This window comes from Amia ocellicauda, chromosome 7 (genome assembly GCF_036373705.1).
Source record: "Amia ocellicauda isolate fAmiCal2 chromosome 7, fAmiCal2.hap1, whole genome shotgun sequence".
Taxonomy (NCBI): Eukaryota; Metazoa; Chordata; class Actinopteri; order Amiiformes; family Amiidae; genus Amia; species Amia ocellicauda.
The window spans coordinates 48,022,058-48,092,292 of record NC_089856.1 but is presented as its reverse complement, the minus strand read 5'-3'; the positions used below and the strand labels follow the sequence as shown (position 1 = coordinate 48,092,292).

At 45.6% G+C, this 70,235-nt stretch overlaps 5 protein-coding genes across 10 annotated transcripts; 2 read left to right on the top strand and 3 right to left on the bottom strand.

The window, feature by feature from the left end:
• The first annotated feature begins 1,192 nt into the window (after positions 1 to 1,192).
• Positions 1,193 to 5,999, top strand: LOC136754164 (mitochondrial carnitine/acylcarnitine carrier protein). Its single transcript, XM_066710494.1, has 10 exons — positions 1,193 to 1,289; positions 1,540 to 1,717; positions 2,662 to 2,754; positions 3,016 to 3,143; positions 3,526 to 3,616; positions 3,789 to 3,906; positions 4,100 to 4,172; positions 4,412 to 4,521; positions 5,031 to 5,152; positions 5,564 to 5,999. The coding sequence occupies exons 2-10, from the start codon at positions 1,607 to 1,609 to the stop codon at positions 5,621 to 5,623; spliced, it is 906 nt and encodes a 301-aa protein (XP_066566591.1). The 5' UTR covers positions 1,193 to 1,289; positions 1,540 to 1,606; the 3' UTR covers positions 5,624 to 5,999.
• Positions 6,000 to 17,140: 11,141 nt separating this feature from the next.
• Positions 17,141 to 18,966, top strand: LOC136753984 (mitochondrial carnitine/acylcarnitine carrier protein-like; the record flags this gene model as incomplete). The annotated part of the gene is made up of 5 exons (XM_066710362.1): positions 17,141 to 17,233; positions 17,406 to 17,523; positions 17,852 to 17,921; positions 18,160 to 18,263; positions 18,776 to 18,966. Coding segments are annotated over 5 exons (576 nt in total), but the record flags the coding sequence as incomplete, so codon positions are not given.
• A 3,104-nt stretch (positions 18,967 to 22,070) lies between these two features.
• On the bottom strand, positions 22,071 to 41,114 carry LOC136753982 (deleted in malignant brain tumors 1 protein). The gene is made up of 18 exons (XM_066710361.1): positions 40,894 to 41,114; positions 37,525 to 37,551; positions 35,266 to 35,580; positions 34,766 to 34,786; positions 34,189 to 34,503; positions 34,035 to 34,058; positions 33,428 to 33,739; positions 33,108 to 33,131; positions 31,764 to 32,081; positions 31,056 to 31,079; positions 30,318 to 30,632; positions 29,906 to 29,914; positions 29,273 to 29,587; positions 28,042 to 28,356; positions 27,730 to 27,756; positions 24,684 to 24,998; positions 23,421 to 23,735; positions 22,071 to 22,965 (listed from the first exon to the last, which is right to left on the bottom strand). The coding sequence occupies exons 1-18, from the start codon at positions 40,976 to 40,978 to the stop codon at positions 22,946 to 22,948; spliced, it is 3,096 nt and encodes a 1,031-aa protein (XP_066566458.1). The 5' UTR covers positions 40,979 to 41,114; the 3' UTR covers positions 22,071 to 22,945.
• A 5,231-nt stretch (positions 41,115 to 46,345) lies between these two features.
• On the bottom strand, positions 46,346 to 49,019 carry tsr2 (TSR2 ribosome maturation factor). 2 transcript variants are annotated; one of them, XM_066710084.1, is made up of 5 exons: positions 48,902 to 49,019; positions 48,305 to 48,395; positions 47,977 to 48,068; positions 46,951 to 47,237; positions 46,346 to 46,853 (listed from the first exon to the last, which is right to left on the bottom strand). In XM_066710084.1, exons 1-5 carry the CDS (start codon positions 48,998 to 49,000, stop codon positions 46,667 to 46,669), a joined length of 756 nt encoding a protein of 251 aa, XP_066566181.1. In that variant the 5' UTR covers positions 49,001 to 49,019; the 3' UTR covers positions 46,346 to 46,666. The 2 variants fall into 2 exon arrangements, with proteins under 2 accessions (XP_066566181.1, XP_066566182.1); XM_066710085.1 differs by having other exon boundaries at positions 47,055 to 47,237.
• An 870-nt stretch (positions 49,020 to 49,889) lies between these two features.
• Positions 49,890 to 69,847, bottom strand: cdk16 (cyclin dependent kinase 16). 5 transcript variants are annotated; one of them, XM_066710078.1, is made up of 18 exons: positions 69,338 to 69,847; positions 61,280 to 61,457; positions 59,696 to 59,851; positions 59,091 to 59,224; positions 58,789 to 58,914; positions 58,475 to 58,531; positions 58,123 to 58,237; positions 57,866 to 57,960; positions 57,249 to 57,311; positions 56,773 to 56,896; positions 55,961 to 56,081; positions 55,719 to 55,816; positions 55,486 to 55,591; positions 55,169 to 55,211; positions 54,992 to 55,082; positions 54,607 to 54,684; positions 53,080 to 53,196; positions 49,890 to 52,305 (listed from the first exon to the last, which is right to left on the bottom strand). In XM_066710078.1, exons 2-17 carry the CDS (start codon positions 61,395 to 61,397, stop codon positions 53,123 to 53,125), a joined length of 1,599 nt encoding a protein of 532 aa, XP_066566175.1. In that variant the 5' UTR covers positions 61,398 to 61,457; positions 69,338 to 69,847; the 3' UTR covers positions 49,890 to 52,305; positions 53,080 to 53,122. The 5 variants fall into 5 exon arrangements, with proteins under 5 accessions (XP_066566175.1, XP_066566178.1, XP_066566179.1 ...); XM_066710081.1 differs by lacking the exon at positions 53,080 to 53,196 and adding an exon at positions 54,074 to 54,116 and having other exon boundaries at positions 69,338 to 69,845; XM_066710082.1 differs by lacking the exon at positions 53,080 to 53,196 and adding an exon at positions 54,074 to 54,113 and having other exon boundaries at positions 69,338 to 69,845.
• Positions 69,848 to 70,235: the final 388 nt, after the last annotated feature.

Genomic DNA, 70,235 nt, shown 5'->3' with positions numbered 1-70,235 from the left:
GGGGAAAATGTATCTCTTACTACCGAAACTGACATGAAACCAATATGGCAGCACATATGCCAGGTAATTTTGATTTTTTAAATGAAAGGGCATTTCATCGAGATATTTAACAGACAAAACGCTTCTCATTGAATTTAGAAATAACACGAGAGAATGCAAAAGGATAATAAAATGAAATGTTTCAATACTTACATTCCAGTCTATTATCTAGTATCTATGATAAAGAATGACAACTGTATTAACAACCAGCAACTCTTAATAATTACAATAATATTTTTCTCCTTCCCCTTTCAACTCGAATCTTGCCATTTTTAACTTTAACATTTTCATTTCTAGATCTAAGTTTTTCCCTTTACATCAAAATATTTCCCTTCTGTAGTTCCAACAATTCAATGTAAAGGTGTTCTCTTTGAACCTAGTTTTTCTTTTTCAGTTTGAATGGGGCAGACATCTTCAGAATCTGCAATTAAATAAGTAAATGTCCTGTTGTTATGTAGTCGGTAAAACAGCTGTAAAATAAGCAATATATATTAATAATTGTAACTATACAAATAGGCATACGTTAAAATGAGTATTTGTAGTAAACACCACTCCAAAACAATACGCATATTATGTGATGTATGTATATTTTTAATATAAAACGTGTTTCAACTATTATATCAGATGATGCACAGTGAGGTTTGCAGAAGCTGGCACCGTAACTAGAGGGTTAGAAATGTACTGAGCACAAGCAGGAGGTGTCGCCCCTCAGCGGCGTATTGAAGGCAGAATCAGCGGGTTGCGCGCAATCGTCAGGATGGACCGGCGTGGTTTCCGGCTCGTTTCTATATAAGCGTAGTATACACTTTCCATTATTGATTGTACTGTATTTAAACTTAAAAGTAAAACGAAGTACGAATTAAAAATTACATTTACAGTGCGCACTATGGCGGGGTTGTTGGCATTTGCGTTAGGCTTTATTTTTAAATTACCCGTTTTCTTATGATTAGTTGCTCAACTATCGCAAGTTTTTTTTATCTTCGGTGAAATTTATTCTTTTTACTTTACAAGCAGCCATTTGAATTTTTCGTTCTTCACAAAAATAATCAGACCAGACTTTGTTAGCAACAACAGGTAAGTCAGCGCTAACGCAGGACCTGCGGGGATTGTGTGGTCCAGCGGTCTTATCACAGGATAAGACTTAAGTACCTGCAACCGGCCCCAGAGGCCGACACCAGAGAATTGCTCCAGTGGTTTCTAAATGACCGAGTCTACCACCTGCTCCATTGATTCAAATTAAATTCTTCCAGGTGAGAGACGCGTGCTCTCCTGAACCTGCTGGGTAGGGGCTCAGGACCAGGGTTAGAGACTTGTGACTCGTTTATGTATTATTGTATGCATCTTTTCTGCACCATTTTTAGTGATCTTATAGTCACATATTGTCAGTGAAATAATGTAGCGCTGTGTTCTTTCATCTGAGACGTAATTGAAGTGGGATGGGTTGGTGCGCAGGGGCGTTGGACACCCTTCATTTGTGAATAATAATTATTCATTAATTAGGTTCACCGCAGGGATTCAGAGCTGTTTGGAGTTAAAGGGAGAAACTCGAGGGACAGTTGGCGAGATAATGGGAGATGTTAAAGTCCATCAGCCAGTGTCTCCAGTGAGGAACTTTTTTGCTGGGGGTGTCGGAGGAGCGTGCTTACTGCTGGCCGGACACCCGCTGGACACCATTAAGGTATACTGTTAATCTGTGATGTAAACCACTGAAAACAGACGCGTATGTGAAAAATCATTTATCAATTAATAAATTCATCGGTTTATTTAATTATAATACATTTTGGCGATCAATCCTTAATTATGTTGTAATTTAATTAGGTCAGGTGTGTGTGCTAAATGTCAGAATAAAATGGGCCTGATTGATTTATACACGACGCTGATCTGTTTATTGCACATCTGTGTTCGCAGGGTGGACAGATAGGACAGGAGAGGCAATAGTGGTGGACAGTCCATATTTTGATATATTGCCTTTTAATTTTCGTCTCCTTTCATTTTAGACGACCATTGCAACATTTTTTTCCCGTGCAGGGTTGCATTGGGCAAGTTTGCAGGATTTATAGGTCTTGGTGTTATGCAATGTAATTCGCTCTGTCGTCTTCACACCACATGATTCCCAACAAACGAATAAATATGCGTTTTAAATAACCATGCAATTTTAAAAAGCACCTGCACAGTTTCAGCTCTGCACGTTTAAGGTGCCATATAGCAAGTGGCAATATTGGTGTGGACCAATATTTAAAAAGAGGATAATGTGTCTGTATACATGTACCCAGAGACCCTCAGTCCTGGTCACCACTAAATCACCAGTTAGTTAGACTGGGATCACATGTTAGTACAGTCCTCTGTTCAGTGAAGAGAACTGCGGTCCCTAAGGGGCTGAAGGTATTCATGCGTTTATTCCAAACTATTCATATATTGCTGCACCGCTAGTTAATCGATCAGTATGTAAATGGTTGCCCGGTCTTTACAAAGGGATGACTTCAAGAGTGGTCTGTAAAACCTGCTGGACTGCAGCACCAGCACTGCACTGGGACCAGGTGACTGCACAGGTGACCAGGGTCTGGTGCAGTCAATCAGTCAGGCATGTGTGTGTGACCTGGTGCCTGTCTCTTTGACTGACAGGTTCGACTACAGACTCAACCTACAGTTGCCTGTGGACAGCATGTTGTCTACACAGGGACCATGGACTGTCTGAGGAGTACAGTGGCCCGAGAGGTGCGTTCCCACACCGCAGACGGCGGATTGCTTTGTTATTGTTCTGGAAGTTGCATGTTCTCTCCGTGACCCTGGGGGTTCTTGATAAAACCAAGACTAGAACTGGAGCAGGAATTATATCTTACACATGAACTCTGAGCTGCTTGCACAGACCCAGATCAGTAGCTCCTACCTGCTGTTACTTTAGCTAGACTAGTGCTAATCAAGGTTTGTGAAACCAGTGGTACATGCATCTGTAACCCCTTCTTGCCTCTCTGTCAGGGTATGCGGGGGCTCTATAAAGGCATGGCGGCCCCTCTGGCTGCCGTCTCCCCCATAATCGCCATCAGTTTCTTCGGGTTTGGTCTGGGGAAGCGACTGCAGCAGCGAGACTCAGACAGCCCCCTCACGTGAGTCTCCAGCAGCCATGGGTATGGGGTGGGATCGACAGATTTCACATCACTGACGGAAGAGAGAAGGGCTTTACACAGGTCAGCTGAGAGTCCATTGTGTGCTTTTGCAATAGAAGCTGTTCGTCATGACCGCTACACAAGAACAGACCTCCGGCCCCTTTGAGTGTTTCTGTAACTGGAGTTCGGTTTGTTATTCTCAATTTATATTTTATTTCTTGTTATTTCACTAAACATGAGAACCCACAGCATGTGTAAAGTGATTGTATTGGCACTGCCCGCGACACCAGGTCAGATCCCAGCCCACATCGCATTGACAATCGAACCTGTAGTGGCATCGCTGATGTCTGTTAACCGCACTCCCCCCTCGGTCTCCACTCAGGTACCCACAGATCTACGCAGCTGGGATGCTGTCGGGCATTTGCACTATTGTCCTAGTGGTACCGGGGGAGAGGATTAAGTGTCTTCTGCAGGTAAGGGTCAGGGCTGATCAGCTCCCTGACACCTGGTTTCACTTCCCACTCTCCTCCCTGTGACCCGACCGTAATGATTGCAGTCCGGTGGCAATTCTGCCGTTCTCATACTGGTGAGAGATGTTTACATCATGCTAAACCAACATGGCCGGGATGATGTGCTGTGTTTCAGGTGCAGTCTACCTCCGGCCCGAGGAAGTATTCTGGTCCAGTGGACTGTGCTGTCCAGCTGTACAAACAGCAGGGGATTCGAAGTGTTTACAAGGGCACCGTCCTCACGCTCATGAGAGGTACGTTCTCCTTTTCATACACAAACCCAGTGTTTTCTGCTGTACTTATTAGAGCCTTTGTACAGATGCATTTAACTTGGTTAGAAGACTGGCATGGTTAAAGATTTCCTATAAAGCCTGCTGGATTTTGCCCCCCACCCCTAGCATGAGCTTTACCCCCAGTTCAAATCAATGCTTCTCTTTATACACACAGACGTGCCCTCCGCCGGTGTCTACTTCATGAGTTACGAGCTGATGAAGAACACGCTGACTCCTGCAGGTCAGAGGTGAGCGGCTTCTGTTCAGCGCACCCTTATACCAGACATTGGACAGTGTGTGGATCAATGTAAGGATCTCCAGTTGGTCCCTCTACATCACACACCTGGCCCTCTGTATTATATCACGTCTTTGTTCTAGTTAAGCTTCCGTTATTTGAGTAACCGGCTCAAAGAAAAAGATGCATCACTTAAGTGAGCACAGTTGGGTTGAAGAGGGCTGATGACCTTTCCACCGCTTTGGATTTCAGCGTGGATGAGCTGAGCATTCCCAGAATCCTCTTTGCTGGGGGCATGGCAGGCATCTGTAACTGGGCCGTGGCAATACCTGCTGATGTCCTCAAGTCCATCACCCAGACAGGTAGGATTGTTTGTACACAAAGTGTTAACACTGGGGCAGCACTCTTCACTGACTCCTCCAGTTCAAGGCGCTCTCTCACTCTGGTCTCGGAGTCCCACTCCAGGCGCACTCCTCCGAGGGAGGCTCAGGTCTAAGGGGGGAGGTCTGATGTGCTTTGATCAGTGCCTACCTCTGCGATATTTAAAAGCATATAGCTCCTAATATATAAAGCTTTGTTTCTTGCATTTCATGTCCATGTGTAGAGCTTTTGTTTTTAATTGCGCCACTGGAATGGCATCCTAAGAGCAACAGGAGAGTTCGGTTGGCAACGCTTAAATAAATACACTGCAAGCCCATCTGGCAAGAAAGGCCAGGACATCATCTGTGTAACACGGCTGTTGCCGTTCAGCCTCATCAAATTACATTGCAATTATAGCGGGACACTTGGTGTGACCAAACACCCCATGATACGCCACCTGTGAGATCTGGTGCCTGAGGTTGTGCTAACTGGCCCCTGCTTGCTTCTCCAGCCCCGGAAGGGAAGTACTCTGGATTGCGGGACGTGCTCCGTGAGCTGGTGAGAGATGAAGGCCTGCGCTCCCTGTACAAGGGCTTCAGTGCCGTGATGCTGCGAGCCTTTCCTGCCAACGCAGTAAGCATCCTCGTCGATTCCCAGACCCATCCTCCCCACCGTGTCCACTCCACAGTCTTTGATTTTTAACCCTGTCCCTCTGAAACAGCAGTGTCTTTCTCCCTGTGCATCTATAGAAGTGCCTAAGTGTGTATATTTACCATGTACCCATCTATGTATCCTGAGGCAGTATTTATCTGGATTTGACTTATTGGCATTTGTATCAGTTTTGCAGTTCAAAACTAAAGAACTCTCCATCTTTATGCATCAGGTATATTAATGCTGTTCTGAGCATTTTTCTCTGCTGATAATTCAGGTTGCTTTAAATGTAGGTGGCAGGATACAGCATTGGTTCACTGTGCTTTTTGTGTTTATATATGAGCATGACACCGTTAAATCAAACCTCTCCAAATTTAAATATTTCCCCCCCAGGCTTGCTTCTTGGGGTTCGAAGTCTCTCTGAAGTTCCTGAACTGGCTGGCTCCAGTTTAGGGAGAGCAAAGGTCTCCTTGACTTTTACTGAAGATCCTCAAAATCAAATCCTTTTATAGTAGAACAAGTATTAAGATTATTATTTTAACCAAAGTGCAGATTTATTTGTATGTGGACTGGGAAGTTTAATGTATTCATCTAAATAGTTGATTTTAAATGATATTTTTAATGTGTTATTGTATTAGTTTAGTGTTCACATGTATGTATGAGCACAAATATATTCTATTGAACCGTTTGCATTTGATTAGGTGTCTGCTGCAGCAATGGTTGTACTTAATATTGTCAACTGGGTGAACGGTTTTAAACTTCTTTGTATTGGAATGATTGAACAAATGAGCTAAAAACCCTTCTTCTGCAATAAACTGCTTGCTTGTAACGATTTGAGTCCTCTGACTATAACTTCACCAGTTGGACTCGACTGGCCCCGGTTGCACATCGTGTGCCACAGCTGCAAATATTTAGTTTTTTCTTTATCAATGTTGCAAAAAACAAACCCCTCAGTATGGGATAAAAAAAACTAAGGGCATCTCAAAAGCTCTCTTGCTCTCTTCTGGAGTCAGTGCTGCAGACTCGGAACAGTCCGACCTGTCTGTAGAGGACCTGATAGTTTGCTACCGGCGGTTAGGCTCATTTAATGAATGGAGTTGACCCCCCATTAGGCTCAAGGTCGACTATTCTTTCAACCATGATACTAGCACGTGTATATATACAGTTGGTTCTGTGTAACAGTTTGTTTGATCTAAATGCTTTGAGACTGTGGTAGCAGTTTTATTTCATTACAACTCAGTCTGTGGACTGGGGACAAAGACAAAACCTTAAATGCTCAATAATCCCAATGATGTCCGCTGCAGCCAGCATGACCCCTCGAGGAGCTGGACAAGGGATCCCGGGTCCCTTAAAATGCGTCTCCTATGGGTCGAGTGTGCATAATTTGTTCTTGATGGGTCTGTTTTGAGATGGGTGACAGATTTAAATACACCACACCACTCACTGACCCTTTAGCCGCTTCATTCAAGAAACCACAGTGAGGCCACTCGATATAATTCATAATGCACTACAGTAGGAATATGTATCCGTGATGGGTAATGCCAGCAAACTGTCATAACGAAAGATCTTTCACTGCCTTTCATTTAATGTCTGTGATCAAAATTACTTGGATTGTTTTAATCCACTAGGGGGCACTCAAATCACACACTTGCTCCCTACACACTTCGACAAGTATGCACTTACCATGACGTCCTGCTGACGTCAGTCTGTACCAGAAGGTGCAGGGTGGAACACTTCCGCGTCATCATTCAGCACAGCTATGCAATCTGTCCGGGGCAGATTGTAGTTTTAAAGAATGAAGACTGCTGTAGCACTTTGTGTTAAGGGTATCTTCCTCTGTCCCTGCAGACTATTTCATTAAAGAACATAATGCAAACAATAATCATAACTTGGAAATATAGTATGTGCTTATATCATCTCCTTGTTTCATACTACTTAAGTAATTAATTAATTAATTAATTGATAGGTGGCCCATTGGGAGGGATAGCCCTTAAGATGGAGGCCATGGGACACCTGCACAATAAGGCAAGGTAACGAGGGAGCAAACGTGTGATTTGGGACACAGCGTGTTTGCGGTTGTGAGCAGCAGCAGGATGCGATAAGAGTCCCCCCTAGCCGATCACACTGTGGACTGCATTTACAATGTGATCAATTCAAAAGTTATTGATTTTATTATTTTATTATTCAGTTTGATGGCTTAAAATATGATTTGGCTCCAGGCAGACTAATGAGCTGAATCATGATTTGACTGCCTGTAGGAGAGCTGCTCAGTTGATCCAGCACATCAGTTAATCGCACCAATTACCAGTGATGTCAGACTCGAAATACTGATTTGAATCTGCTACGAAACATTAGAAGTACATCGTTCCACAGCTTGCTCCGGTGTCATATGCACATCATCGACACACACACACACCAGGGCATGGATGAGCACCGACACACACACTGCATGGACGCGCGCACACACACACACACACACACACACCAGGGCACAGCTCAGCACCGGCACATTGAGGACACGTATACACACACGACAGAACAGAGTCGCGACCCCCCCGGCCCCTCAGGCTCTTCACAAGGCACCGAAGACAACATGAAGGTAAAACCGTCGTCTGCCAGTGAAGGCCGCTGAACTCTGAACATCCCAAATTAGACTCTCTGACAGCCGTTGTAATCAGCGCTGTGTGCGGCCGGGCGGCTCTCCGGTGCGAGCGAGGCTGTTCGACGTTTCACAAAAGAGTGGAGCTCGGGCGTCGCATCAGGGTCACGTTCTGGTCTGGGGTTCGGGTTCGAGCCCCCTGTGGACTCAGGCTGTCGTTTGGCTCCGGGAGTGTTTTCAGAGAGACTGAGCACCATGGGGGTCCGGGGCAGCACACGGTTACACCTGTAGCCATGAAATATTCAGCGCCCCCCTCTCCCGCTCCGTCGGCTTCTTTTTCTCTCTCCCCGCCTGAATAATTTACACAAGCACGTTCAGCGCGCAGGAAAGCCTGGGACGCAGTGCATGCCAGCCCCCCCACCGGCTCAGGACAGCGTACAGACGCTGTCCCTCTCCCCAGCAGCCGAGCTTCCCCTCCCGGACCCGAGCGGACACGATGGTCGAGATTTGAGCGGGATGATCCGGGTCACTGGAGAAGCATGGCCCGCGCAGTCAGGACTATACAAGGCCGCTGAAATAAAGTTGTGGCCTGTATACAGTGGCTCGGTGGTGCCAAACAGTGTGTGAGGAAAAAACAACAATAACAAAAAAACATGTACCTTGTAAAAGCAAAATGAGAGAAAACGAAGACCTTCGACTCTATTCCTACAGCAATGTAGACATCATTTGAACATTAGAAAACGTGGAAAGAGAAGAACGGCTCTACCAGGTCTCCCGCGTTGAAATAATCGCCTCCACCCCCTCGGCCTTTCGTTAGCGCCGCGTTCGGGATGGACCTCGGGGCCTCGGTGGCCCTTCTCACAGAGCAGAGACGCTTCTTAACGGGTTATTGCCAGAGTTATTTGCCCGGCTAGGGACCTTGCCTGGACAACATCGTCGTCGTCGTCGACGCTGTGAGCCGACACTGATGGCCGACACGGCGCAGAGGAGAGAGAACGATCAAGAGAAGCTGACGGGGAAAGAAACTGCTTAACCTGAATAAGATGTCTCCATTTCATAAGTACATTGACTGTGTTTTATGTAACCAGCAGTGTGTGTGTGTTGTATAAAGGAACAGGAACAACATAAATACCACCGACATGGCGAAGACCAGACAGTGCTCACCTGCTTGTCGCTGAGCAGGTAGATGTGCTGGTGGTCGTGGCTGAACACTATGTCCCTCAGGATGGGCCGGCCCTCCACCACCGTCACCGTCTCGTACAGCAGGGCATTCTGGGAAGGTGGGGGGACGCCGTCCACTCGGATCTGGGAAGGAAACGAAGACATAATAAAATAAATTAAAATGATCACAGCAGTCTTTGTTAGTTCGATAACTCTCAAAGGTCAAACAAAAGCCTTATAGTAGTAACTGTCTGACAGAAATAAAGAATGAACCCCATGTTGCGGAGTAAAAGATGTATTAGGGGTTGCAGGGTTCTATCTAGCAACAAAAACCCCTAATGATAAGTGACTCTCGTAGTAGAAGTGTGAGAAACACTTTTGATTTTCCAATTCTTCAAAAAGACCCTTTTCAAACCTTCAAATAAAGAGTTAAAAATGCAGTCAGTCTTAATTAGTCATACCCAGTACACAGAAACAGTGTCACCCTGTAGTGTTCACGTTTTGTTATAACATGTAGTTAATGTCATTTCTGGAAATTTCCATAGGTAGCCAAACTTGTAAACAACAAACCTCCTCTCCTTTCCTTGTCGTTTTTGTACACCGTCTGTGCGTCAATGCAGAGATGTAAGTTTCCGATTTCGTTTATGATTAATTCGGGATGATTTAAATAATACTAAGATCGACATTTAACTGTATTTTTCATGTTAATGGTGAATGTAGCTCTGAACTTAATGTTATTAACTAAGTTAATACTGTTTCCTCTGTGTATGTAAACATATTACTGATGCAGATCTTATTGTAGAAATATATATTTCTGTTTATTTACATATCACGGGCAATTAACAGTAATTTGCAAGGAGAATTAATAGACATCCAGTTGTGGAATATTGTTTCTCGTGTCCAGTCATCTGATCGTGACTCCTGTCCTCAGGCACCTGTTTACTTTACCTTACGAACTGGTTTACCTGCACCTAACCATAACCTCCCTCACAGGTGATATTGTACAGATATGCGAGACACCAGCTGTAATTCAGTTCAAATGTTTAGTTTTGTAAACTGCTTTATAAGACTTGTCTGTAACTCAGTAATTTATTGTGCTGAAACATGCACAGTGCACAGAAATAGGGCCTACATGATATCCATGTGATCGACAAAAACTATTGCGCTACAAATGTTGAATTTTGTGAACTGCTTTATAAAATGTCTTTTCGATATCCAAGTCATTTCCAGTTGTAACAAAACATACACAGCAAACAGAAATAGGGGCTACATGATATTAATATTTCACAAGCTTTAATTGTGTTAAATGCTTTGTGGGTGTATTGCATATATCAGAGTCATTTTACATTTTCCTTTATTGGTTTCCTCAAGTGTCTCTGTATGGGTTAGGGCTCTGAGTTCAGACATCTCCAGGGACCGGTTGTACGAACAGGATCAGGCAACAGGATCGGATCCGGGCTCACTGGATCTGGAAGCTTAAAAAGGTGAGTTTCGAGACATCTCTTAAAGCTGGACTGTAAGGCGCTTCTCAAAGCGTGCGCAGCCGTGGAGCTGCTGCAGTGGCTGTTACCCATCACCCTGAGACTGCAATCTGGCTGCTGGAGAAATACAAGCTTTTACATGATTACTTACAATAACACAACAATATCGCACACAAACTACACCTGTCTGTGAGGTTTAATTTGCTTTAATTTTTATGCTTTAAAAATATCTTAATGTATTTCACAATATACAAAAACTGCAATTTACATGTTTTAAAGTATATTATACTGTAATGTATTTTCCAGAAAAGACAATATATTGTAATATATAAACTATATTGTGATGTTTTGATGATGTATTTTTATATATTGCTTAATTCCGTGTTTGTATTTTACATCCCTGTTTATATTATGATGTTATTGTATTTGTTAATTGTACATACGATGTTGTATTGTAGAGGACTCTGGTCATGCCAATAAAACTAATTTTATATTGAATTTGATATGTTTTGTAAAATATATCTCAATATACAAACACAGAAATCATGTACATATTTTAAAATATATTGCAGTATATTACAATATATTGTAATATATTTTCCAGGAATATATGACAGTGTATTGAAACAGATGTATTTCTTTTTCCAATAACATATTTAAGGGTCGTTTTGTTTTATGTTATAAACAAGTTGTATGTTATTTTGGTATTATATTATTTCATTGTTAAGATCAAAGAACCAGCTAGGATGCACAGGAACTATTCGTAATGTACGTGGATGTATCTTAAATTGAGATAGGATCATTATTACTGCAAATACAAACTATAGATGACGTGCTGGGTTATACTATACACATGCTGCCGTTTTACATATTATTATGCTTTCATAAAAATATGTAAATATTAAATCGTATTTATTATAATTGTTATTAAAATTCGTATTTTCTACTTGCATGTCAAACATAATAGCATTACAGTTGCACACATTTTAAAAATAAAATCTTACCTCCAGATGTTTTAGATTTTAAGTTCAGTCCTCGGAAGCAGAGGGTACATTGTCCCGTGGTCGGCACATCTTGTATTGCTCTTTAATATTTGTGCCATTGGCTTTCTTTGGAAGTTAACAATTGCCTGTACAGTGAGGGAAAAAAGTATTTGATCCCCTGCTGATTTTGTACGTTTGCCCACTGACAAAGAAATGATCAGTCTATAATTTTAATGGTAGGTGTATTTTAACAGTGAGAGACAGAATAACAACAAAAAAATCCAGAAAAACGCATTTCAAAAAAGTTATAAATTGATTTGCGTGTTAATGAGGGAAATAAGTATTTGACCCCTTCGACTTAGTACTTGGTGGCAAAACCCTTGTTGGCAATCACAGAGGTCAGACGTTTCTTGTAGTTGGCCACCAGGTTTGCACACATCTCAGGAGGGATTTTGTCCCACTCCTCTTTGCAGATCCTCTCCAAGTCATTAAGGTTTCGAGGCTGACGTTTGGCAACTCGAACCTTCAGCTCCTCCACAGATTTTCTATGGGATTAAGGTCTGGAGACTGGCTAGGCCACTGCAGGACCTTAATGTGCTTCTTCTTGAGCCACTCCTTTGTTGCCTTGGCTGTGTGTTTTGGGTCATTGTCATGCTGGAATACCCATCCACGCCCCATTTTCAATGCCCTGGCTGAGGGAAGGAGGTTCTCACCCAAGATTTGATGGACGGGGCCATGTACCATTGTCCCTTTGATGCGGTGCAGTTGTCCTGTCCCCTTAGCAGAAAAACACCCCCAATGCATAATGTTTCCACCTCCATGTTTGACGGTGGGGATGGTGTTCTTGGGGTCATTCCTCCTCCTCCAAACACGGCGAGTTGAGTTGATGCCAAAGAGCTCGATTTTGGTCTCATCTGACCACAACACTTTCACCCAGTTCTCCTCTGAATCATCCAGATGTTCATTGGCAAACTTCAGACGGGCCTGTACATGTGCTTTCTTGAGCAGGGGACCTTGTGGGCGCTGCAGGATTTCAGTCCTTCACGGCGTAGTGTGTTACCAATTGTTTTCTTGGTGACTATGGTCCCAGCTGCCTTGAGATCATTAACAAGATCCTCCCGTGTAGTTCTGGGCTGATTCCTCACCGTTCTCATGATCATTGAAACTCCACGAGGTGAGATCTTGCATGGAGCCCCAGACCGAGGGAGACTGACAGTTATTTTGTGTTTCTTCCATTTGCGAATAATCGCACCAACTGTTGTCACCTTCTCACCAAGCTGCTTGGCGATGGTCTTGTAGCCCATTCCAGCCTTGTGTAGGTCTACAATCTTGTCCCTGACATCCTTGGACAGCTCTTTGGTCTTGGCCATGGTGGAGAGTTTGGAATCTGATTGATTGATTGCTTCTGTGGACAGGTGTCTTTTATACAGGTAACGAGCTGAGATTAGGAGAGTCCCTTTAAGAGAGTGCGCCTAATCTCAGCTCGTTACCTGTATAAAAGACACCTGGGAGCCAGAAATCTTGCTGATTGATAGGGGATCAAATACTTATTTCTCTCATTAACATGCAAATTAATTTACAACTTTTTTGAAATGCATTTTTCTGGATTTTGTTGTTGTTATTCTGTCTCTCACTGTTAAAATACACCTACCATTAAAATTATAGACTGATCATTTCTTTGTCAGTGGGCAAACGTACAAAATCAGCAGGGGATCAAGTACTTTTTTCCCCTCACTATATATATATATATATACACTCACCTAAAGGATTATTAGGAACACCATACTAATACTGTGTTTGACCCCCTTTCGCCTTCAGAACTGCCTTAATTCTACGTGGCATTGATTCAACAAGGTGCTGAAAGCATTCTTTACAAATGTTGGCCCATATTGATAGGATAGCATCTTGCAGTTGATGGAGATTTGTGGGATGCACATCCAGGGCACGAAGCTCCCGTTCCACCACATCCCAAAGATGCTCTATTGGGTTGAGATCTGGTGACTGTGGGGGCCAGTTTAGTACAGTGAACTCATTGTCATGTTCAAGAAACCAATTTGAAATGATTCGACCTTTGTGACATGGTGCATTATCCTGCTGGAAGTAGCCATCAGAGGATGGGTACATGGTGGTCATAAAGGGATGGACATGGTCAGAAACAATGCTCAGGTAGGCCGTGGCATTTAAACGATGCCCAATTGGCACTAAGGGGCCTAAAGTGTGCCAAGAAAACATCCCCCACACCATTACACCACCACCACCAGCCTGCACAGTGGTAACAAGGCATGATGGATCCATGTTCTCATTCTGTTTACGCCAAATTCTGACTCTACCATCTGAATGTCTCAACAGAAATCGAGACTCATCAGACCAGGCAACATTTTTCCAGTCTTCAACTGTCCAATTTTGGTGAGCTTGTGCAAATTGTAGCCTCTTTTTCCTATTTGTAGTGGAGATGAGTGGTACCCGGTGGGGTCTTCTGCTGTTGTAGCCCATCCGCCTCAAGGTTGTACGTGTTGTGGCTTCACAAATGCTTTGCTGCATACCTCGGTTGTAACGAGTGGTTATTTCAGTCAAAGTTGCTCTTCTATCAGCTTGAATCAGTCGGCCCATTCTCCTCTGACCTCTAGCATCAACAAGGCATTTTCGCCCACAGGACTGCCGCATACTGGATTTTTTTCCCTTTTCACACCATTCTTTGTAAACCCTAGAAATGGTTGTGCGTGAAAATCCCAGTAACTGAGCAGATTGTGAAATACTCAGACCGGCCCGTCTGGCACCAACAACCATGCCACGCTCAAAATTGCTTAAATCACCTTTCTTTCCCATTCAGAAATTCAGTTTGGAGTTCAGGAGATTGTCTTGACCAGGACCACACCCCTAAATGCATTGAAGCAACTGCCATGTGATTGGTTGGTTAGATAATTGCATTAATGAGAAATTGAACAGGTGTTCCTAATAATCCTTTAGGTGAGTGTATATATATATACATACACACACACATATACACAGGTAAAAAGTTCTCTACTTATCCCTAAACTCAAACTCGATGTATTCCCACAGCTAGCTCCTCACACGGGCCCGCAGGGAAGTACACGCCGCCGTTGTTGCCGCAAAACCCTCGCCTTTGTCGATGGGGTCTGTGAAGGACCGTGAGGTCAAAGTCCTGCAGACAAAAGGTCATTAAAGTAAGTCCTTGTGCAAAATAGAGCAATGTAAACACGTCCTGGCACACAATGCAGATCAGGAGGGTCTCTGGGAAAACCTCCAAAACAATAGGATCTATTGGCCTCTCTTTCCAGGTACAGTCAGAGCAAATCCCGTCGCCGCAATGGGCGGTACTTTATCTTGATCCGAACTACTGAAGAGCGGATCGGGAACACTCATCCTTTCAATAAAGTGGACTTCACAACCATATCCACGCTCTGTTCATTTAATCATACAGTCGCACATATAACCCGGGAACCCAGTACCAGTCTTCTCGGAGCCTCTCGCCGTGGACTCGGTCTGCCGATTTCCTCCGCAGTGGATCCTCGGGTCCCGTCCAATTTGTAATCCACCGAATAAGGCACTGGTCGCACAGGCTGATTCTCTGCCGTCCTCGTCCTCGTCCTTGTCCTTGTCCTCGTCCTCGTCCTCGTCCTCGTCCTCCGACCGACCGACCGGTTTTCTCCCCCATAAAAGGCAATTTCCCAGGCTTTTAATAGCCGATTCCCTGGGTTCGAAGGGGCAGGTGAAAGCAATTAGTTTAATGACCCTGGGAAATCCACATGGGAATGTCCACCAGTGGGCCGTACTCGGCACTTTACCAATAACCCAACAGCAAAAAATATAATTAAATAAGCACACGATCAAACCACCACCAACAACCAGGGGTGTAAAGTAACTTAAGTATGTATTTCGAGTATTTGTGTCACGGGCGGTGCGGACAGCACTGATCACGTTGGGGTTGTTTTCACTGATTTATATTATTGTTGTGTTATTCTTATTGCTGTTGCACTCAATTCACTATTGTGCTTATTATTTCCTTTATTGCTTGTTGCGTGTGGGTTGATTATGTGTTTATTATTTAATTATATCTTATTGGTGTTGGGTAAGGTGCTGAGTACGGCCCACTGGCGGACATTCCCATGTGGATTTCCCAGTCATCAACCCAAATTGCTTTCACCCGTCCACCTTAACCGAGGGAACTGGCTATAAAAGCCGGGGAGTCTCCTTTCATAGCGAAGAAATACCGAGAGAAGCCTTAATGACCCGGGCAGCAGAGCGAAGGAGAGGAAGACAGCAGAGAAGCAGTGCGTGTGACACGTTTATTCGGTGGATTACAAATCGTTGGAGAGAAATTGGACAGGACCCGAGGAGATCGGCGGAGTGAAAATCGGCGGCGAGAGGCTCCGAGGAGGCTGGTGCTGGGAACCGGGGTTATATGTACTTAAATGAACAGAGCATGGATACAGTTGTGAAGACCACTTTATTGAAATAAAGACGAGTGTTCCCGATCTGCTTTTCAGTAGTTAGGATCGGGGTATTGTATCGCCGCCTTTTCCTCTGCCAGAGAGACTGCCCACTGGAGGGAGGGAGAGGGAGAGAGACTACATTCTTGCATAGAGACTCTCGTGATCTGCATTGTGTACTAGGATATGTTTACATTGCTTTATTTTGCACAAGGACTTCTCTTACTGATCTTTTGCTTGCAGAACTCTGACTTCCTTGTCCCTTGCAGACATCATTGGTAAAGACAAGGGTTCGTGGCCACAACGGCGGCGTGCGCTTACCTGCGGGGCTCGTGGGTGGTCCCAGCTGTGGGAATAAACGGTCTGAGTCTAGGAATAGGAGAGAACTTTGAGTGTGTGTGTGTGTGTGTGTGTGTGTGTGTATATATAATTTTTTTTTTTTGGTGAGGGTTTTAGGATTTTAACTTTCCCGGTTTTATTAAAGGCATTTTAGTTTTAGGATTAGTATTAATACAGTTTCTACTATTATTCTGTGATATTGATTAAAATATTCTTTGTATGTGGTAGTAAACGGACTTTGTGCCCTGTATCAGTTATAAATAGTGTAAAAATAAAACTTGTACCTATCTTACTCATCCGTGTGGTGGTGCCTTGGGGTCTGTCGAGTCTGCTCGGGGAGAGAAATCTTATTGGGTGCGACGAGCTCTTCCCTCGTGTGAAAGGAAGTGGCGTAGTCTGGTTGGCGTGGTCAGCCCTAGCACCCATAGGTGGTGACATTAATGTGATGTAAGCCACTAAAAACCGATGCATATGTGAAAAAGCCACATTCATTTATGAATTAATACACTATTCAGTTTATTTAATTATAATACATTTTGGCGATCAATCCTTAATTATGGTCTTTGTTTTATTTAGGTGTGTGCTAAATGTCAGAATAAAATGGGCCGAATTGATTTATACACGAAGCTGATCTGTTTTTTGCACATCTGTGTTTGGAGGGTGGACTGATGGGACTAGGAGAGGCAATAGTGGTGGACAGTCCATATTTGGATATATTGCCCTTTCATTTTCCCCACAGAAGAAGAAAAAAAAATAGCATGGTGTTATGCAATGTAATTCACTATGCAATGGAAAAGTGCTTGTGTGCTTTTAAATGCACTCTGAAAAGTGATTGTATTGGCACTGCCCACGACACCAGGTCAGATCCCAGCCCACATCGTATTGACAATCGAACCCCGAGTCTGTAGTGGCATCGCTGATGTCTGTTAACCACACTCCCCCCTCGGTCTCCACTCAGGTACCCACAGATCTACGCAGCTGGGATGCTGTCGGGCATTTGCACTATTGTCCTAGTGGTACCGGGGGAGAGGATTAAGTGTCTTCTGCAGGTAAGGGTCAGGGCTGATCAGCTCCCTGACACCTGGTTTCACTTCCCACTCTCCTCCCTGTGACCCGACCGTAATGATTGCAGTCCGGTGGCAATTCTGCCGTTCTCATACTGGTGAGAGATGTTTACATCATGCTAAACCAACATGGCCGGGATGATGTGCTGTGTTTCAGGTGCAGTCTACCTCTGGCCCAAGGAAGTATTCTGGTCCAGTGGACTGTGCTGTCCAGCTGTACAAACAGCAGGGGATTCGAAGTGTTTACAAGGGCACCGTCCTCACGCTCATGAGAGGTACGTTCTCCTTTTCATACACAAACGCACAATAATAGTCATGTAATCAAGGATGGATGTGTTTGGCTCTTAATTTAGAGAAAGGTAAAAGGTCATTACACAACACCCTCTGAGGAACTAGTTTCTTCACTTCAAATAACCGAGGATTCATCCACAACCCAGTGTTTTCTGCTGTATTTATTAGATCCTTTGTACAGATACAAGTACCTCAGTTAAAGGACTGGCATGGTTAAAGATTTCCCATAAAACCTGCTGAATTGTCCCCCCCACCCCTAGCACGATGGCTTGAGCCCCCAGTTCAAACCAATGCTTCTCTTTATACACACAGACGTGCCCTCCGCCGGTGTCTACTTCATGAGTTACGAGCTGTTGAACACGCTGACTCCTGCAGGTCAGAGGTGAGCGGCTTCTGTTCAGCACATCCTTATACTGGACATTGGACAGTGTGGGGCTCAATGTAAGTATCTCCAGTTGGTCCCTCTACATCACACACCTGGCCCTCTGTATTATATCGCATGTCTTGGTTACTCAAATAATGGAGGCTTAACTGGAACAGTCTCAAAGAAAAAGATGCATCACTTAAGTGAGCACAGTTGGGTTGAAGAAGACTGATCTTTCCACCGGTTTGGATTTCAGCGTCAACGAGCTGAGCATTCCCAGAATCCTCTTTGCTGGGGGCATGGCGGGCATCTGTAACTGGGCGATACCCGTTGATGTCCTCAAGTCCATCACCCAGACAGGTAGGATGTTCTAATGCAAAGCGTTAACACGAGGGCAGCGATCTTCACTGACACTGGCGCTCTCTCACCCTGGTCCCGGAGTCCCACTCCAGGCGCACTGCTCTGAGGGAGGCTTGGGTCCGAGGGGGGAGGTCTGATGTGCTTTGATCAGTGCCTACCTCTGCGATATTTAAAAGCATATAGCTCCTAATATATAAGGCTTTTCTTTTTCTTGCCTTTCATGTCCATGTGTAGAGCTGCCTTTGTTTTTAATTGCGTCGCTGGAATGGCGTCCTTTTAGCAACGGGAGAGTTCGGTCGGCAACGCACCGCTTAAATAAAATACACCGCAAGCCCATCTGGCACAAAAGGCCAGGACATCATCTGTGTAACACTGCTGTTGCCGTTCAGCCTCATCAAATTACATTGCGGTTACAGCGGGACATTTTTGCGTGACCAAACGCCACCTGAAAACTCCGCCTGTGAGATCTGGTGCCTGAGGTTGTGCTAACTGGCCCCTGCTTGCCTCCCCAGCCCCGGAAGGGAAGTACTCTGGATTCCGGGACGTGCTCCGTGAGCTGATGAGAGATGAAGGCCTGCGCTCCCTGTACAAGGGCTTCAGTGCCGTGATGCTGCGAGCCTTTCCTGCCAACGCGGTAAACATCCTCGCCGATTCCCAGACCCATCTTCCCCACAGTGTCCACTCCACAGTCTTTGATTTTTAACCCTGTCCCTCTGAAACAGCAGTGTCTTTCTCCCTGTGCATCTATAGAAGTGCCTAAGTGTGTATATTTACCATGTACCCATCTATGTATTCTTATACACTATGTATGAGACAGTATTTATCTGCATTTGACTTATTAGCATTTGTATCCGTTTTGCAGTTCATAGCTAAAGAACTCTCCATGTTTATGCACCAGGTACATCAATGCTGTTCTGGGCAATTTTCTCTACTGATAATTCAGGTCTCTTTATATATGGGTGCCAGGATACAGCTGTTCCCATTGGTTCACTGTGTGTGTGTGTGTATGTGTATATCAGCCATAACATTATGACCACCTGCCTAATATTGTGTAGGTCCCCCTTCTGCCGCCAAAACATTCCTGACCCATCGAGGCATGGACTCCACTAGACCTCTGAAGGTGTGCTGTGGTATCTGGCACCAAGACGTTAGCAGCAGATCCTTAAAGTCCTGTAAGTTGCGAGGTGGGGCCTCCATGGATCGGACTTGTTTGTCCAGCACATCCCACAGATGCTCGATTGGATTGAGATCTGGGGAATTTGGAGGCCAAGTCAACACCTTGAACTCGTGATTCATCAGACCAGGCCACCTTCTTCCATTGCTCCGTGGTCCAGTTCTGATGCTCACGTGCCCATTGCAGGCGCTTTCGGCAGTGGACAGGGGTCAGCATGGGCACCCTGACTGGTCTGCGGCTACGCAGCCCCATACGCAACAAACTGCGACGCACTGTGTGTTCTGACACCTTTCTATCAGAACCAGCATTCACTTTTTCAGCAATTTGAGCTACAGTAGCTCGTCTGTTGGATCGGACCACACGGGCCAGCCTTCGCTCCCCACGTGCATCAATGAGCCTTGGCCGCCCATGACCCTGTCGCCGGTTCACCGCTTTTCCTTCCTTGGACACTTTTGATAGGTACTGACCACTGCAGACCGGGAACACCCCACAAGAGCTGCAGTTCTGGAGATGCTCTGACCCAGTCGTCTACCATCACAATGTGGCCCTTGTCAAAGTCGCTCAGATCCTTACGCTGCCCATTTTTCCTGCTTCTAACACATCAACTTTGAGGACAAAATGTTCACTTGCTGCCTAATATATCCCACCCACTGACAGGTGCCATGATAATGAGATTATCAGTGTTATTCACTTCACCTGTCAGTGGGCATAATGTTATGGCTGATCGGTGTATATTTAAACAGGGTTTGTGATTTTAATATTTGAATTAAGGCCCATCTTATTAATCTCTGACTAGGATTTATGATTTTATTGATTTTACCCGACATGGGAAGAAAATAGTAGCTGGATGATTTATACTTGTTAGATTTAAATTGTATTTTCTTTGCTTTTAGAGAAGCCACACAGGACCACCCTTGTTCTGGGTATGCATTTCTGGCCTGCAAGCATATGATGTGGCTTTAATAGTCTATCTTTTAATGGTGTGTTTGATTTATCTTTGGTACCTCATGCCCTAGCCAAGCAGTGGGTGTTTTTAGTTTGTAATTTGACCGCCTATCTAATTAGTAGATGTTGGGTAGAGCTAAAGGGACTGTAAACCTTAGGGGTGGTGCCGAAGTGTGTTTGCTCCTGGGTGTCGGTTAGAACACCGATGACTCGGACGATGAGATAATGTTGACTTGGAGTTTAATGGAGAAAGGCAATTGAGCACAGTACAGGTCCCAGCACAGCACATGGGCAAAGGCACTTAATTATTTTCTGACCAGTCTGTGAATAGCCAGCTGAAGTGATAGATAATTGTGTGTGTGTGTGTGTGTGTGGCCTACAAAGGAATACATAACACACACAAAACTATAACGTAATTCAATAATACAATCTCTTATTGACACATTTATATAGTAATGTATATCTCTAGCATATATTAGTATAATTATATCCTCATTGGATATAAATCAATTAATTCTACTGAGCGTATAATATTATAAACTTAAGAAGATTAACTAATTGAATATCAAAGGCTGCTGCCGCTAGGAGCCATAAGTTTAACACTGACATCTTCCAAATTTAATCAAACAATAACGTGAGCTGGAGGTAAGTAATCTGCCCGTTTACTATCAGTGTCACAGCAGTATGTACAGAACCTGAATATACAGCAATATAACAGAAAATATAAACATTATCAAGCAAAGAAATAATAATAATAGCCTGATCGCACATACAATGCAACTTAAACAGGCCATCTTTGCAGTGTAATAATCCACCAGATAAACATAAGTAACTACAGTTTGCATCTACTAACATACACAAGCGCAGGGGTTACTTACAATTCAGCGAGGCACACTGCTCTGGCTAAACACAAATAAACTGAAACGGTTTAAGTCTTAATTCACAACAAAAACTAAACAATTATTTCACAAAGTGTAACCGATTGCTGAAGAGACCTCATGTGAAGGAAATGCCAAGATATGAATGGCTTTTTTTTCACCCCATAAAGTCTGCTACACAGTGTGAAAGAGTGCCATTGAATTAGTCATCCAAATGCCTAGAACATGGATATCAATTAAGGGGAAGATCTTCAAATTAATACCAAGGACATTTTTGGCTCCTATCCTAAATCTTAAAGAAGGAATGAATGTAATCTATTTTTTTAAGCTGACTCTAAAGATGTATAATTGGTACATTGAGAATGTAATTAGCATTTTACCTGTGTTTTAATGTAATTTGCCATTTGGAATCTATTCATTAATTGTTTGTTAAACTATTATTAAACTACTGTAACTTTTTTATATTCTGAAAATATGCTGATCTTCCAAATTGTCCAATGCATCTTCTAAAGATATATCTAACTCATTACATATGGGTCAATTACAGACCCTTTATGACCTTTGTTTTTCCCCTGGCATGTTTTTGAAACATTGTAATTGTAATCTAATCTAATCTAATTGTGTCAGAATAAGAGACTTTGTAAAACACGACAAATACAATGGGACCCACCATTGTATTTGTCTGTCACCTTCTACTGTGTAAAACTATACTTCTTACTTCCCCAGTTTTTTTCTTGTTCATCAGTGGACCCTGTTCTCATAGCTGCAAAAGTATATTAATCAGAAATAACCACTTTAAAACTATGAATCTGAAGCATTAAGACAGTGTTTTATTGTAGATTTCTGTAGCACAGACAATACATTTCCACATTAGTGTTCTTTCTACATGATGCCCTTCATAGGACTGTTCTCAGGACATCAGAGGGAGACTCAATGTGTACTGGATTACAGAGCCTGGACTCTCCGCACTTATTGAACTGCAAGCATTGACAAGCCAACGACACTGAAATGCGTTCTGCAGAGACCTGGGAAAGATGACTGATGTTAAGAAGTGTAGATTTAGATTAGTTAGTTATAATAGTTAATAACCTTAGTCTATTTCAGCAATGATCTCAGTCCTCTTACAAAATGTTGCTTTGGGCTTTTTTGTTAAGATTATCTCTCTATATATCAATCTTACAATCTACATCTCTAGCTACTTCTTTGCTTACTTATTTATTTCTATATTTACTTCCTCACTGGTATAAACTGTTAAAATGACGTGTATTACAGGCATACAACCCAACAGAGGATCGCTCCTGACATATAACGTGTCTGGGGGAGATCAGCTGCTCCATTTCATTGTCAGTAACGTGTCGTCAAACAGTTCTTTGAATTGTTAATAAGTCTCGTCACTGTGGGCAGCTGGCAGGAGGAATTACTCTTTCAAACAATATTTAATGTACATTTTACTTCATTGGGCATCTGTCTTTGGTGATGTGTTGAGTCGTGGTTTTGTTTAGCCTGATTCTGTCTAAAGTGTTATTTTTTTGTTGTTCTATTAAAATGAATGAAATCATTAACTAAGGCTGGAAATGATACCCCATCAGTACAGAAAATCAGTTTCGATCAGCGACAAAAAGCAAACAATCATACTAATAGCAAATGAACAGATGAAAGAAATGGGCAGTTTGGCATCCATCATCTCACAGCACCAGGCGTTCACCTACAATGTAAACGTAACAGGTTCAGTTTGATTTGTTGAAAAACAGCTTGTTTGTGTTAAGCAATAGAAACCACTGTGTTACAGTCACAACATCCTGGACCTAAGAATGATGAGATTACCAGACATATGGCTACGTATCGCATTGTTGTTATTACATGTATCTGAAGTCTTTATCAAAGGTGATTTACAAGGTCATACAAATGCTTCTATACAATGTTGTGTTGTAAGATACACACTGTAAGGATATGTTCTGCTGCTACGCCAAAAGACACTGTTGTAGATGTGGGTTAGCTCAATACAACAGAATAGCTCTATAATTGTGTGCGTTGTGTCCTGGGGTCTAATGCTGCTGAAGATTTATAAAGAGTAATATACCCTGCTGGGTTATGGTCCTTAAGGACTCGGCTCTATATTTTCAAGTTTAAAAATATGAAAATACAAAAACCTCTGCATACCTGAACACACGGCTGCGGCGTCGTTACTGTGCTGGCAGTTATGTTCCCCGAAGGCTCTGTGGCTGCAGTCCAGCAGGGTGCTCTCCGAGCCGCTGCAGGCCACGTCGTCCAGCCAGATGCGGCCCGAGCCTTGCCCGTAGGTGGCCTCTCCGAGTTGTGTGATAGCGCGGCCGCAGCCCAGCTCCCTGCACACCACCCGCACCGCGTTCAGGTCCCAGCCGTGGTCACAGACCGTGCCCCACAGCCCGGCGTGGAACACCTCCACTCTGCCATTGCACCTGTCGCTGCCGCCCACCAGCCGGACATTCGCTCTGCCTGTGGAGAAGAGAGGCGCGTAGGGGCGATGTGTCCAAGTCAATAGGTCTGGTGAAGTGGGTCTCTTATTGTATAAGAGATGTCATCCCATAACCCCATTGCCCAAACTGCACAGGATAACACCTTTTATACGGTAAGAGACACCTTTCACCTATAAATCACACACGTCAGGATTAGACGCTATTATCTTTACAGTGAAACAATAGATATTTAGTTAAATTGAACAATCAACCCCTTCTCTCTTTGGTCCAGGATCTGCTGTAACTGACCTATAGTAGCCGATCTGTCTTGTGTTTTCATGCTGGTTAAATTAAGTGAAACTATTAAAAACGAATGCACATTGTGTGAATTTATAATAGGCTGTACAAGCACATGGTGACATGAATTTGCTTTTAACTGAATTCAATTGAAAATCATTGAGATACACTTTTGGGAAGAGACTGGCGAGGGATAGACTGTTTAGAGAAATTAGTGATATTATATAAATCAATGTACAAATCAGAGGTGCCCAACCGTCAGTCAACAGAATCCCTCAATATACCTTTTTGGATAAGTTCTGTATCAATATTACAGTTTGTGGAAGGAAAGTTAGACTTAGGAATTCCTTTCTCACACATGTTTCTTCTTTGTATACTTAAGAAAGATAAAGTCAAGCTAGAAGGTCAGGCCAGAAGGTAGTTTGACCTCTGTTTGTTATTTATGATGAGCATCTTGGAGACAATGCCAAACAGTATGATTTAAAGGTCTGCTCCCTAATCCATGTGTTGATCTATAAACTCTGTCCTCTAATGATATATATTCTGTTTACGTGCATTAAAGGCAATCAATGAACGTACTAACCTGATTGAAGACTGAGTTTCTTCCACAAATCTGTGTGCTTTTGTGCTCACACTGCACAAACACCACCAGAGTTTGCCCCACAATGCTACAAACAAGAGACCTGTGTACCTGAACACACCACACTGGCGTCTTCGATGTGGTGGCAGTTGTGCCAGCCCAGCTGTGTGGCCGGGCAGTCGAACAGCGAGGCCTCGGTGCCAAGGCACTGCACGTCGTCGAGCAGGATGAGGCCGATACCCATCCCGAACTCGGCCCAGCCCGGCGCCGCCAGGGCCCGGCCGCAGCCCACCTCTCCGCACACCACGTCCCCGTCGAGGATATTCCAGCTGTCGTCGCACACCGTGCCCCACTGGCCGGCGTAGTACACCTCCACCCTGCCCGAGCAGCTGGAGTTCCCCTCGGCCAGGCGGACTCTGGGACCGGCTGGGGGGAGTCACACACACAAAGCAAAAGCTGTGTGAAAAGTGCTGACTACGTTTATTCAGGGTACAGGTCTTGATTATTTATTTAGCTTTTATTAATTTATAATATTATATATATGAACTATCAATAAACCTTTCTAAGATATGATTTAACATTTCTAGAGCTCCCAAAACACTATTTGTTTCAACTTAACTCATAATATTTCCTAACTTTTATAAACTATCAATAATGTATTATTGACACCGTTTTATAAAGTGTTACCTTTAATCCTATAACGTAATGGTACCATCCTAATTAGCTCAATTATGAAGTCGGCCTAATTTATATCCCATTTTAAAATGGTGCGTGTGAGGTAAAGGGGGGCGCTGCCCCTTTAAGAGTGACGTCAGCCCTTGAGACGCGGCTGCGCTCGACAGGTCTGCGGGATACAGAAGCTTTCTAGTGCCAAAATACCAAACGATCTGCTGAAACGAAAAATTATCTGCGTCTTGCTTTGCAGGATGTTGTGAATTTGCGTGCCATAATGAAACGCGTGGAGAGACACCAAACAGGTGGGGCCGGGACGGGGGCAGATTGACGCGGGGGCCGGGACGGGGGCAGATTGACGCGGGGGCCGGGACGGGGGCAGATTGACGCGGGGGCAGGCGGGTTCACCGCGGAGTTGAGCTGATGGACAGTCGCAGCCCATTAAATTCACATAATGTAATGTTGCTGGAGCATGACTCAGATTTCACCCAAGACATTCTGAACTCCGGCACCTGGGCTGTGTTAGAGACACCCTGCTGGTCAGACACGGTTATTATTCAGGAGCTGTGTTCACCCGGCCGGACATGAGGCTTTATCGCGGAAGTGCTGAGCCTCTAATTACCTCTAATTAGTTGCAGAGACAGTTTGGCGGGAACTGAAGACATGAAGGAGCCCGTGTGTTTTTACTCGCATGCGGAGTCTTGTTCTCCTACAGGATCTTTATTATCATTGCTCTCCTGTTCCTCTAAACTACTCCTCCTCACACAGCTCTTACCACACATACCACACCTCACAGCTCGCCAGTGCTTTGCGTGCGTCTGGGATCGATACTTATTGATTTATCGATTGAAAATATAATACTGTATTATATCACTTCTACGACCAAAAGTAATCATACTACATTAACTTTGTGTATACGGGCTTTCATACGGATTACTTGTATTGTTATTATTCCATATTAATCACTCGTCACAACTTTGCACTACGAAACGTGGTCAGAAAAATACCTTTCATACCTCGGTCCATTTCCTATATAATATAGCATTTTTTCTATGATTTTACCATGCTTTTCAGTATTTAACATATGGGTTCCTCTTATAATACTCTATTATATACTAAGCATATTCCACTTCTACAACTAATTATAATTATACTACATTAAATTAGTTTAATACTGTTTCATATGCTAATAATACTTATTCCACTTCAACTACTACTAATAATTATAATTCATTATGCTATATTGAATCGGGGCTATAAATCCGGTTATTTGTATTGTTATTATTCCATATTCACTCTTTCACAACTTTACGGTACAAAACATAAGCTACATGCAATAGTCCATTCCCTTTATCCTTATCTAATATATATATATATATATATATATATATATATATATATATATATATATATATATATATATTCTGTAAGCACATTCTTATTTCTTAACGTTACAATTAATAAATACTATTACTAGTACTACTAATAACTTACATTTACTTATACATACTATTACTATAAATACGAACCTACCTGAAATTTTATTATACTCCAGCTATTACACTGCTTACTTTTTCCAACTATTACTACTCCTATACACTCCTAGTGCACTGTTTTATACCATAGTACACTTTTAAACTACAGTATACTGTAGTACCTTGTGACATTCTACACTTTTTACTAGAGTACTATAACCTATAACATACTATAGTAAACTATATATTATACTGCAGTACCTTGCAGAGTACTATAATACCTACTACAGTACTATGATAAATACTGTACTACACAATTGTATACTATAGTATTCTGTAGTACCTTGAGATATACCAAAGTACTTACTACAGTAGTACAAAAAAAGTGTAGTGCACTTTTATTTGATAATATATTGTAGTATCTTGTGAAATACTACACTGTTGTATACTGTAGTACCTTGTAATGCACTATAGTATTTACTACAGTACTACAATAAATACTATTATTTACTGTATACAATATTATACTGTATACTATTGCAAAGTACTACAGTACTTCCTACAGCATTACATCAAATACTAAAGTACTCAATTTTATGCCAGGTTACTATAGTCAGAAAGAATTGCCACTGGGACTCATTGCAATCCCACAATGCAGCGCTTCTCCTAAGATTAAAGTTACCATGTTAAATAGATGGAGTTGACTATCTTGTTTAGATAGAGGATGTCTGGTAGAATTATATGTTGCCATTCTCGATTCTTTGCCTGGTCTCTATAGGGGAAAATTGTTTAATGTTTATATGTAGCCATTAATTATTTCTCGTATAAAAATATATTTTTTTAATACTATTCCACATTAGCAAGAATAATGCTACTAATGCCTCATCATATATTTAACAAGCAGAAATTCGTCCCAATGACAGCTTTGCACAGGGTTATGCTTACATTGATGTTAATGGCATAACAGAAACATATTTTGTATTTTATGTCACCAACTATTGTGCACTTACTGTAGACGTCTGTAGTGGTGGACGATTCTGTAAGAGACAGAAATGATAATAATGAAATAACACCATGGAATCTGGTTATGTACTATCAGAAGGCTTGGTTTTCAATGGACTATCACTTACATCAATCCAAATAGTTTTTTCTGGCTTTCACTTTTAAACAATACCAAAGTATTAAGACCACCCCAAAAACAGTGGCTATATTCTTTCCCCCAATTCAATTCCGTCACACTTATTTTCTCATCGTGCTCTGTGTGGTTAGTTGGCCACTCACCCCAGATCTACCACCAAGAAACCCAATAAACAGAAACCTACCTGAACACACCACGCTGGCGTCTTCAAAATGCACGCAGTTGTGTTGCCCCAGGCCCGTGTTCCCACAGTTCAGCAGGGACGTCTCTGAGCCAGTGCAGGCCACGTCATCCAGGGCAATGGAGCCACTGCCTTCACCGTAGGCCGCCCACCCTGGGGCGAACAGGGCGAAGCCACAGCCCAGCTCCTTGCACACCACGTGGGCGTCCCTGATGTCCCAGTATTCATCGCATACCGTTCCCCAACCGTCATTGTAGCGAACCTCCACTCTCCCAGCGCACCTGTTCGGCCCATTGACCAGCCTGACCGTGGCCCCAGCTGCAGAGGAAGACGAGATAGAGAGGCATTCTGCAAGTGGCGGCTCGGGCAACTGCATTAAAATGGAATATTTTTTATTTAAAGGTGAATGTAGAATGTTTAACTTAGGAAGATCAAAATGAAGGTTTGGGAAACGTGGAACGTGTCTGTGTTTTACCTCATTACTAGTGAACGATTCTGAATTGGATCAAACTGCTGCAGAACAGGTTACTTGAGTTTTAAGGCGAGACAAATAAAGTTGCAGCCAGAAGATAAGATCTGTGACTTCTCAAGTTCCCAGCTTCTGCCTAAGACTCTTATTTTTAAATAAATGACCAGTGACCACCACCAGGGGGTGGTGAAGGAAACTCTTCTGGAAACCAGGCAGAGGTTGAAAGGGTGCCTTCAAGTTATTATTCTGTTCTGTCTTCCCACCTATTTGCGATTATGTGTATATACTATGTAGGCTTAGGAGGACAGGGGGGACACCTCCCCTCCAATGTTGAGAAAATGTTAAATTGTCCCCCCCTGTAATGTATGCCTGGCTCCATAGGTGTAGAGGATGCATTCCCACAATATTGACAGCGTCCCCCCGCTCACAGTGCATGCCTCAGTGGTGTCTCTAGACAGTATTTATTTTTTCTCATGCCGCCTAAAAATGTTACGATGAGAGAACTTAGTCCCGATAAGCAGAAGAGCTATCACATGTAGGCTGTCGGACCACGCGGACACTGCTTTCGGGCACCCCCCCCCCCTCCCCAATCCATCAGCTCCCAGACCCCACCACTCTGCAGACCGTCCCCCCAATACCTATGCCCGTGTGCAGTGTGTGTGTGTTTATTGTGTGCGTTTGTGGTGGCAGCTGATGTCAGTTCGTGAACACGCTTGAAGAGCTTGCTGTCCAAGTGAACACTTTTCCAGACAAGGAACGTCTCACCTGAACAGATGGCGCTGGCGTCTTCGTTGTGGCCACAGTTGCGAGCTGTCTGTCTGCTGGCCAGGCAGTTCAGCAGGGACATCTCGTTCCCGGTGCAGTGGACGTCATCTAACAGAATTGGGCCGGTCCCTCCCCCGAATGCGGCTTTCATAGGGGCAGATAAAGCGTCGCCGCAGCCCAGCTCTCTACAGACCACCTGGGCGTCCCTTGTGTCCCAGCCGTCGTCGCACACCGTCCCCCACTGGCCGTAGTAATAGACCTCCACTCGGCCAGAGCAGTTGTTGTTCCCACTGACCAACCTGACTTTTCGTCCCTCTGGAAGGGGAAGGGGGGTGGGAAATCAACAATGATCTGGAATCTCCGTTGCTATTATTTACCACCAAACTCTTCAATGTACTAGCACTCACATGGAATACTTGTCATTACAAAGCTTTCCAATGCAACCCATCGCACTATTGTCTGTTTAGTTTAAATGCCATGTCTGACATTGCAGTTTAAAAGGAGTGTGCATAAATTAAATTAAGTAAAAAGTCAGAGCATAAGATGACTTTGAAGGAAATTTGGGGATTTGTTTGTTTTGAATCATATATTTCAGAAGACCGGCTTTTTAATGTAATGTCACAAAATACTTACTGTAGGGATCTGCAAAGGATTAAGAAGGTCGATGATTGGTGGATGTCATAGCATGCATGGAAGACAAGGAAAACAAACTTCAGTTAAAAAAAATCTTTCTAAAATTCATGGACTGGGGGTTAAAGTGAAAGGGGATTAATAGCAGTAGTTAACAAGGAACTTAATGTATTTCCTGGAAGCTGCATCTGATATGGTAAGACCCCTAATTTTAAATACTGACATTTACCTATTTTTAATGTTAAATTATTATAACGGTCTGCAGAAAACAAAAACAAAAAAACTAAAAGGTGCTGTCTTTTTTCCCTGTTGTATTGTATAATTTTGTTATTTGCTGTCCTGGTTACTAAACCCAGTAAATGCACATTTAATCCAAGCCTTTATGCATGTGAATGAAATAAATGGTTTATCCTACCTGCACAGATTACACCAGCGTCTTCATAATGGCTGCAGTCATTAGTTCCTATTGGTCTTGATGGACAGTTTAGCAGCGAGGGCTCGTTTCCACTGCAATTTACGTCATCTAAAATAATGGCTCTGGAGCCCTGTCCAAAAAAGGCGTTGGTAGTTGCTTGCAAGGCTTTCCCGCAGCCCACCTCCCTGCACACCACCTGGGCATCATTAATGCTCCACCAGTCATCGCATACTGTCCCCCAGAAGCCACGGTAATAGACCTCCACCCTACCAGAGCACATGTTGTCCCCATTCACCAGTCTAACGCGTATCCCAGCTGTCAATGGAGAAGGAAGCAGAGTCAGGACATTGTTTTATATGTTTATTTTATTTTTAAAATATTTATATGTTTATTTATGTGTTGATTTAAACTTTTGGGAACCCCCCAGTCACAACTGTGACTCATACAGAGGCCTGGTAAACTGCCATTGATTATTTAAGTCAAACTTATTAAATGCTTGTGACAAATACTTCACACAGGGATCCTAAGGGTTAAGCCAAAAAATAAAGTATTGTTGAAAATGTCAGTTAACAGTATAGAAATACAGCTATTTTTATATAGAAGTATTATTTCCATTCTGAATTACTTTTATTGAGAGCAAAGACTGTTAACTTTTATTTTACCCAGAATTACAAATGTTTCTGAAAACAATCTAAACATGATTTAATAAAACAATGTTTTCCAAAAGTGTGAACTTACTGTAGTTGTCTGTTATATTAGGCCCTATAAAAAAGAAATTGAAAAGTTATCAAAGAAGGGATATTAACTTATTATTTTTTTAATTAATATGTATACTATTTTGCAGGTGAAAAATATAATCTGGGGCTTATGGAAAAGGCTTGTGTTTTAGGATTGTTTTTTCCACAGTTCTGTTGGATTGAGGTTTGGAGATTGAGTCCAGTCAAGCACGTTGATTTCGTTCGGTCTGAACCATTGGGTTGTGGTCTTGGATGTGTATTTCATTTCACAATCGTGCTGGAAATTCAGTGTGCAAAACAAGCTTCAGCTTCTTGATAGGGTATGCCAGGATTTTGACTAAAACATCCTGGTTTATTTTTGAATATTTTCATCCCTCGTTTCTAACAAGGACACCAACACTAGAGGATAAAAACAGCTCCAAACCAAAGCAAAATTGATTAAATTCTTCTTGATACAAACTGCACTATTTGTGACAAATCTACAGCTGGTCTATGTGTCCAAATCGTTATTTTTGTTAGTTTGTTTTTAATGGTCCCAATCATGATTATTTGAGATGCAAATAAAGTTTGATTGATGGTTTTACAAAAAAACAACCACAAGAACAAGTATTTTCTGAATTACACCTGTTAGACTCTTTTTCATCTTAAGGAAATAAATTCAAAACTGTTTGCTTTAATGTAAACAAGTGGCGGTTGACTGGAGCTTTACCTGAACAAATCACACTGGCATCAAAGTAGTGGAGAGCAAAATAATAATGCTGTATGTCTCCTGATGGGCAGTCGAACAGTGAAGACTCATTTCCTGAGCACCCCACATAAACTAGAGCTATCAGGCCCGTCCCTTGTCCAAACTGTGGTTGATCAGAAGTAGACACAGCCAGCCCACAGCCCACTTGTCGGCACACAACGTCGGCGTCGCGCATGTCCCAGCCGTCATTACAGACAGTCGCCCACTGGCGGGCAGTGTACACCTCCACTCTCCCAGAGCAGCTGTCAGGCCCATTGACCAGTCGAACTCGGGGACCATCTTAGATATACAACAAAGAAACAAAACAAAATAGAAACAAATGGGTTGTAGAAGTAGTGGTTTACCAGATTTGACAGGTGATGCCCCTTTTAAACCAGTTGTTTCACTCCAATCTTCAGCTTCTTTCATTGTATTCCTTTAGCCATAGATTTTTATTGAGTCTCCGGGATCTGATTTGCTAATGGTATTGCTTTTTAAAGGAGTTTATAACAAATTGCACACTGATCAGATTAAAGGAATTATTAAAGTTCAGTGTTTCCCCTACCATTGTCTTGTTGAGGCAACGTTTAATGCAACGTTTTGGTACAAGACTTTATAACACTTGCAGGTAGAAATAGTGTGTGGGAGCATGTTTTTTCCATGCAGATCCTCCTTCATACACATCTTTCTATGAGTCTATGCAGGTGTGCAATTAGCTTTTGTTATTGTGATTGATTAATTACCTGAATAAATTGTATGTTTTATCATGTTGCGGACACATTTACACACCCTGCATATGTTGTGATGTTTGCATTTGTCTGGTAAAAATACCAAGTTTTTTCCTCTACAGACACAGTGGCTAGTGGCAATTTATGTCCTGGTGTGATGTCACGTATAAATTAGCTGCAGCTTCGAGGGAGCTGGACTTGTTTTTTATACACTTGACGTTGAAACCTACACATAAAAACTAAACATATAATACCTTTAAAGTGTGGTATTTTTTTCTTTACTCTCTGATTTGAAGATTGCCCCCCCACCCCTTGAATCGCCCCTTCCTCCCACCCCCCTTGAATATAAATCTAGGGGAAACACTGAAGTTGAATTAAATGGCACTGTATTATGTAGGCCTACAACAGACTGTCCTAAACAGAATACTCGTAATTCTCGAACATCTTTATATTTTATGTGCTTCCATGGAGCTAATGATAACAAACCTTCAAGAAGATCTCATGGAACTGAAAGTAAAGTAATTAAAATGTTATGAGAAATGTATTCTACATGGCTGTGTGGTTACATGCATTCAGATTAGCATTACAACATACTTACTGTAAGTGTCTGTGATATTTGGCCCTGCAAGAGAAAATACATATTTTAAATCCACTGCAATTTCATTTTCAATTTCAGGTAACTATTTCAATTTCATTATTGATCAGAATGTTAACAAACAGAATTAAATGGTACTATGTTTAAAAAGGTCAGTTAAAGTCTTTCTAGTGACCAACTTTCTCCAGCCTGGATAAAATAATATTTGTAAAGAAAATAAGGGAAAAGGGATTTTATCAGTTTTTCATCCAAAGCAATGTTAAACTCATATGAATATCATATGATATTCTGTATTCCACCTAAGGCAACACATTGAAGCATACCTGAACATACTGCACTGGCGTCAGTAAAATGATCACAGTAGTTTAATCCAGGGCCAGTGTATCTGCAGTTTAGCAAATAGTCCTCGTCACCAGTGCAGCCAACACCTCCCATGAGAACCGGTCCAGTGCCGGGGCCGTAGGCTGAGTATAGAGGGGCGAACAGAGCGCTGCCGCACCCAAGCTGTCTGCAGACGACTTCAGCGTCCGTCAAGTCCCACACGTTGTGACACACTGTCCCCCACCAAACGCCCACCCTCACCTCCACTCTCCCAGAGCAGCTGCTGCCTCCAGCCAGGCGCACACTTTGGCTCACTGGAAACAGACAGGATACGAGAAACTCACTGGCCTGTTGTATGTTGACTGACAGTCAATGGGGTTTTGTGCTGTTGTTCGGCTCAAATCCCAGCTTCCTAGTCCTAGCCTGGGGCTACCCAAGTTAACACTTAGCTTTGTAACCCTTCAGTGTATTTTACATTAGTAGTGGTGTTTAGGATATGGGAAAATACACCAAAACTAGCTGAGTGAGGAAGTGAATCAATGACTGGACACAGACAGAAAAACTGATTTTAAACAACAAATACCAATTCAGTTATTTTTATTCACTTACGCAATGAACTGGAGGGATGGTGACCTGTGAATAGAAGAAGCAAAGATGATATCACTGTATAATTCCATTATTTTATGTTCTTCAAAATCACCGGCAAGTGTAATTTGTCTCCATTCAATCCGGTTCAGATCGCTCAATGAATGGCAGCTCCTACCTGCACAGATGACCCCAGCGTCTTCAGCGTGCGTGCAGCGCTGAGAGCCCAGGCCTGCCGAACTGCAGTCAAGCAGTGAGGGTTCAGACCCCATGCATCGCACATCGTTGAGCCACACTGGGCCGTTGCCTTCCCCAAACCAGGCGCTCCCAGTAGACGAGATGGCTGCGCCACAGCCCACTTGTTTGCACACCACCTCGGCATCATCAATGACCCACCAGTCATCGCACACCGTGCCCCAGGTCCCTGCGTGGTAGACCTCCACTCTCCCTGAGCAGTTATTGAAGCCATTCGCCAGTCGCACACGTGTCCCCTCTACCGAGGAGAGGAGCGGTAAGCAAGGTCGGGAAAGTTGGGAGGAATGCAATGTTGATAAAAAAAATAGCAAGACAAATTATCTCCATTTGACTTGAGCTCAGATCTCTGTACGGAGGTGTGATGTGCAGACGACATTTCTACTTCTCAAGCAGATAACATGAACAGCACTGCGGTTGGGGGTAATACGTTTCAAAAACCAGAACTAAAACCACCATACACCATTTTAAAATGTGCATAGAACGGAAGACTTCTTACTTACTGTAGTCAGGGTCTGAAAATACTGTCATCACATAGGAAAGGAAAGATGAAAGAAATAAGTTAAGCTCAGAATTGAATGCAACCTGTATCAAAACTTAAATTGATCCATCACATTTACACTCTAATGACACTACCCTGTGAATTGAGATGTCCTTGCTTTAAATTATGCACATTAAAGATAGCCAGACAAGGTAGATTTTAGATCTCTCTTTCTTGACAATTTGTATCTTTTTTTAAAAAAATTAAGATTACTTTAAATGTTATGGAGTAGTTATTACCAATACAATTGTGCAGATAATCACTTTCACACTTGAAACAAACACAAAAAAACTCCCTAAGCTCAAATATCCTAAGCCACTAACCAAAATATACACACAGCGTTTCTCTCTCCACATATCTGCTTTCCATTTGACAGCGTGTTTCCCAAGCAGTTCTTGTAACTTCCCCGATATCTCTATACTTACAAAAACACTGTGGGCAAAATGATTAGCCTCGCTGTACCTGAGCAGACGACGCCGGCATCTTCCGAGTGATCGCAGTTGTTGCTCCCCAGGTTTGCTGCGGGGCAGTTCAGGAGAGACGTTTCTGTCCCGACACAGGCCACGTCATCGAGAGCGATATTGCCCGAGCCCTGTCCAAACTGGGCATGGGTCGTAGCTGACAGGGCGACCCCACAGCCCAGCTCCCGGCACACCACTTGTGCATCAGCCACCCCCCAGCCATCGTCGCACACCGTCCCCCACTGTCCGTTGTAATAGACCTCCACTCTGCCGGAGCAGTTATTGTGCCCGTTCACCAGTCTGATAAGAGTGCCATCTATGGGGGGAAAATAAATTGAAATTAATTACTTCAACGGTCCAAAACTGATTAAAGACTGTGGGCCCAATGTTCAAACTTCACGCAATTTCCTCGCAAAATGTGTGCCTCGCAAAAAAAAAAAAGATATTCCGACATGGCACAAATGTTTGAGCGACAATATAGCATTTTTTCCTGTGCCTTGTAAATCTGTATGCGCCTCACAAACCCGCCTGCACAATCCACAGTGAGCTGTTATTCCCACTATTTAAGTCAGCTTTGTGCAGTTATTGGATTAATGCACCCAGCAAATATCATGAACAAATTTGTATATTCAATTGAATTAGGGCTTTAACGTAATTCAAATTCAGTTGCACTATACGAATATTTAATATATATACATAAGAGAGAACGGCATTAGCAATTACATGTGTGCTTCTCATCTCACACACACACATACAGATGGGTGACAAATTAAAGGAGAAACCTGAATAAATGAGTGGCGACATCTGCATTTGTAATGTTCCTCTAAACAGGTGTATTGCATGATGCAATTAAGCAATTAACATCCTATCATGCTCTGTGGCATGTATACAAATGCTGAGCAGCCCAGCTGACCTCGATTTTGGATCAAGATGGCAAGAGGAAAGGATCCAAGTGACTTTGAAAGAGGGGGCATTATTGGGGCACGAATGGTAGGAGCTCCAGTCACACAGATGCTCAACTGGCTAGTGTTTGAATAGGAACAGTGACTAAAGTTACATCTGCATTGAGATCTATGGGAAAGACATCTGTCAACAGGGTTGGAAATTGTGGTGGAAAGTGTACATTCAATGACAGTGATGCTCGTGCATTACTGCGATATGTAAGATAAAACAGAAGAGCAACTCTTTCCCAGGTGACTGAGAATGTCAATGCAGGACGTGATCAGACTGTCAGTAAGAACAGTCTGTCGAGAACTACAGAGAGGATATTACAGTAGGGCTGCAGTGCATAAACCCCTCATTACAAAGACAAATGTACATCTGAGAGTTCAGTGGTGCAAAAAACATAGGCACTGGTCTACAGAGATGTGGAAAAATGTGATGTGGTCAGATGAGTCATCATTCACATCCTTCAAACATTTCTCTCCTGATGGGAGGGGTCTCTTCCAGGATGACAATGCCCATCCACAGGGCACGAGGGTCACTGAATGGTGTGATGAGGATGAAAATGATGTGACTCATATGCTATGGCCTTCACAGTCACCAGAACTCAACCCAACTGAACACCTATGGGAGATTCAGACGTGTTAGACAGCGCTCTTCACCACCATCATCAAAACCCCAAATGAGGGAATATCTTTTGGAAGAATGATGTTCATCCCTCCAGTAGAGTCCAGAGACTCGTAGAATCTGTGCCAAGAGCATCGAAGCTGTTCTGGGGCTCGTGGTGCCCAACACCTCACTGAGACACTTTTCGTTTTTTCCCTTAAATTTGTCATGGAGGTTTTGAAAAAAGTTTCCTTGTATACATGTAACATTGTTTTCATTTTCAGTTTAATATTCGTTTTAATATTATCCATAATAAAAACATCCATCTATTTTTTAAATATAATTTTAAACATCATATTCATATTCTGCTCATACTGCAAACCATTCCTGCTGCCAATCAGACAGAGAACAGCTGTCTTTATTCTCAGAGGCTGTGCAAATCAGACTCATTAGGCAAATAAAAAAATATAAAGAAAATGAATTCCTATTAATGAAAATAAGACAGAGCGGTCAAATGATTGCTTGTACTCTAACGTAGTTTCAGCCTTGTGCTATTGTAACAAATATATAAATTAGGCAGAGGAATAATATTTAATGTATGCATTTTTATATTTTTCAGGTTAGGAGCACAAATGGCAACTAGTTACAGTAGGGTATTCAATATTATCCAACTACCTGTATAATGCAACAAGAAAAGGTTTGAGTTACTTACTGTTTCCTGCTGTGCCCGTAAGAAGACCTGCAAACAGAATGGGAGGATTATATTTTGTTATTCTACACATCTTTCTTTTTCAATGCTTGTGTATCTGGACATGGGGAATTCAACAGCATTCGAAAATATGACCAACCAATGATATTCCTACAGAGAGAGCATTCACAAACATTAATCTTCAACATTAAATACAGGTGAATAAGGGATTCATTTTCTCTGATGAGTAAATCATACAACCTTATTTGGCAAATCTATACAGAAATGCACATATCTTCCTAACTGAGAAATGTAGGATTGTGTTAAAAAACTTAAGACGGCTTTGAAGTTCTGCGTTTTACGAAACAGGCCTGTGCTCACCAAAGAATAACAGATAACACGTCCATGCTGGAGAACCCCCCAACTGACATACAGTGAGGGAAAAAAGTATTTGATCCCCTGTTGATTTTGTACATTTGCCCACTGACAAAGAAATGATCAGTCTATAATTTTAATGGTAGGTGTATTTTAACAGTGAGAGACAGAGTAACAACAAAAAAATCCAGAAAAACGCATTTCAAAAAAGTTATAAATTGCATGTTAATGAGGGAAATAAGTATTTGACCCCTTCGACTTAGTACTTGGTGGCAAAACCCTTGTTGGCAATCACAGAGGTCAGACGTTTCTTGTATTTGGCCACCAGGTTTGCGCACATCTCAGGAGGGATTTTGTCCCACTCCTCTTTGCAGATCCTCTCCAAGTCATTAAGGTTTCGAGGCTGACGTTTGACAACTCGAACCTTCAGCTCCCTCCACAGATTTTCTATGGGATTAAGGTCTGGAGACTGGCTAGGCCACTGCAGGACCTTAATGTGCTTCTTCTTGAGCCACTCCTTTGTTTCCTTGGCTCTGTGTTTTGGGTCATTGTCATGCTGGAATACCCATCCACGACCCATTTTCAATGCCCTGGCTGAGGAAAGGAGGTTCTCACCCACGATTTGACGGTACATGGCCCCGTCCATCGTCCCTTTGATGCGGTGCAGTTGTCCTGTCCCCTTAGCAGAAAAACACCCCCAAAGCATAATGTTTCCACCTCCGTGTTTGACGTTGGGGATGGTGTTCTTGGGGTCATTCCTCCTCCTCCAAACACGGCGAGTTGAGTTGATGCCAAAGAGCTCGATTTTGGTCTCATCCGACCACATCACTTTCACCCAGTTCTCCTCTGAATCATTCAGATGTTCATTGGCAAACTTCAGACGGGCCTGTACATGTGCTTTCTTGAGCAGGGGGACCTTGCGGGCGCTGCAGGATTTCAGTCCTTCACGGCGTAGTGTGTTACCAATTGTTTTCTTGGTGACTATGGTCCCAGCTGCCTTGAGATCATTAACGAGATCCTCCCGTGTAGTTCTGGGCTGATTCCTCACCGTTCTCATGATCATTGAAACTCCACGAGGTGAGATCTTGCATGGAGCCCCAGACCGAGGGAGACTGACAGTTATTTTGTGTTTCTTCCATTTGCGAATAATCGCACCAACTGTTGTCACCTTCTCACCAAGCTGCTTGGCGATGGTCTTGTAACCCATTCCAGCCTTGTGTAGGTCCACAATCTTGTCCCTGACATCCTTGGACAGCTCTTTGGTCTTGGTCATGGTGGAGAGTTTGGAATCTGATTGATTGATTGCTTCTGTGGACAGGTGTCTTTTATACAGGTAACGAGCTGAGATTAGGAGCAGTCCCTTTAAGAGAGTGCTCCTAATCTCAGCTCGTTACCTGTATAAAAGACACCTGGGAGCCAGAAATCTTGCTGATTGATAGGGGATCAAATACTTATTTCTCTCATTAACATGCAAATTAATTTACAACTTTTTTGAAATGCATTTTTCTGGATTTTGTTGTTGTTATTCTGTCTCTCACTGTTAAAATACACCTACCATTAAAATTATAGACTGATCATTTCTTTGTCAGTGGGCAAACGTACAAAATCAGCAGGGGATCAAATACTTTTTTCCCTCACTGTATGGGCTGCCATACTGAAGATTTATTTTGTGAAACACAGACATTCAAGGCACTTTATATATTCCATAGACCAGGGCAACAAACCCAAATACAAACTACATTCTGCGAACAGAAGTGATACCCAGCTTCTTCCTCAGTTTGATAACAAACAATAAAAGGTAATTAAAACTAACTTAATGACACTGAAGTAATTTTACCTCAGAACCAAAACGTGCTCAAGCCATGTTTGGTCTTAAAAGAAAGAGCATTAGCTGAAACAACCACTGGACCATTTATATTGCACATACAATGCAACATTTGGTCAGAGAATTATTCACACATCCTAATTGATCCTGCACTGACATGGGCATCAGACCAGCCCTCCCTGAGATGAAACCAAGGAGACGAAATCCAGGAAGACTGAACGGAACCAGAACCAGAACTCCTCCACCAAAAACCTCAAAGCTTTGCAACTTTCCTCAAGTGGACGCAGTCTGCCAGCCCTCCCCGCTATCGACCATCTGCATAACTGAATCTCAGTAAACCACACAGGCATATTTCATGTACTAGTCAAAAATTAGTTAAATCACAGTTACATAAACCCTAGTTGTGTATGAGATCTAAACTGTAGGAACGGGGACCGTAATCATAATACTTGTTTGTTATTTCACTTTTTGTGCCCAGTATTGGACAGATCTCCTCTCAATCTCACTTTTAATATTCTCCACCCTGCTTGTCTCTGTCCTATCTTTGCAAATACATGTTGTATATTTATATGTTTAATAAACCTGTATCTGTATAAAACCAAACAGCCTCCAGGCTAATTCATGCAGATCAACCTCATCGCTAATCTGAGCTCGTATTAGTAAAGTATTGTGGTAACTTGCGTATCAACCCTGTCTTGTTTTCAGAGGATTTGACCGCTGTGGGTTGTATGTGTGGGGGTCACTAGATAACAGGAGTTTATTCAGCAATTATTATTATTTCTTCTGATATTTGATACCAGATAAAAACCGAAAACTCCAGTTTAAAGTCCTAGGACCTAAGCCAATCAAAAATACTTACAAATAAAACAATAACTGTAATGATAAATTAAAACAATTTGTCCATTGCAACATTTTGGTCCAATTTTATCAGAGCAGCATCATTTCATTTCATTAAACTATTTACAGATGTAACATAATATTTTGACTGGCCATCATTGCCATCTGTAGGTTTTGTCACGCACAGTAAGACAGTACATAACTCATAGAACTGATCCCAGTTAAAGGCTCTGTCCTACTCTTAATCAAAAATACTGAAAACCTGGAAAAGTTTTTTTAAAACAACAACTGTGTGCTTAAAAGTTGTCATTGTCAGGAACATTTCTTCAAATATTAAACTGAATAGAAATACTTACTGGCAAGGGACAGCAGAATCAGGACGCCGGTCTCTGGAAACATCTTATAAAGAAAACGACGGAGCCCACTATCACACAACTGCATATATTTCTCACAGCTGTCAATTAGCCTTTACCATGAAAACAATATTCAGAGGTATGAATAAGTCAGATGTGACTTAATCACTCTGAACTATGAGCTGTGTGCCCGTTCCTCTGTGTATGTATTGACACGGGTGGGTGGAAATTGGGGAAATCAATTATTAATTGCAGTTGTATTGGTGAAGAAGACACACACCCTTCACAGATTCCTCCCATCAAAATTCAACTGCCAATCCACGGTGCAGAAACGATAATGATGAGTTCAACGATCACATGGTGAAAGACTGCCGGCAAGGCATTGGCACCATGAGTTGAGCATCAACACACCTTCTTGGGAACGTTTTCCTGTGTAATCTCCTGGCCGGTCTCTGAGCCTCCAAAGTGGGACCCCAGTCTGGGGGCAACAGTTGCATAGTCTCATTTATCAGAAGAGAACTGTAAAATTCATACCATACTTGTGGTTCTCAAAACTGTCTCAGTAAGCATGCCATGATCATGACAGAAACATCAATCCCACAGACAGTTTGACTGGGGCTTGAATATGTTCCTTCTGCACATCTTATAAGTCATATATCCTGTTTATTGTTTCAGCACTAATCTACTGGTCTTGATCTTGTATCTGCTGAAGCTCATTTCCTTCAGGCTGTGAGCCACTGTTGGCCATTTATATCCTTTGTTGATTGCAGTGATTAAAGATCACAGCCCTGTCCTGAATATTTCAACTCCTGTTTCCAATACGCTTCCCAAACTCCTGTCATTTCCATGTTTTTAATGTTTTTCGAAACACTCCGTGTCACCACCAATCACAGTTGATCTGCTCGTAACTGAATTCGTTTTCCCCAGCGTTTTAATTAAAATATTTATAAAGGCTTTAAACAATAAGATCATTTGTATGTGTTTATTTATTTATTTTGAGTGATATCCACATTCAAACAGTACCTATAAAAGGCATGTGTTTGTGTTCTGGTGACCCAATGCCAACAGAACAGTTATTAAACAAATGACTGTTATAATTGGAAACTAAACTCTCAGGTGCAAATATGACAGATTCGCCACCTGACTGTGATGCACAGGTGGATTCCAACTGAGAATACAATGAGAAATTCCCTTATGTGTGGAAAAAAAAGACAAAAGAAAAGCTTACATTTTAAGTGATGCATTAATTCACCTGATACTGTGGATCTGAAAACCATTCAGAGGAAATGAAAAAATTAAGGAGACAAAGTACAATGGAGGCTGTAATTAATAACCATCTCAGTGTGAATGTGCTCACAGTCTGCCAAACAGGGATTTCCGACAGCCAGGTTCCCATTATTATAGCTCCAGACTGGTTAATGCAGGGGTTTTCAAACCAGTCCTGGAGGACCCCCTGCCCTGCTGGTTTTTGTTCCAACTTAGGTTTAATTGCTTAATTGAATACTTAATTGACCTAAGAAAGCAATACGCAAATCAATTAAGTAATTAAGTCCTAGGTCGGAACAAAAACTAGCAGGGCAGGGGATCCAGGGCTGGTTTGAAAACCCCTGGGTTAATGGACTTCACTGTGTACACCAGGGGTGGCCAACCCTGTTCCCAAAGAGCCGCAATCCTGCAGGTTTCCCAGGTCTCTCTAAATTACCAATCAATGGCTACCTTTTGCCTAATTAAGACCTAAAATTGCTTCAATTAAGCAGTTATCAATCTGGATAGAACAAAAACATGTAGACCCTGTGGCTCTCCAGGACCAGGGTTAGCCACCCCTAGTGTGCATTGTTACAGGAAACAATGATACTCTCTACAGCAGTGTCTCCAGTCCTGGTCCTGGAGAGCCTCAGTCTACTTCATCTTATAGGTCACCTTAAATCACCAATTTCTAAACACTGGGAACACACGGAGTGATTAAGCAACTCAATCAAGGGATTTCTTGACACGTATTCAGGTGATTGCTCCAATGGTTTCTAAACGACCGAATTTACCACCTGCGTAATTGTTTCAAAATACTTTCAGGTGTTTATACATTGGTGATAGAAGGGTGGCCTCCAAAACCTGCTGGATCGGGCTCTGAGGAGCAGGATTGGATCTACAGCTTGTGAAATTGTCTTATGTGTGCTTGTGTTTCTCTGCTAATAATAGAACTCCGCTCCCTCCACTGGCTCCCGATAGCGGCACGCATTCAGTTCAAGACATTGACCCTCACCTACTGCTGTCTGGACCACACTGCACCAAGATACCTTCAGACCCTCATCTCTCCATACATCCCCTCCAGACCACTGCGCTCCTCCAGTGCCAGAAGACTAACTCTGCCTCCTCTCCACTCTCCCTCCTCCAGAGCCGCTCCTTCTCATCCCTGAACCCTAAGCCCACCGAAGTCAAAACCACAGAGTCCTGGACCTCATTCCGGCGCTTATCAAGACGCATCTCTTCCCACAGCACTTGTAATATGAGTCCTCTATCCCTGCTAGACAGCACTTCAGCTTATTATGCTCCTCACGTCCTTGATTGTTTTCCTCCTTGCTCCCTTTCCCGTAGCCCTTGTCTGTAACCCGACATCTTGACAGCACTTAGCTTTCACCGTCCAGGATGTAGGAAGTCACTTACTGTACTTGTGTAAATTGTAAATTGTAATTTGTAAAATGTATTTTGAATTGCTATGTTTTAGCTAAGTTGAATTTGTAATGATTGATGCCTTGTACTGAACTGTATTTTTGCACTTTGTTTTGCACTTATGCTGTAGGTCGCCCTGGATAAGGGCGTCTGCTAATAAATAAAATAATAATAATAATAATAATAATAATAATAATAATAATAATAATATACAGATTTTTGTGTTTCTTTTTTTTAAGTATGGTTTATGTAAATGTTTACTCTGTTTCAGGAACAGCAAGAATTCTTGGAGGAATCTGAACAATTTATGAAAAGGAAAACTCATCTTGGATAATGCAAGGCAAAAGTATAATAACTTGTCTTGACCCCCGTAAATAAATGCCCTTATCCTAGGGTATGAGCAAATAGTGTCATTGCACCAGAAGTCAGACTCTTTTTTTTTTTAATTATTTCTGTAGTGATCCTGGAAGTGTTTGGGACTGCTGTATTGCTGCACCTGAAGGGACTCTAAATAGTTTTGTGTTGTGAGACTGTCCATTAAGGGATAATGAAGGGGGTATAAAAGTATGTCTGTGGGGCGGGAAGGTCCTGTGTATCCCTGGGGGTCTTGGCATGTTCTAGGGTTCAGAGGTGAGGCCAACAGGGAGACAATGATTGGAGGGGCTTGCAGACAAGATGTTAAGTCAAAGTTAGGAGCTATGGGAGAGGGAGCATAGGGGAAATCAAATCAGTGCTAGTAATGCAGAGGCAAGAGCATGACAATGTCATAGTGCAATCTTACAGGTGAATAAATGACTAAATTAGTCTGAAAAGATGTGTCTTGAGTAAACCTCACTCACCTTGTCTCTTTTTTTTATTTTGGTAATTTAAATCATTAGCGCACTGACAATCCTGTATCATTCTATCATTTCAGACGTCTTTGCTTAGAGAAGGACTGTCACAGTCATGAGCCCTTCCTGATTTAGACCTGGACTGGTATCAGGACACTGAGAGAAGCACATTGCCATTGGGATTTCTTACTTCACTATATTTGTAGATTTTCACAATTATAGATTTATCTCTGACATCGAAATATTGTCCCACTTGACTGAGTCATAACTTATGTTTTTAGTCTGTTAGATAAACATTGGGACATCCTCTTTGTTATGACACGCTATACACACAGGGTACAGTATGTTTTGTTGTCTGTCTAAATAGACAATGCCTGTCAGAGAAGCATGCTTTTCACCTGATGAAGTGGATCTGAAAGAAAGATACAAGGAGGAAGTGAAATGTAAAATATAAGCAAAACAGACTTACAGGCAAAAAACAAACAATACAATATTCTCGCTGACAATAACCATAACAGCACAAAAACAACCCATTTCAGCATTTTGAAAGGGCTCCTGTCGCTTCACAGTGCCAACTGTGCCAACTCTGAGCAACACTTCCCACTTTGTGTTTGCAGATTCCTCTCGAGGCACTGAGGAATGAAATGGTACTTTCCCAGAGCAGGTTCTCTTCACAGCCCAGTCGCCCAGCGCTTCCTCGAAATGAATCCATGTCAGCCTCAGAAATAGCCAGTCGTGTGCCCATGTTCAGATGCCACGATAATTCAGATGAATTCTGTGATTGTGTGTTTTTTCTACATATACAAACTGTAAGCTGTCATGTAATGTGGTTTGTCTTGTTTTTTTCTCTCTTCCCTTCTCCTATAAGCAACTGTGGGCTTCGAGTGGCTGACCAAGATGGGCCGTAGGCAGGCTGGTGTGCACCCATAATGGCCGGCACATGGAGCAGCAGAGGACCGAAGAACTGGGGGAACGAACAACTTCCAGCCGTTCCTTTATACGTCCCATCTTCGGCTGTATCACTAAACGAAGTCCCAGTTACACCCCTAGCTGCGGTGTTGCCTGTAATGACTGTAAGGACTTGCAAAGAGAATCTGCAAATTAAAAGTGTGTGTCCGTCCCACCTTCAGCAGGAACTGGTGTATTCAGATCAGGTTTGCTGCTTACACTGCCGGTGTTAAAGCTGGCTGGGCCTGGGTTCAAATCCTGTGTGTGGAGAAAACTGCTGAAGTTTTGTTTTGCCTGTGGGGGCAGCCTGAGGTTCATATAGCAGATCTTCACAGCCATGACATGAGTCCCCAGTTGCTCACTGTGTGGAGTGCAGGCTTCAGCTGGGACAGGGCCTGGGTTCAAGCCCACCTTGAGTGTTGATGTTTGAATATCCTTTAGTTTACTTAGGGCCAGTGTGAGGTTCAGACTGAAGATCTTGGAAGGTTTACCAGACTGTTCCTAATTGGGTCACTATTTAGTTGGCTGGTCTCATCACTGTGAGGTCCTGGGTTCAAATCCAAGTGGGCTGTTGCAGATTTGGGATTTCCTGCCTGGGTGGGGGTGTGAGGTTGATAGTGGATGCTGAGGTGAGCTATACAGGGCTCCCCAGTGGCTCATTGAAGGGAGTGGTGGTCTCAAAGCCACAAGGTCTTGGGCTCAAATCTGGGCATGGGAGGTGATGGGTGCTTAGGGCAAGACCAAGTTGCAGATTGGGTTATTTTTCTTCAGTTGACAGTGACATACAGAAAACAAGGACTTGACTCTAGCCACCAGGCCAGCCTTTCTGTCCACAGGGGCTGCCTTGGGAGCCCGATTTGAGAGCAGGACCTGTTGGCTTTGGGGACAGTGCTCTTCTGGGTGAGCCACTGCTCAACTCTCTCCCTTGTATCTTTACAACTGATGTAATTAAAGCAAAACATCTTCCAGTAACAAGACTGAGCTGGATAATGGTTTGATGACCATAGGCATTAATTGATACATCTTTTTTATTCACATGTAACACGGCACAATCTTGAACACAAACACACACACACACCACTGTAGGCATGTAACTCCACATGCTCCTTATTCACCTAATCAAACACACACACACAGATATATGTCCGCTGCCCTGATAGGGGATATTACAGAAGTGAATCACGTGTTGCTGCACACGCCCTGACCGCTGCAGCACAGAGCAGTGGGGCCTGTGTCGATAACTGCAGACACGCTCCCTGCAGGTGCGGCGGCTGCTGTTTACTGCCCAGATGTGGCCCAGGCGTGCAGTAGAGAGGGGCCCTCAGGCTGTCTCACTCTGGGCTTCCATTCTCACTTCTCTCCTTCCTCTCCTCCTCCTCCTCATCTAGCTCTCTCTCATTTCTTCTTCCGCACCACCGTCCAGCCATCCTCCGTCTCTGGTGCGGGGGCATTGTCCTCGGGCGGGGTGTGTGTCTGCGTGGAGACGCCTGCCGCAGCCCCCACCTCACACTCCATAGCCTGGGCAGAGGGGAACAGTGTTTATACCTGTCTGACCCCATTGAGACAACTTTAGTGTGAGGCCGACGACCAAACATGCGGTAAAAAAAACCCACACCTGTCCAGCTGTGTAGCCCAGGCATTAGAAACCTGAGCATCCTTACAACCCAAATCAAAGCGGAATTTGCCGGACCCTAGAAAGGGGGCAGTGTGGGCAAATACCTCGGCCTCCTCTTCCTCCTCGCTGCTGCTGTCCTCCTCCTCCTCCTGTCCGGGGCTCTTGGCAGGCACGGCGGTCACTCTGGCAGTGCCCTTGCGCTGGGACAGCTGGGTGATGCGAGCCCTCACCTCCGCCAGCTGCCCCCGCTCACACTGCTCGAAGAAGCCCGACAGCTGCAGCGCCACCTGATGGGGAACAGCAGGCTGATCAGGGAGGAGCGCACTATACAGAACAGCCTGAGGCCCTGGGGAGGCAGCGCTGGCCGTGTCATCCCTCGGCTCCGATCTCAAAATGACCCGCTTCACTTCACAGCTTCGTTCAACGGGAGTAAAACTGGTTAACCGCCTTTCTGATTATCTAAAACCCCTGAGGCGTAAACAAGCACAATCACATCCTGTTCTCTTCACGATCCAGAGCAAGACTCGTGGACTGAGGGCTACATGTGCTGCGTAGCCTAGCCTCAGCCCAGGCAGTAGTCCGATTTAAGTGCCAACACAACTGCAAATACTTTGAAGACCTTCTGACCCATCCCTTAAAGACCTTTTCATCACACCTCTACCAGTTCAACTGAAGCGAAACTCACCCCCGTCAAGAACTGGTGCCCCTCGCAAGGGGAGAGTGTGTACAAGGCTGAAAAGACCACAAACCCTACAGGAGAGGCCAAGCGGAGCAGAAGGGAGACGTTCGCCCGGCTGTGGAGAGCACGAGCCAATGTGCCTGATCTTCCAGGCCTGCTGGTGCAGTCCACATGACTGACGTACAGGAGAGGGATTTGCAGACAGTATGATTTTAGCTGAATGTCCTCTCCTTTCTTGATTTTAAAATATACAAGGGTGGCATCAGAAAATGGGATCATGGGAGTGTGTGTGTAAGTGTGTGTCTGTGTGTGTAGTAGGCGGGCAACGGACTTTAAGGGGACATTACCTGCGACAGACTGCCATCATCCACCACCGTGTCAAACTCATTGTTCATCAGTTCAGCCAGGAAGTCCTCCACTTCACACGGCTGCAGGTCCGCTGAGGCACGGAGAGACGGGCACACAATCGGTCTCAGAGCAGAGGAGGTACGCACGCACACGCATACACACGCATGCACACACACAGCATAACGTACAGGGGCAGAAAGACTATCTGTAAAGACACACAAACCACAGCACATGCCACATATAGCACTAACTGCAAAGCGCACACACGCATATTAAATAAGCGCAGACCAACTGGATTATTGCATTTGATGATGATGATACACTCACCATTGTCGTGGAAATACTGCTGCACGACATCCACCATCCAATCAGCTTTCTGCTGGCTGTAGGCACCACCAAACCCATTGTCCACTGCTATCTAAAAGAGAGAGAGAAAGAAATACTGCAGTGAATACAGTCTGACGTGCTGTTACAGTAGGAAAAAATCCATCCAATATTCCTGTTAAATCAGAGGGCCAGTGTAAAACTACAGCGCGATATTACTGTTGCAGGACGGGAGGGGCCACAGTAAAAGCACAGCAGTCCTAGTACAGTGGGGGGGCATGAATACAGAAGTCCAGCAGCCTCGACGGACAACAGTTTTACGTCAAGAGGAGGACACGGAAACAGTACCCCAGATCAGAAGCACAACAGCGGGTGGTCCAGTGGCAGCGTGGGGGCTCACAACTGCCCCGCTGCCACCGGTAAGGGCGCACAGCCCACTTTCACACACCGACATCGCAACAGCTGACGGCATATCGTGCGAGTGACGTACTGACTAACGGGGTGAGAGTCGGTGACGTACAGCGCGCATCTCGCCCACGCACACGGCTGCGGGTTTCCGAGCCCCACGGTGTCGCGCACCGGCAGAGGCCCGTCTCTCACCTGCAGCACCGGCCACGTCTCCAAAACGGCGCGGACTCCCTCGGCAAACACTTCACGTGTGGACAGCCTGGCCGCCGCCATCTTGAAACTGGAAGGCATTAGTAATCGAGCACTTCATCCCAAGCTCCGGTTCGGCAGGAATACCAGATGATCACGGCATGCATCGATCGACTGGTATACGTGTTTTAGAATAAAATCGATTATGTTTATGGTTTATTTTTTATTTCTCTACTTTTTATTGTACTTTACATTTTGCTTTATTCCACTGTATATGTACTTGCATTGTTTTCTGTTTTTCTTTGGCTTTATTGTATCTCTGTGCTGTTCTGTGCAGCCCGAGGAGATTGCACACGTCACCACTAGGCGGCAGCAAAATCGTGCTGTCTGTCCCTCCGTCTTTCCCCTTCTCTCCCCACCAAACACAGACGAGGCCTGGTGTCTCCAGCCCTGCTCCTGGAGACCAGCAGTGTCTTCAGTGGGCACCTAGGCTGTGGAACACACTTCCTATTGAGAGGCGTATCTGTTTTTAAATCTCGCCTTTTTAAATGGCATTTTTATGATCTCCTGTTGTTTTGTGATTGTCTTATTGTTTCTGGTTTCATGACTGTTTTGTTACTGTTTTAGGATCGTCTTACTGTGAATTGATTTGCTTTCTCCTTTGTAAACTGCTTTGTGACATTCAGTTATTAAGGACACTATATAAAATAGAGATTTTTATTATTAAACCTCTCAAGTAACAAAACCAATAACCAATAATTGACCACTGTAAGTGATATTATCTTCAGACAGCGATTGAAGAGATCATGAAGGACTCTCCAGGATCAGGGTGGTGTGTTAGGAAATGTGTGTGTGTTTGTAGGGGGAGGAGGTGCGTAAAACCCCTACAACTGTGAGTGCATATTCAAGCACATGTCTCTAGGGAAGCCAAATAAGTTCTTAAACTCTGACAACATATACATGACAACAAGAACAAGAAGACACAACGTGAGAGAGTGAAGCCATTTTGATCTTTATTTGTCCACAGTGAGAAATGACAGTCCTCTCACCCTGTAACCCCCCCACAGCCCCATCTCTTTTTCTGGAAGACCACAATGCAGCATTACAAATGACAGCTCACTGGACATCTCTGTATCCTGGATTTGCATTTGATTTTGAAAAAGATCTGCCCCCCCCGGCCACGCCTGCCTCCACTGCTTCCCCCAGCCTCACCCTCTCTTCTCACACAGAAAGCCCAGGTCCGGAAGCACAGCGATCGTGCTTCGGGTGACAATCCACATCAGTGTTATTTGGAAGAAAAAATATAAATAATCCCATTTCAAACAGCATGTTAGCGCCATCTGCATCACGGCCGCTTTCCTGACTGCGCAGATGGCCGAGGAGGACAGAGGGCCAAGAAGACGAGTGGAGAGAGGCGTGACGGAGGAGAGTCCAGTCTGTCACCCTGAGCCAGTGTGCTTGTGTGTGTGTGTGTGTGTGTGTCAGTGTGCATCGTGGGATGCATCAGGTGGTCAATCTCTCTAGGGGTCAGGCAGTCAAGCTCAGCCCATCGGAAAAAAAATATCGTCTGGCCGCAGTACAGCGAGTCGGCACCGCAGTGTCACAGCTTCTCTGGTCTCACTACTCCAACAACACACACAGTTGCATTAAACGAGACATAAATACATACAAAATTCAAGTAGACAAATTTAGGACCCACTCCCGTCACACCTCCGATACAGCACTCCCTGTGTCCCGACATCACACTGCCTCCTTTCCTATTTGGATTGATCTATATTTTTTAATCAGGTACTTGTAGTAAAAACGCATTATTGTATAGAAATACTTTTTCTAAAGCGATTCAAGTTATTGCACACACAGCATGTTTCATTGGCCAATTACAGTAATATTGCTTCAGAAGGGTGGAGCAGGAACCCCACCGTATGGCCCAAACTCCTACAGACGAGCTTCACGACTCAAACTAGGAGACCTTTCTCATGTGGGCCGGCTTGACTGGGTCCTACAGCGCTCCCCCGACCCCCAGAGCGATAGAGCAGGTGGCTTGATTTCCCACATCAACTGAGACACCCACATGCGTGTGCGTCGATATACATACAGGGTGATTTTTGATCTAAGCCTTTCAGCTGCTCATCAAATGAAAACGATCAGTACAAACCCTCACTGTTGATTTAATAAGTACCAGCACATACAGAAAATACACGCCTCACTGCCACTCGATTGTCCTCGTCTTTGCGAGAGTCCAGGTCGAGCAGTGGAACCCCGCAGTGCAGTTTCTGTGGGGATCGAATGCCACCTCTTGCTCTGTGTGTGTGAATTAGAGCTGGACTCTTAATATCGACCTGAATTCTCCTGAAATTTGAGATCACGTTGGTTAGAAAACTGTAAACTAATAGATGTAGCGTTTAGACATATGTGTATGGAATCCAACAGACTTAATTGCCTTTTGCACTGACACACGGCTCCAGGGTGGACAGACAGACAGACCGACCGACACCCCACCCCACATATTACAACCCTCCCCCGCCAAGAACCTCGATTACAGCTCTGTTAAACACAACACCAAAAGCTCCGTCAACAGCTCCAACAGAGATCAAACGGAACAAAAATATATATTTACTGATCATCTACATTGGCAGCGACCTGACTTGGTTTTTCTCTTCTTCCTTCTCGTTAAAAAATGAAAATACAAGAATCATCATCATCATCATAGTAACGACAACAACAAAACAAATATGATTTCATCTTCACAACAATGTAGTTTGTTAGAGACCGCCAGCAACGAATTCACACTCCCCCATTCCTGCTCTGCCACCCCTTTGCCACTCCAATCCCTCCATCTTCTCTGGCCCCATCTTGTACGGGTTTCCCCCAGTACTCCAAAAGCCCCCACACACACCCCGTGCCCCGCCCCACAACGGCAGTGAAAGAGCATCTCCTATTGGACGCAAGATCTGTCGATTCCCTCCGCAGAGTCCGGCAACGATACAACAGACCTGGGGATTCAGAAGACAGGAGACTGGAGACGAGGGATTGGACAGCGGGTGTGTGTAGGGCTCCGAGAGGGACACAGCCCCCCACCCTGGTCTGTGAGAGACCGGGAGAGAGGGGAGGGAGCGAGAGAAAAGGGACAGAGAAGAGGGCAGGGGAGGGTAGAGGAACCCCCACACCTCCCCATGTCATACACACGTAAACCACGGATAACCCGCCCCCCCTCTAAAGACGAAAGGCCCCTCTCTGGGAAACAAACCCCCCCCCCAAAAAATGTAAAAACTGAACAAGTTAAATATGAGTCCCATTGATAATACAACGCCACGCCCCCTGCCTCCCTCCCTCCCTCTCCGGTTTCCCTTCTGGGCACGTCTCTCACTCTCAGAGAAGCAGGCTCTGTCTTCTTGATTTGCTACTGACTGTAGAGAGATGGAGAGAGGGAGAGACAGAGATCAAAAACACAATTAAAAATCTGAATCCACAGTGCATAGAGCTGATTTTACAGCTCATACTTCATACTGCATTTCTTTACGTTAGACACTGCCCCCCCGGCGTATACAACACACACAGTCTACAGTAGAGGCACCTGACCTGACCTATGCTATGAGATACACACACATGCTTCAGTTGGTCCCCTTGCTCGGGGACAGAGGCAGCAGGCTGCAGACAGACAGTCCCATGGCCCCCGCACCGTCACTGTGGCAGGACCTCGTCATGCCGCATGCTCCACAAACACTCGGGAACGACACAACAGAGCAACGCAACACAGCGCAGCGCACAGTCAGACCGCTAGTGCCCTACGAACACATCGAGGAAGGAGAGCAGCATGTGCCCTGGGTGTGGCTGAACAGAAAGCCTCTGTCTGTCCCTGTCCCTCACTCACGCCCCCGCACACATACGCACACAGGTTTGCGATGGCATGGCTACCACTGGTCCTGAAGGTCGAACCCATTTTGTTTATTGATTACTGTTCACTGGCCGGGTCTACACAGACACTGTAAATACAATGTAGTCAATTGTATTTATTTATTTTGTCCATCAGTGGTCAAGAGATTGTGACTCGCATTGTGTTGGACAAATGGACACACACCACCGCAATCGACAACCCCACAACCCACCCAGGACGGCACCAATCACAAGCAACACGGCTCCCCCGGGGAAGTCAAACAATAAAAGGGGCGGAGTTCCTTTACCGGAGCAGGAGCCGGAGCAGCCAATGAGGATGCAGGATTAGGACTAGCACAACACATGCTCTTGGCCAGCTTGCAGCTGATTGGCTGGCTGGAAATACTCAGTGTCAGTGGAGGAGACTATGGGGCGGTAGCAGCATTTGAAGGGGGGGGACAATAAAAAAATAACAGGACAAGAAAGAAAAAAAAAAAGGAGGCAGAAATTATTGTGAGACGGTGGAACATGAGACAACGCCTGAGAGGAGAGACGCGCTGCGCGACTGACGCTCCTGTGAGGCGCTGCGGCTGTCCCCAGATGACTGAATGTGATCTGACCAAAACGCGATCTCTCTGGCAAGTGGAGGACAATTTCAAATCCCTCTCGAAGTGGCAACATGCGCCCGTCACCGCAGGGGCTATTTCAGATCACTCTTCATGGAAGTGCACAGGAAGCATGACAGGAAGTGACATCACAAGACACTTCCATTTGTGAATTTTCAATTCACATGATGTTTATTATTATATTACAATGATCAGCTCTAGCTGTGTCTGTGCCTTTTACTTGTACTTCACATGAAATCTAGTACGGCACCCCGACTCCTGCTATTTATAAACCTTAAAACAAACCTGACTTCCAGTGAGAAACGTGAGCTCTATCCCTGACATGTAGAGTTGTATCTAAGTGTCTGGCAGAAAATGCATATTTATTTATGGAATATAAAATGTTTCCACTGTGCGTGTCTTTTCTTTTAGCCTGGCATGTTGTGTTGCTTGGGGCTGGAGGTTCGACGGAGCAGGTACAGTACCCGCTGATGGTGGATAACGCGGAGAAGTCTCAGTCACATTCAGCCATTTGGGGGATACAAGTAATCTAAGGCATTTCAGTTTAGATTGACGAGTCTATGTGAGCCCAGCGGTGGATAAAGCGGTGTTCTGGGATTAACCCGCACCGCCGGCTCTGTAAGGGAAAGCAGGCGAGCCCACACAGCCAGCAGAGCCAACATGCCCATCTCTGTACCTGGGTCAGAACTCCGCGTCCTCCACACACACTTTCAGGGCTGCTGAGAGATGGATGGAGGGAGGGAGGGAGGGAGGGGGAGGGGTGGGTGGAGCCGGTGAGCAAGGGAGGGTGAGAGAAGAAGGTTTGGGGGTGAAGGGAGTGACGGTGGGGGTCAGAGATGGGAAAGGTGGCAGAGAGAGAGAGAGAGGGGAAGGGAGGAGGGTGTGAAAGATGGAGAGATGGAGGGAGGGATGGGTGAAGAGACTGGGAAGTCTTTATGTCTCTCTCGCGCTCCCTGGGGCTCTGACACACTGGGACTCACCCCCTCAGCCCTGTCACATGGTTCTATAGATAATGCATACCACGCATACTGAAAATAGATGGTGTATATATAAATAGTACATACATGACGGTATGTCACTCGTGCGGTGTATAGATGTTGTAGTGTGTACAGCACATACGTGTGTGTAGATTGTACGGGGGGTCTGGCAGTGTGGGTGTCTGTCGTGTAGCAGTGTGAGACAGACAGATGGACAGACTCAGAGCCTCACCTGACTCTGGCAGAGAGCTCGTCCGCACCGCCGCTTCCTTCTCCAGCTGGATCTCCTTTAGTGCAAATATAGAAGTAGCTGAGAGAGAGAGGGAAGGATAGAGGGCGGGAGGGAAGGATGGAGGGCGGGAGGGATGGAGGGCGAGTTTAAAACCGGTTTCCAATTTGTATTTTTAAAAACCCTTCACCCATTCGAGATTATAACAATAACGACAACGACAACGACAATAATAATAATAATAATAATAATAATAATAATAATACACTCCACCCCAGTCTGACGCCAGTTCAAGAACCAAATTTAACATTAAACCCAAACCAAACACCCCCTTTGCCCATGGTTTGGACAGAGGGGCGGTGCACTCAGCCAGGACACAGACACTCACTGTCGGGGAGCCGGACCACCCTCGCCCCCAGGCTGTGGAAGTACGGCTGCCTCATGGCCTCGTCCGCCGAGATGCGCTTCCTGCCCTCGAACTGCAGAAACAACAATTAGATTTGAAGACGGACACTAATAACTGGCGGGCGGGTAGGCAGCCGCAGGGCCATTCAGCGTCTCTCACCTGTAGGAGTTTGGAGAGCAGCTGCACACCATCATTGTCCAGCCTGAGACACACACAGACAGGGAGGAAGGGAGAGAAAGACAGGACAATGAGAACACATGCACTGTGTGCCCCAAGCACTGCATCACACACTCACACACGCACCCACACACGCACTCACACTCAGTACCCCTCACGCACTCACACACGCAGGCACTCACACACACACTCACACACACATTCAGTACCCCTCACGCACACACGCGCACACACAATACCCCTCCCACACGCACTCACACACACACGCACTCGCACTCACACACTGTCAGTCAGTGTACCGGGGGGTGTGGTTGTGCAGGCTGTCTGCCCTGTATCGGGGGTAGTTGTATGAGGTAAAGTCCTCATTGGAAGTGATCCCTGGCCAGGTCTCTTCATTGGGAGTACCTGGAGGACAGACAGACAGACAGACGTTATTACAATGTTACCACACCGTTGTTTGGTAGAGACACAGGGACAGAGACATAAGAAAGAGACAGACAGAAAGAGAGAGAGAGAGACAGACGCGTGTTACCGAGCAGTTTGAAGATGAAGTGCAGCTCCTCCTCCACAGTGGACCCTGGGAACAGAGGGCGGCCCGTGGACATCTCATAGAAGATACAGCCCACACCCCTGACACGCAGACACAGAGGGGACAGTTAGTGTCACAGCGTCACACAGCAGTCCGCAGTGTTATAGTGTCACACAGCAGAGCGCAGTGTCAGAGCATCACACGGCAGTGCGCAGTGTTATATTGTCATACAGCAGCACACTGACCACATGTCTATCTGGGTGGAGTAGTCTGTGGAGCCCAGCAGGATGTCTGGGGGACGGTACCATAGAGTCACCACCTCGTTCGAGTACGTCTTGGTGGGAATGGACTTGGCCCGGGCCAGACCTGGGGGGAGATACGGACACGCCGTCAGAGACACAGAGTGATGAACAGACACAGAGACACTCACACAGTGGCACACTCACACACAGAGGCACACAGGCACTCTCACAAACACTCTCACTCAGATACACATGTAGTGGGATAATGTACTGTTATTTACTTTATATTCATTATCTTATTAATTGTTTCAGTTTTGTCTATGAAGCAATCATTTGTTTGTATTTGCTCCTTTTTGCGGGAGACTTTAATTAAGTTTGTTAAAGCATTTTAAACTGTAGTTTTGTACCAAACGCCAAATGCTACAGAAATCTACAAAAAGCATGTTACCCTGTCTCCGCCTTAAGGTTAATTGTTTCTTGACATGTATACAGCCATTATCTTCTGAATACTTGGCTGAGAGGGCACTTTAACTAACCAACCAGTCTTTTGTATTTTCAATCTCTTGGAGACTTAATCAACGACTGTATTATTATGCATGTGTTAAACTGAAACCTGTACTACTGGATTTTAATGAGACCACTTCCAACAGAAACAATTGTAACATATTGTTCATCACAAGATACACAAAGGCTTCTTCCAACTCTCATCGCTAGTTATTTTCTTCACTTCATGTGAGGGGAGAGCTCCGGGTTAACCTGTATTTATGAGATTTACTAAAACCACTGCACACATACACAGACACACTCAGACGAACCGAAGTCAGCCAGCTTGAGCTCCCCCCGTTCGTTGATGAGCAGGTTCTGGGGTTTGAGGTCTCTGTGCAGAACCTTCCTCCGGTGGCAATAGGCCAGCCCTCGCAACAGCTGGAATAGAAACAGCTGGAGAGAGAGAGAGGGGTGTTATTATACTTTACCCTCTGTTGCACTTTAACCCGTCAAAGCTTTGGCAACTTATATACATTTGTAAGCCCAATAAATCTCATATTCTCATTTTCATTTTGAATTTGAATAGGAGACAGAGAGAGAGAGAAATATGGGGATGAACTCATTTCACACCACCGTCATTATTCACCTGAAAGCTAATGTAGAAGAAGCATATTTTGAATGGAGGGTAGAAATATAGGATCATCCTTCTATTGTTTATGTATGTTTAATAAGTACAGGATATATCAGCCTATCCATATATTTAATTATATGGTGGGAAGTGTGATTGGATAGCACATCATCTCACCTTCACATTGTGCATGGCGATGCAGTTCCCACAGTCATCCAAGTACTGCTTCAGATCCTTGTCCTGAGAGAGAGAGAGAGAGAGAGAGAGAGATCAGTACCCCCACTCAGTACAATTTATCTGCCAAGACATACAAATAACAATAATACAAAATAATCTCTAGTGATCATGTCGGTCTGTGCTGTGTTGCTGTGTCTCTCCTTCGTTTAGCGTGTCGCTCTGTGTGTGTCTGTATCCGTGTTTCTGTCTGTCTGTCCGTCTGGGTGTGTCGCTACATTTATCTCGCAGTGCCAGGGTGCGTCTGTGTGTGTGTATGCACGTCACAGGGACATACATGTCTCTGTATGTCTCAGCATGCGTGGGCCTGTGTCTCACCATGTCTCCATGTGTCCTGTCCGGTGTGTGTGTGTGTCTCTCTCTCTGTCTCAGTGTTTCCACATGTGTATACATGTCTCAGAGCGGCTCAGTGTGTGTCTCAGTCTCAGTGTGTGCGTGTATCAGAGTCTGTGTGCGGGTCAGTGGTAGTGTGCGTCACAGACACACATACGATCCGTTCACGGACGTGGGGACACAGGGAGAGGGACAGAGGGACGGTGGGGTGTCAGCGCAGGCCTCACCAGGTACTCGAAGACCAGTGTCAGGGATTTCTGGGTGTGGATGATGTCGTGCAGAGTGACGATGTTGGCGTGCTTCAGGTCCTTCAGGAGGGACACTACGGGGGGGGAGAGAGCAGGGTCACCACACTGCCTGACCTCCAGACACCGCCACAGCACCCCCCAGCGTGTGCTGAACCTGCGGCCTGGAGGTCTGTGTCCCATACTTCACTATACTGTGCCGTTCTGTTCTGGTGTGTAGCGCAGTGTTTCTCTCTCACCCTCCCTGATGGCGGTGCAGGGCGCACCCTCCTCGTGCTCCAGCCTGATCTCCTTCAGGGCCACCAGGTTGTCTGTCAGTTTGCTGCGGCCCTTGTACACCGTGGCGTAGGTCCCCTGCGGAGCACAGCACACCGTCAGAGGGGGGAGGGGCCCACGCTGACCCACATACACTCAGGGAGACAGAGAGCGAAAGAGGGAGAGAGAGAGAGAGAGAGAGACAGACAGAGACACCCACACTCTCCATGAGCTCTCCAGAGAAGAGAGAGAGAGATGAGACGGACACAGTGAGAGGTAGAGAGGATGGAGAGAAGGAAAGGGAGAGATTGTAAAATGCGTGTGTCGGGCCCATACCTCTCCCAGTTTGTCCAGCTTGACATAGGTCTCCAGCTTCCCAAAGCCAATCTCAGACTGAGGAGAGAGAGAGAGAGAGGAGACAGAGAGAAAGAGAGAGAGAGGGCAAAGACAGCAACATCAGCCCCTGCTCAACACACAGTGTACCAGACAGACAGCGTACCGAAGAAACAGACAGAAGACAGAGACGGAGACGGAATAGACAGAGGATCGGAGGGACACTGATGGAGGGACACAGCGAGACACAGCGATAGAGGGACACAGCTGGATGGGGAGGGATGCAGAGGCACACGGGGAGAGGGGAGAGAGCATACCAGGGAGACTCTCCGTAGCCGGCGGCTCAGCGGCTTGTCGAATGGAGGACTGTTGAGGGAGAACTTCTCCAGGTAGCCATCGGGCAGCCTGATATCAGCCGGCAGAGACAGACGCTTATTGATGTCCTTGAGAGGGGGAGAGGGGGAGAGAGAGAGAGACTGAGGGGTTAATAGAAGTTACCCTGCACAGCACATGAAATCTACAAGGACAGAGAGAGAGGGAGAAAGGGGGATCTGGGAAGTGGAGAGTGAGTGTCTAGAGAGAGAGAGTGCATCTCAATGCGTCTCTCACTGTCCTGTACCTCAGTGGAGATCTTGCGTGCCGGGTTGTTTCTCAGTCGTACCCGGACAGGGCTGTGCACCTCGTCTGAGGACGTCCCCGAGGCCTGGTCACTCTCCCCGTCCGAGCCCATCTTCACATCCTCCTGGACGATCTCTGGACACACACACACACACACAGATCCACACGCACACACACGCACGCACACGCCCACGCACACAGATGCACAGATCCACACACAAACACAACACACACAGTCAGATAGATGCACATACACAGATAAGCAAACACGCACACAGAGGCCGAATCAGATACGAACACACCCAGACGCACACACACACACACAGGTGTCAAACAAACACAAAGACAGACAAAAACAAAACACGAATCAGCTCCCCACCTCACACTGCGATGTGCTCAAACACACAGCGACATGATCACTCTCCCACCCGGCACAGAATGACACACTGAACGACTGCGAGATAAAACTCCCGTCACCCACATCTCTCTCTCTCTCTCTTTCACAGACGCTCTTCATCCCCTCTCCTCCCACCCTCCCCATCTCTCACTCATACACACCCACGCCCCACACTCTCTCTCTCTCTCTCTCTCTCTCTCAGTGTATACCCAGGCGTGTGTTGCGGTTCAGGTAGGAGCTGAGGCTGCGACCCAGGTGGTGCGGCCGGCGCAGGGCGGAGCTGTAGGACTGCAGCAGGGAGTGCATGCTGAGGGAGCTTCCTGTCCGCACACTGCCCCTCACACCGCCCCTCACAAACATGGCCTCTGATAGACAGGGAGGGTGCGGGGTAGAGAGGGGAGGAGAGGAGAGGAAGAAGGAAGAGATGGAGGAGGGGGACAGAAGGGAAAGGCATAGAGAGGAGGAATAAAGGAAGAGGGACAGGGTGGGAGAGGAAGGAAGAGGAGGGGAAGAGGAGAGGAGAAAAAGGTAGAGGGGAGAGAGGGAGCAGGAGAGGCAGTACAAGAGAGAGAGAGAGAGAGAGAGAGAGAGAGAGAGAGGACAGCGATGGAGGGAGGCAAAGCGTGGCAGAGGAGTGGAGAACCGAACACCCCAACAGACGGAAAGAAAAAGTAAAAGAAAGTAAAAGGTAAGAAGGGAAGGGAAGAAGGAAGTGAGGGGGAGAGGGAGAGAAGAGATGGGGGGTGGAGAGGGAAAGAATAAAGGAAGGATGAAGAGAGGATAGGCATGTGTTTGTGAGAGGCAGGGGAGGAGAGGAGAGGAGGGAGGGAGGGAAACAGGGAAAGGTGGAGAGAAAACAACATAGCAGGAAGAGTCAAATTATAAACCAAAAGGAACGAAAGAAACCATACAAAAAAAAGAGTGAAAAAACTAAATCAAAACAACAAAAGAAACAGTCTGGTTCTTTTGTTTGCTTCCTAGTTTGTTTGTCTGGTTGTTGTTGTTTTTCAGAGGAAAGGGAAAGAAAACAACATTGGAAATTAAACTGAGAAGAAAACAAAAAGAAAGACCTGCGGGTTTTAGGAGAGGAGGAAGCGGTCAGAGCAGAGCTGTGGGGAGCCATGCAAGTATTAATACCGGGGCCGAGGACGGGGAGCAGCAAGCAGGGCTGGGGCTGGCGTGTCTGACCTCACACTCCCACACACACGTCCACCACTGCCCCTCTCACACGGGATGGCCACCACTCCTCCACTGAGCTCGAGACTGGGGCTTCCCAGCGGCCTACAGCAGCTGGATGCGGCTCCGGTCCTGCAGGGTCCTGTAGGGGCCCAGAGCGTCGTCCTCCCCATTGAGCTTCATGCCCCCGTGTGCAGAACACATGCTTTGCCCGGCTGGACCAGCTGAACCCTCAGACAGTGCCGTGTCCGTCAGTCAGTGTGCAGTGTGTATGATATGGTGCTGTGCAGTCTCGGTGTGCAGGGGGCGAAGTACAGAACCATGCAGTGTGTCAGTATGTGTGCGTCAGTGTGTCATTGTTTGTGCGTGCAGTGTGTCAGTGTGTGCATGTAGTGTGTCATTATGTGGGAGTCAGTATGCATGTCAGTGTGTGTGTGTGTGCGCGCGCAGTGTGTCAGTGTGTGTGTGTGTGTGTGTGTGTGTGTGTGTGTGCGCGCAGTGTGTCAGTGTGTGTGTGTGTGTGCGCAGTGTGTCAGTGTGTGCGCAGTGTGTCAGTGTGTGGGTGTCAGTGTGTGTATGTGTGGGTGTGCATGCAGTGTGTCAGCGTGTCAGTGTACCATTGTCGCTGTGGGCGGGGTCCTGGCCACTGATGTTCTCCGTCAGGCTCTTGTCCCCGCTGTGGCCCCCCCTCAGCGTTAGGGACAGCTGCCTCTTGATCTTCCTCATGCGGTCCATGAGGGGGGGGAGGGGGGGGCGGGCTGACGGGGCTGGGGGGGCAGCCACTGTCCAATGAGCCTGAGGGAGAGAGAGAGAGAGGACAGCGACGTCAAACACACCCCACGAGCAGAACAGCTACAATGACGCATTTCTCACCGTTTCCTGTTCTTCAGAGAGACAGAGAGACAGTATTATTGCTCTTTGCATTGCTCTTATATTTTGTAAGTCGCCCTGGACAAATAATAATAATAATAATAATAATAATAATATTAACAGAGACAGACACAGAGAGACAGAGAGGTCTGTGGGTCCTCTCTTTATAGACAGAACGATGCGGTTGAGCAGCAGAAGGAGCCGAGAGCAGGATCCAAACAGGGAACCCGCGTATGCGTTTCTCAGGTGTGTGAACTCCGTGTGGCGTGTCCGAGTCTCCGTGCAAGTGTGTGTGTCGGTATGTGGGTGAGGACACTCGGCACATAACCCAACAGGGGTGCACGCAACGCCCCCGTCTCACTTCTCGGCAGCACAGCCCTGTCCCTCCGACGCGCCTTTGGTTGGCACTCACAGTCTCCCTGTTGATACCCAGGTTCCCGCTCCGTCCTCGCATTATTAATAATAATAATACAATGTTTTTTAATAAGTGTTGACAGTGTGTGTGTGTGTGTGTGCGTGTGCGTAGCTGCTTCCCTCACAGTGGCACAACCCTATTAATACCCCAGACTCTCGTCCTCTGCCCCTGCCCTGGCGTCGGGTATGAAAGGTGTCTCTTAGCTACGGGGCAACAAACAGAGACGGGGGGGCGGACCGGGCGGCTCACTGGGAGAACTGGGAGCTAAAACAGGGAGGCTTTCCGTCAGGATCACAGCTGTGTGGAGACACAACCTCCCCCAGTCTGACAGCCACAGCGTTCTCTCTGTGTCATGGAAATGGGGGTGGGGGGGTTATAGAGAGGATCCACTACCCCTCTGGCCTGAACTGCTCTTCACATGTTGTTTTATGGACGGGGGGTGAAATTCAGCCCTGGGCACAACATACATTGCCCTGTCCAGACCTATACAAAGTGCCGTCTCCAGTGTCTGTAAAACCCCGCCCTGGCTGTCTCTCCAGGCAGACTTTCTCAGAAGAAGGTAACAAGACAGTGGCCACAGCTCCAGGCGTGATCACAGCATCACCAGGGACAAGGGTCAGCCGAAGACGGGACAGGAGGGAAGGAAACATGCTTTACATCCCACCTTCGCTGTCAAACTTCTCATCCCCCTCTCGGCAGGGTCTGGTCAAGGGTGGAAAGGTGTCAAGGTAAAAAAAAAACGATCTAAAGGCCACCGGATTGGAGCTGCGTCTCTGTTTTGGATGTTTTCTCCACCAGCCGGTTCGCAGGGACTGAGCGTCTCACGGCAGGTCGAGGGGGGAGGGGCGACGTCTCAAAGGAAGGCAGTAAAATCCAGATTAACTCATTAACTCGGCAATTAGATGTCTATATATGACCCCTGCATTGTCCCCTACCCCCGTCTCTTTCGGCCAACATTGCAGGACCTGTGTCTGTGAGGAGGACTCAGTAAAGGTCACGGCGGACGGAAACTTGTTCTAAATCGGATCCTCGACCTATGATCCCCGGATAATCCTGCAGGGAGAGGGGAGGGTTAAAAGCTGTGACCCCGGTGTGGGAGAAAGTGGGTTAGGTATCAAAGCCTCGGAGGAGAGAGTGAGGGAGGGAAAGAGAGAGGAGACAGGACAGACACTGAGAAAAAGAGATATAGAGGGGCGGGGGTGGAAGAAATAGAGAAGGAGGGGGTTTAGGTAGATTACAAGACAAATAGCTTGAGAGGAGAAGAGAGGGCAAGATAAGGAAGTACAGAAAACAGGGAATGAGGGAAGAGAGGGTGAGGGAGAGAAGGCAACCGTCCGAGGGAGACAGAGAGAGAGAACGATGGGGGGTATCCAGACTGCATCAATCAATAGCAGAAGGAGCTGCAGACTGACTCGTGGCTCCTCACACTGCCAAGTCTGAACACAGTAACATATCCACCCCTCCCCCCGCAATACAGCACAGCTCGAGCCCCTACTGACAGTGTGTTCAGTGTCTCAGTGTGTTCGGTGTGTCAGTGCTGGGCTGCAGTGTGTTCAGTGTCTCAGTGTGTTCAGTGTCTCAGTGTGTTCAGTATCTCAGGGCTGGGCTGCAGTGTGTTCAGTGTCTCAGTGTGTTCAGTATCTCAGGGCTGGGCTGCAGTGTGTTCAGTGTCTCAGTGTGTTCAGTGTCTCAGTGTGTTCAGTGTCTCAGTGTGTTCAGTATCTCAGGGCTGGGCTGCAGTGTGTTCAGTGTCTCAGTGTGTTCAGTGTCTCAGTGTGTTCAGTATCTCAGGGCTGGGCTGCAAAGTGTTCAGTGTCTCAGTGTGTTCAGTGTCTCAGTGTGTTTGGTGTGTCAGTGCTGGGCTGCAGTGTGTTCAGTGTCTCAGTGGCTCAATGTGTTCAGTGGCTCAACATCACAATGTATTCAGTGGCTCAGTGTGGACAGAACTGCTGGAGTTCAGACAGGAGATGAAGCTGCCAAGTCTGCAGTCACAATGGGCCCATTTACATCGGTTTATTTTGGCTGAGAGCTCTCAACCTGAGAGGGGAGAGGGTGTGTGTGTAAATGAGTGTGTGTAAATGTGTATATGTGTGTGAATGTGTGTGCGTGTTTGTGTGTGTAAATGTGTGTGCATGTGTGTGTGTAAATGTGTGTGTGTGTGTTTGTGTATGTGTGTGTGTGTAAATGTGTGTGTGTGCGTGTTTATGTGTGCGTGTGTGTAAATGTGTGTGCGTGTTTGTGTGTGTGTGTGTGTTTCCTGTCAGTAAAATGCAGACATTCAGCTTCCCTACCTCGGGAATAATCTCCCATCCATCACCATGTCTGTGTCAGTCTCTCTCTCTCTGTTCATGGGTACACACATTCATCCACTCCACGAGTCTCTCCATCTCTCTCTCTCTGTCAGTCTCACTCTCTCGTTCACCCCTTTCCCTGCCACACGTCAGTTCCCCATCAGTCTCTCTCAGGGTCACTCTCCCTCTCAGTTCTAGTTAGTCTCCCTTTCGAAGGCATCTCTCTCTCTCTCTCAGTTAGTTTCTGGGGGAGTGTGTGCTTCTCTCTCTCGGTGTGTCAGTGCAGTCCCTGGATTACATAACCACACTGCAGAGCTACAACCCACCCACCCACCCTCCCTACCTCCACTCCTTTTCTATTTTTCTTCTATGCATCACTCTCTTATTCCTCCTCTCCATCCTTCCGTTTCTCACCGTGCGTCTATCATTCCATGTGTCGGCGCCTACCCCCCCACCCCACCCTTCGCTGGCAGGGCACCCCGTTAAGTGCGTAACCGCATCCTGTCCCTCAGATTGCCAGCATCAACCTCTCTCTCTCCTCCCATCTTAACATCCTTCATCTTTCCTTTTTCTACACCTCCTTAGCCCTCTCCCTCTCTCTCTCTCCAAGACGTATGATGACTTAAGCTGTGCACAGCAAGTTCTGAGCAGGTTCCATGTTTCTTGAAATGTGTCTATTTTGGATGAGGGGGCCGAAGAAGAAGAAGAAGAAGAAGAAGAAGAAGAAGAATGCTTGAATCACAAAATAAATACCCAAAAAGACAACAAAACTGTGAAGGCTTGTGAAGTTTCTGGGAGTGTCCAGGGTGGCCTGGTGTCTGATTGGTCATCTCTGGAAAGCGGGAGAGGGTCAAAGGGTCTGTTTAAGTTGGTATACTTTTGTATGTGGTTCTTGCTGTCTTGCTACTTGTGTGAGAGAGTGAGAGGGTGAGAGGGTGAGAGAGTGTCTGTGTACTGACTGAATGAATAAACACGCCTGATTAACTTGCGGTCCAAGTGAGTGTCTTACAAACTGAACTTCTTTGACATGATAACAGAAGATGTGTGTGTGAGACGCAGGGGTCAGCCGTGTTTGTCTCGAGGTCACGGGTCGCACTCCGGAGACACGGCGAGGTCGGCTCTCGGTCATGTGCGGCGCCGGGTGGCAGCGGAGAGGCCGGCACTGTCTGTGGAATTTTGCCGGTTTTCTGACACACAGATCACTGACTCTGAGCAGACAGTCTCTCGATGTCTGGCGTGGAGGGGAAAAGGGCAGAGGTCAAAGCTCAGAGAGATCCTCTGTTGTGTGTGTGGGGGGGGTTCCTGAGGGAGGCCATTATTGTGCAATAGGTGATGTTTTGGTTTCCTGTGTGTATTCTGATTTTTTATTGGGCACAGAATAACAATAGGACGGTACAATAGGAGGCTATAGCAAAGGTACAGTAGTATACAGTATACTGTATACCAGGGGTCTCCAACCCCTGTCCTGGAGAACCCCAGTCCAGTCAATCTTATAGGTCACCCTAAATCAACAATTTCTAAATACTGGGAACACATGTGACTCATTAATCAATTAAGCAACTTAACCAAGGGAGCTTTTGCTCTGAGAGGCTGCAGGTATTCAGATAGCTGCTCCAGTGGTTTCTAAAGGACTGGATTTACCAAACCAAAGCTTCACTCATCACAATGAACTACGTCCGGCTGTTTATAAATTGGTGATAGAAGGGTGACCTCCAAAACCTGCTGGACAGGGGCTCTGAGGACCAGGGCTGGAGACCCCTGCTGTATACAGCTCTCCCTTCTAGATCTGCCTGCCATTTCCCTCTTCTCTCCTTCCCTCCATCCCTCTCACAATGGTGTCTCCTGCTCTTTCATTGTCTCATTCACAATCCCAGTCTTCCCCTTCTCTCTCCCCCAATCTCCCTCCCCTCTCTCTCTCTCTCTCCCCCATCCCCTCTCTTTCTCTCCCCACATCTCTCTCTCTCGGTGTATTTCTGTGCTTGACTGGAGATGAAACAGCACCAGGTACAGATGTTTTAAGCGACTCGTTCCCCTCCATCTCTTCTCACTACAGTAAACACTGTTGAGCGATCTGTATTGAACCACAGGCTTTCAAACTACACAACAGCCTCGGAGAACAACAACACGCCCCTCTCCCTCTCGCACAAATACACAGTGAAAGCACACCGCTCAGCCCGGCAGAGTCAGTGTGTGTGTGTGTGTGTATGTGCGTGTGTGTGCGTGCACATTTAATTTAACATTTTAATTTAACAACAATACCTGACTATGTCTCCGCTTCACAGGTTACCGTTATGTAAACAGAGCTGGGTACACAAACACGCAACACTCCTGGGAATAATGCAGACACATGCCGACGCACACGCAGACACAGGCAGTCACACACACATCTGTCAGAGCCGCACGCCTCATCCAAGCAGCAAGCCTGAGGTATAACTAAGGTAGAGAGATGGAAAAAGAAAGAAAGGAGTGGAAGGAAAGTAAAGGAGAGAGAGAGAGAGTTTGGAAAGACGTGTGTGGGAGCTGTGATGGATGGAGATGGATTCCAAAGGTCCAACAGATCAATATAAATAGACTTTAGGGGGGAAACAGTGGAGCGAATTCAGCACCAGAGTTAACTAATTAAATTAAATCGCTGTATTAGGGAGTGCGGTCAGCTGCCTGTTTCAACACAAAATTATCAAATCCTTGGATATTTTGCTAGCCATGTTTTATTAAACACACACACACACACACACACACACACTTGCTAATTGCTCAGTTCTTAAGAAACCTAAATATAGTCAGACTTCCAAAGTCTGCTCAAAACGGCCTAAAATAGACAAAGCGTTTTAAAAATGCATGGAGGATCTGAGGAAACTGTCAGGTGACTGAGTTTTCAGGCGTGAACTGAGTCTGGCACCATTGCAAGCGTGGCTCCCCAGAGACGGTGAGGCTGACAGCTTCACGGTGACCAGAGTGATCAGAAGTGTGTGGGGGGGTACTTTTATTAAGAATAACTGCAACAACAAAAGCGTAAGATAATAAATAGCCAAAACCAGCGATCCTCAAACCAGGAAGGTTAAAACTCTGGAGATCAAAGATGAAAACAGATTCTGTACAGAACGGGAGATGAAACAGTGACACTATTTAAATTATGATGTCATTATACTTCATTCTAAGGGAGTCGTGCACGTTTCTTGAGCATCATAAAGAAGAGGAAACAGTTAGCGGTGAAAGTTTTCTGCCTGAGCTAGTAAGCAGCATTGGCCCGGGGACTGTCACCCCCATGGACCAGGCTCGGGGTCAGATACATCCTCAACGCTCTTCACACATTGTCCACATGACCACATATCCACTGTCCAATCACCTGCCTGGACCTGTTCGGTCAAAGTCACTTCCAGACCCGAGAGGAACAACTGTGCACTACTGTACTGTACACTCTGTCTCTCTCTCTCTCTCTCTCTCACTGAGGATGGAGTACAAGATGGTTCTTACTGTGCAGTTAAATCACTCAGGGTGAAATGCTTTAACCCAAACCCTCCAGGCAACAATAGACAGATAACTTACATCATCTTAACTTTAACCTCTGCCACGGCACTGCCCACGGCTCCCCGACAGTCCGAGGCACAGTCCCACTCATGCACGCACGGTGCCAAGATGCTGCTGTGGGCCGTGAGTCGTACACCTGCTGTACGGCACAGGCAGGCATCTCCGGCGCTGTTGCGGCACACTGTGGGGGGGTAACGGGGCCGATACACATGCGGGGGGCTGCAGTGAGTGTGTCTGGAGAGTGCGATAATGCGACTGCTCGTTTTATTAGACGCCGGCGAATCAACAATAGGCCGTGACAGACTGTCAGGCATGCTTAATCCACAGCAATCCCCCTCAGATGTGGCGCTGCACCCCGGGTGTGTGTGTGTGTGTGTGTGTGTGTGTGTGAAAGAGAGAGAGAGTGTGTGGGTGTGTGTGTGAGAAGGAGATAGATGGAGAGTATGTGTGTGTGTGTGAGAGAAAGTGTGTATATGTATGCATTTTTGTGTGTGTGTGAGTGTGTGTATATATGTATGTGTGTGTGTGTGTGTGTGTGTGTGTGAGAAGGAGATAGATGGAGAGTATGTGTGTGTGTGTGAGAGAAAGTGTGTATATGTATGCATTTTTGTGTGTGTGTGAGTGTGTGTATATATGTATGTGTGTGTGTGTGTGTGTGTGTGTGTGTGTGTGTGTGTGTGTGAGGGGGAGAGAGCGAGAGATGCACGTTTTCGCTAATTCGGTTAGATAACAGATAAACATGTTTATGAAGGTTTTAATTCCAAACTCTCTGGGGTTTAAATCTGGACTCGCGGTTCATAAGACGAAGATTTGTCAGGCGGAGGACAAGGGGAGAGAGAGAGAGGCGAGGGTGGAGGGATGTGTAATGGGTTTTTTATATAATTGCAGGAACAGGGAACAGTATAGCGGCTGACACATCGCAGCAGTCGGCGCTGATACCCGCCTTCCCAGCCCATACAGACGACATACACACATCACACAGCACTGCCACCGCACAGTGCCACAGCAAACACAACTGTGCCTACACACACACACACACACACACATAATAGGACTCGTGTATAACGACATCCAAAACTGCATTTTTGTTTTCCCACCACAATAAGCGGAAAAATAACGGAACAGTATAATAATGATGATGATGATGATGATGATGATGACTAAGTCGCTCTATGACCGTTACGCATCTGAGTAATTAGAAGTGACCGGGGATGAGGCGCATTACAGACCCCGCATCCCGCACCGCAGCCAGAAATGCGGCACAGTACAGCAGCAGCGCCGCCGCGGACCACCGTGCGGGGTATTAACGCCAGTCCCGCACTGAAGATCCTGTCTGAGGCGACGTGAAGGCGCAGGCACAGGCACATACGTGTGCGTCTATATGCGCTCCGTATAAATAGCCAGCCAGGTATGCGCACGGGTCCGTTACTCGCAGTGTGTCAGGGATCATCCTGCGTGGATTTATATAAAAACTGACCACTGCAGCCGTGCGTGTCCGTGGAAAACACACGACGGTACCGCCGGGAAGGTGCCGAAACGCAGCCTCGGACGCCGCATACCGGAGCGCTTACCCCCGCCTGGGACGCCGTGTGCCCTCGCTGTGCCGTGTCAGTAGTGTCCCGGGGCCGCCGTCTGCTCCCAGTAATCTTCAGCCATGGTGTGTCAGCCCGGCAGACGGCACGCAGAGCTGCCCGACCCCCGCCATGCCACGGCTGTGCGCTGCTTTTCCCTTCTTTTTTTTTCCTTTTCCAAATCCGCGAGCGGAGGGAGGAGAGAGTAACAGCTGCGGAGTCGCAAATTGGGACTGAAATGTACACTTACAGAGGAGGGGGGCGGGACAGTGAGGAAGGGATGGGGGGTGCACTGGACACGTATTGAATAGTACTCGCTGTAAAAGCCCCCCGGGGGAGCTCAGTCCGGCGCTGGGGGGTACCTGCACTGGCCGAAGCATGCCATTCTGCGCAGACCCGTCCACTGCTCTCTTAAGTGCTCTTTCTCCCCGGGTTGCGTTTTCCATCCCCCCTTCTTTTCCTCCTGGCTGTGCCATCTTGGTACGGGCCGAATTCCATTCAAGAAACCAGGGGCATACCATATTGTCAGGGCTTGCGGGGGGCGGGCGGGGGGCAGTCGGCCGGAGCAGCCCCGCACGAAACTGCGTCACAGCAGTGGAAATGTTCACGCTGGGGAGCTGGGCTCCGGGGGGACAGCCGTCATCTGGGTCCGCCTTTGAACCAGACGAGGCCCTGCCCGTCTCAGCCGAGCCCGGGGGCAACAAGGGCAATATAACCTTTATGATAAATCCCCCCTCCCCGCATGCCTTCGCTCCCCCGCCTTATACAGCGCATTGGCCAGCCAAGTCTCCTCCCGCAAATCAGCGCTAATTATGGAGTGCGAGAGCGGCACCGCATTGTGAGTCCCGCACAGGACCCGAGCCCGAGGTCACGGCCTGCGACTGCTATAAATATCGCT

Coding starts and splice junctions, on each gene's coding strand:
- LOC136754164 (XM_066710494.1), top strand. CDS start 1,607: ATGGGAGATGTTAAAGTCCATCAGCCAGTGTCTCCAGTGAGGAACTTT. Junction 3,617..3,788: donor GGATTAAGTGTCTTCTGCAG/GTAAGGGTCAGG, acceptor GCTGTGTTTCAG/GTGCAGTCTACCTCCGGCCC. Junction 4,173..4,411: donor CTGACTCCTGCAGGTCAGAG/GTGAGCGGCTTC, acceptor TTTGGATTTCAG/CGTGGATGAGCTGAGCATTC.
- cdk16 (XM_066710078.1), bottom strand. CDS start 61,397: ATGGACCGCATGAGGAAGATCAAGAGGCAGCTGTCCCTAACGCTGAGG. Junction 55,817..55,960: donor TCCACCCAGATAGACATGTG/GTCAGTGTGCTG, acceptor TCTGCGTGTCAG/GGGTGTGGGCTGTATCTTCT. Junction 54,685..54,991: donor GGTGGTCCGGCTCCCCGACA/GTGAGTGTCTGT, acceptor TCTCTCTCTCAG/CTACTTCTATATTTGCACTA.
- LOC136753982 (XM_066710361.1), bottom strand. CDS start 40,978: ATGCAGTTGTGTGATAGTGGGCTCCGTCGTTTTCTTTATAAGATGTTT. Junction 27,757..28,041: donor CGCCAGCGTGGTGTGTTCAG/GTAGGTTTCTGT, acceptor TGTCTCTTACAG/AATCGTCCACCACTACAGAC. Junction 22,966..23,420: donor CGCCGCAGCCGTGTGTTCAG/GTATGCAGAGGT, acceptor TTTACATTGTAG/GTGAACGCCTGGTGCTGTGA.
- tsr2 (XM_066710084.1), bottom strand. CDS start 49,000: ATGCCTTCCAGTTTCAAGATGGCGGCGGCCAGGCTGTCCACACGTGAA. Junction 48,069..48,304: donor GCAGTATTTCCACGACAATG/GTGAGTGTATCA, acceptor TCCGTGCCTCAG/CGGACCTGCAGCCGTGTGAA. Junction 47,238..47,976: donor ATGATGGCAGTCTGTCGCAG/GTAATGTCCCCT, acceptor GTTCCCCATCAG/GTGGCGCTGCAGCTGTCGGG.